The following is a 70,950-nucleotide window of genomic DNA, read 5'->3' as shown; positions in this document are numbered from 1 at the left end:
CGGACCTCCGGAGGAGGCGGCCAAGGGCAAGAATTTGGCGTCGGCGCTGCAGTCGTTTGTGTCGGTGTTCGTGGACATCACGGATGTGGTGCTCATGGTTCTTGCGAGCTCTTGCGTTCTCGAGGGAGTCGAAGCTATCCTACAGGACACAGGAGCTCCGAGATAGACTCACGCACCGCAGAGAACAACCACGGAACAGAATAGAACGTCACGGAGGTGGAGTGTCGGACCTGGACCATGGCAATGACGCGCTAGGCTCATCGCCACGGGTGCGAGCTCTGCATGTGGTGCATGCCGAGAACGGACACCAGCTGCACCTGAACGAGTGATGCGCCGCGGCTGGCAGCGAAGCTACCCCCTGCGTGCACCCCTAGCCCAAGGACGACGCCACCGCATGGGCCGCCTCGAGCGCGAGGCCGACCACACTCGTGGACCACAATTATCAGCACGGTGCATGCCGCTCCGTCGTGCCCCCAACATGCGTGCACAAGCAAAACGTCGGCGGTGGCATTGGCACGGGTGCATGCGTGTGCAGCGCCGGCGGCTCACCTAGGAACGCCATGACCCAGTTGTCGAGTGTCGAGAAGACGAGATTCCGTGTGTTCTGGTAGTTGAGAAGCAGGAGAGGAGAGGAAGTTGAAGATGCGGTAGCATCACGGACGTGGACATGCCGTTGCCTATTGCGCCCACCAGGCCAGCACCATGAGCACCGGGTCCGCATGCATGAACACCGACGCCGAATTCTTGGCCTTGGTCGCCTCCTCCGGAGGTCCATCCTTACCCATGTCGGCCGACGAGCTAGGTTGTTGCTGTCGCTTCGCTGCCACTCCGCACGCCACACCTTGTCTCGCTTGTAGCCAGCTTACCGCACTCCTCGACGGCCACCTCGTGCGACCCGGCAATAACTTTGGAATTCCGCCTAGCATCCGCCGTCGGCAGCGAAGAGGAGCATGAGCTGGTGCTGGCGCTCCACATCGAACAGGAGAGGACCAGGACCCAGCATCTTTCAGGTGTTTGGAGATGGATTTCACGATGTTGCTATCCCACCATGACAGAATGCTAGATAGAGGTAACGGTGTGTCTTTCAGTGGTATTTTACGTGACGAATGTCTTTCAATGGTATTTTACAGAAGTTGAGTTCTTTCGGTGCTATAAAATCAATTTTCTTTAGTTAAAAAGTAAACTTATTGACGAACAGGTTGGTTTATTCTAAACATCATATATTTAAATATAAAGTACTCACTTTATTTTAAATTGTAAGTCATTCTAATTTTTTTTAGCAAACGACTTATAATTTGGAATACATGGATACTAGTTTGAGGTTACTTAGTTTTGACGTTTAGTCGTAAGTATATTTTTAATAATTGGGATTTGTATCAGAGCACCTGGTCTCAATGATAAAGCGAATCTTGGAATTTTTTTAAGAAGTTTGATTCTATTTTTTTAACAATCTCTTATATATATTGGTCAAAGTTAAAAATGTTTAGATTTTTTATACATTGAGAATAACACTCTTTACGGCGCGGAGGGAGTATGCTCTAACTAAGAGCAGCTTCAATTTACATCTTTTTAGTAAGATATAAATATTGACATGTTACTAGATGTTTTGCTAGCAAAAAAGTTTCTAATGTGCAGATTTGGTAATACATCCTAGGTAGCTCCACACATACTGAAAACATATGCTCCCCCAGGCTTCTCCCGAGCAACGTCTTCACGCGGTTCATTTACTGTTTTGAAATTTACATTTGCACTTGTTTCTCAGATATGCTACTGTTCCAAACAAAAACAAGGTCCACTTTGACTTTACCTACGCTACACGCTATTTACAATATTGTTCACATGAACTCCTTTTCTTTCTCTCTCCCTCAAATGAATTAGAAGCCGACAAAGTCATTTTTAGGGCTTTCACCAATTTCAGCTTCTCGTGGCAATATATAGCAATAAGCTAAAACCCTTTAAAACTCTGCTAAAGATAGGCTGAACTAACACTTTTTCTCCATTGAGCCTGTTCGCTGGTCAGTTTCTAGGCTGATAAGCCCGGCTGGTGCTGGTTTGTTGTGAGAGAAAAATATTATTGGCTGGCTGATAAGCCCTGACTAAAATCAATAAGCGAACTATTAAACCTTTTATGTCTCTTCTTTTACACCTCTAGAGCACAAACGGGATGGATAGGCGAAGGAGCAGGCCGAGGAGACCCATGCATCCGTCTAGTAGCATAACTATGAATATCTGTTACATTTGATGGCATATGGATAGCGTGTGCACGCCCCTTACTCAATCTTTGCATCTACTTCCTCCCTTTCAAAAATAAGTGTCGTTTTAGGATTCCTGCCGGTCAAACTTTTTTTAATTTTGATTAGATTTATATAAAAAAAATATTAGCAACATTTGTATCTCTAAATAAGTTTATTATGAAAACATATTCAATAATTAATCTAATGTTACTTATTACGCACCATAAATATATTAATAACTTTTTATATACATTTTGTCAAAGTTAAAAGTGTTTGATCTCTCAGAAAATGGGAATAAACTTTCCTATCCGTTGACAGAGATTGCAGAAACTTGTGTTCAGGACTTCAGGCTAGCTAGGATTTGTTGGATAAATGCCTATGAGATGGAGGTCATTTTGCCACCGTAGCGGCATGATGCTGCGCTGCCGCCTGTGCAAGTCGGCTGCAGTGTGGCCGCCTCACGACGCAGAGGTCGCCTCAGCTATCAATGACGGGTACTCCTTTGTCCGTTCCAAATTATAAGATGGTTGCATCGGTTCCAAATTATAAGATGATACTCAACCATGGTTATCTCAACGGAATTACAATACCTCACTTTCAAAGTAAACGCCAGCGCGTGCTAGAGCAAAATCACGGAACCAGAAGAGCAACAGTCATAAGCTAACCAAAAAAACGATGTCAGAAAGTTTCGCAAGCAACAAAGGGCATATCTTATTTCCAATTCCAATTCTGCAGCTCAAGATTCTGAATTTTGTAAGAACCCATGACATCTCTATACAATAGCTCATAGAGTGGCGAAGCATGCTCGTCAAACTGAAATACCAAGCTTGTAAATTTGAGTGCAAATCAGGAACCATACGCAACCTGTGCTACCATACAAGCACTCCAGAACGTTGAGTGGGAGGCATTTTGTTCCATTTCTGTAATGTGTTGCTAATTTAATATATGAACACCCTTATAAAAAAAAATAGGCATATCAAGGTTCAGGGCAATCTACATCAACCAGCAACAAATAATAATCAACCACCGCCGCAACACTAAATCGTGCCAGACCAAATACACAGCAATACATTACTAAACCATCATTTTCATCGACTGATAACACAGGATAACCACAAATATAGTTCACAGCACTTGCTCCATGTTACACTGATAACAGAGTTCAAGAAGCACCGAACACATGTAGCAAAATTTAACAATGCAACAAAAATACCAAATAATATGGCCTGCATGGGGCGGGTTCCACAGTAGCAGAGCATAAAGATGTATGTGCTCAACGGTAGCGGCGGAGGGAAAGGGTCTGGTTGCGCTTCCAGGTGGCCCTCCTCGATGGCCTGTTCTTGTGGTGAGTGTGGCCCTTGCCACGCAGACCACGGAACTTCTTGCCTGCGGAGGTGAGACCACGGAGCTCACGGTGCTTGTGCACAGGATTGCATAGCCAGTTGATCCTTGGGTCGTTGCGGATGGTGGTGTGGGCCACATCAACCAGGATGATTTCAAAGTACTTGTAGGTGCTATCCTGTTGTTCAGTAAAGAAGAACCAGATGAGGCATCAGTACTAACTAGGATGAAAATTATCATGATATCTTGTTATAAGCTCAACTAAATTCAAGTATACCTCATTCACCCAGTAGGAGTTGAGAACCCTGAGTCCACCAAGCTTACGTCCAGCCCTCTCCTCAGCTACAGACCTCTTGTTCCTCTGGAACTTGAGCTGGGTGATACCCTGGTGCTTGGGCTTGCCATAGACAATACCCTTAGGCACAGGCCTCTTCCTGCCACCACGCCTGACACGGACGCGGTAAACAACGTACCCCTGAACGAAAATAACATGAGGTTAAGAAAACTATTTTGATAGTAGAATAAGAGTCCACATCAACTCAAAATTTTCAGAGTAAACTAGTTCAAAGCATTACACAGACAAGTGCAAGCTGTTCATTTCTACTCAGTGAAACTATCACAGAGACCATGTAGGAGTATTAACCAAACCACCCAGCTTCATACAGTATAAAGAATATGCGGTAACTATTAAGTGATAATAGGTTGATAAGCAATACTACCACAGGTAGAAAGCTTCAACATAACTACTTCCAAAATCAAACCTAACATACCACAACCTCACTCAGCGCAACCCATTGCTACAAAAGGGTCTAATGAAACATGGTTTACCGAACAAAAGATTCCATATAAACTAGTACAATATAACAAATAGATGTAGATCGAACACCTGCATATGTTATGACTCGACAAGAGGTTAAAACCTACAAAATTAGCAGGACTCGTAATACCAAAATCATAGTCTAAATTTGAACATCTTATATTAGCAGAAACAAATATACTACAACATTCGGAAAAGGTAAATCGAATAAGTCGAGCTCTCCGGAACCTAAACAAGCCTTCATTTCGTCCAGGAAGATCGTCATTATAATCACCAGAAATACTACACGCCTGGCTTGCAGGAAGGCTGAAAAATCTTAAGGCAGACAGGCATAAGACTGTAGCACTTTGGGAAATCACAATCCTAAATGAATGAAAATGGCAATCCCTGCACCACCCTGACCTTCCACCAACCCACAAATCCATAGCCAAGGTCGCACGCGCCAATGGGGTCAAGAGGGGAGGAGATCTACCTGCTTGGCCTTGTAGCCGAGGCGGCGGGCCTTGTCGGGGCGGGTGGGCCTTGTGAGGCGGACGATGGCCGGCTGTTGCCTGTACTCCCAGCAGCGTACGCGCTGCACGAACCGCATCACGTCGGACTGCTTCCTCCTCCATAGCTCCGAGACGTACTTGTACGCACCTGCGCCACAGCGACAAACGATGCGACACACCGTAAGACCCCCGCATGCGAATTGGAGAGGGCATCAGCGGTAAGGAGGAGAGCTCACCCATGGCGGATGCGGCTGCGTGCGACGGCGGCGGCGGGGCAGGGAAGGTGGAGCGTGCGGAGAGGAGCCTGGGGTCTGGGTGGCGGCGGCGTAGGAGGGACCTTACACCGAGGCGATGGAGTTCTCGTGGCCGTCAGATGGGGCTAGGGTTTTTGGAATAGAGCCTTTTCCCCAGCGTGCCATTACGAAAGATGCTCTATTCCTACGTACCATTAAAAAATTCACATGAATTCTAGTGTCATGACACTAAACTTTTTTTTTTTGTCTAACACACCGTTCCATCTCCATTCTGTTTGGTTTTAACCGCTTGGCAGCTCTTACATGTGGGCCCGGACAGGAAAAATGTTCATGTTGCCCTTTCAGTCACGAGCATATGTGCTGGCTGTGTTGATCGATATTGACCGACATCTCCGTCAGTCTCTCACTCTCTCTTCTCTCTCGACTCCCTCAGTTCCCTAACCCTAGTGGCGGCGGATCCGACGACGACGGCTGTAGCGACGGCTGAAAGAGAAGACGACGAATGCCCCATGCTTATGGCTGCGCATGGGGTAGTGGAGCATGGATTCGATCGTGGATCTAGAGGATAGGCGTGGCATGGCGAGGAACAAGGGCATAGGCGAGCGACCGGATTGGCTTTCGGACGGTTGAGTTCACTACTTTCCCCCTTGGTTTCGTGGTGCATCGTGTTCGTAGTGTTGATTGGTATTTAGTGCCATGCGTTTGTGCCCCGTGTTTGTAGTGTTGATTGCGTGCTCCTTGTTCATCTGTAGGATGGACGCATAAAGTAGCTACAACTTAGAAATCCGGATTGTTGCTCCCAATTCTCGTGCGCGGTGGTTTTCGTTGAACAAAGTCGTTGATGATGACCGCACTAACTTCACAGGCCTGGTTACTAAAGTTGTCGATAAGTATCCTCATAACTACGGTGACATAGTGAGATTGATTTATTTCTGCATAGATAGTAAAGTGAACATCCAAGTCTGCACTGACCAAGATTTGATTGTAATGTTTGCAAAACATAAGGCTTCCAAATGTTGCTTGTTGACTGTTGCATATCATAGCCCAAGGAGTGAGCCCTCTGTGATTCCTGATTGGGATTCTGGTAGCACTGTGAACTCTGTTGAATCCCCATTCACCCCTTCAATTGCTTGTCCAAGCTTAGCAGAACCAAGCCATGCCACACACACTCAGTCTGTTGAACCTAAATACATGGCTAACCCAAACCCAATGAATAAGCATGTGGGTGTTGATGAGGAAGGGTTGTATATTGACATTGGTCCCCAATACCCCCACCTCCTCCCAATCCTCAGAGCCAAGGTGGGAGTAAAGAATGGAAAGGTGAGAGTTCTGGTGCTGATGAATCCTCTGAGACAGACTCTGATGATGAAATAGAAGATATAGATGATATGGTTAAAGATAGGGAGCCTGAACATATGCCTGATGTTGATTATGACAAGAAGGGCCCTCCTATGTTAGTAGGAACAGTGTATTCAGACATGGATACTTTTAAGATTGCTTTAGCTGCTCATGTTGTTAAACATGAGTTCAACTATGACATTGAGAAGAGTGATAGAGGGAGGTATAGGGTGAACTGCTCACAGCAGAGTGAGGGCTGCAGGTGGAGACTTCATGCCTCAACTCTTAGGGATGGGCACACTATTAAGGTAATGTGTTAGTATATTGTTTTCATTGACTGCTCCATATTTTTCTTGCATTGTGTGGCTTATAATAAGTGTATTACTTGATTGTTTTGCAGGTAAAAAGGAACTACTACCCTCATGAGTGTTAGAGCACTAGGAGGCAAGGAATATATGTAGGGGTAACATAGTTCTAGATGTGCAGTCAGGTGATTGATTGGCTAAAGGAAGATGGGACTCTAGGTGCAACAGAACTACAAAGAAAATTGAAGGATGCACACAAAATTGTGGTGCCCTACAAGAGAGTGTATAAAGGTAAAAATCTTGCCATGGATAAGATTTATGGGCCTTGAGGCAAAAGTTTTGATAGCCTATATAGGCTTAAGGCCCAGTTAGAAGAATCAAGTCCTGGATCATTTCTTGTCATTGATAATCACACCATCAACAATAAGATCAGGTTCAATAGGCTATTCTTTGCACTGAAACCATGTGTTGATGCATTTCTTAGAGGCTGTAGGCCATATCTTGTAGTAGATAGCATATTTTTAACAGGAAGGTTTAGGGGACAGTTGTGCATTGCTTGTGCAGTAGATGGGCACAACTGGATGTATCCAGTAGCTATTGGTGTAATTGACTCAGAAACCAATGAGAATTGGGTGTGGTTCATGGAGAGGTTGAAGGAAGCAATAGGCACCCCAGAGGGCCTGACATTCTACACAGATTGTGGCTAGGCAGTCATGAATGGGGTTAGTGAAGTTTTTCCAAATGCTAAACATAGAGAGTGTATGTATTACTTAGTACAAAATTTCAAGAAGAGGTACAATGGGAAGGTATTTGATGATCACTTATGGGCTTCTTCATATTCATGGAGCCCTTACATGTTTGAGAAGCACTATCAAGCAGTGGCTGCAGCCAAACCTGAGGCAATGAAGTATCTGCAAGAAACTCACAAGAAACTTTGGACCAGGAGCCAGTACAGGACATTGTCAAAGGTTGATTATGTGACTAATAATTTGGCTGAGTCATTCAATAATTGGATCAAGCCTGAGAAGGTAAAACATCTAGATGACTTGCTAGACACTATAAGATAGAAAATTTTGATCAAATGGAATCATAGAAAGAAGGTAACCAAGAAGTTAGAAGAAAAGATTTTGCCTCACATCCTGCAGAAGCTAAGGAAAGATAGTTATAACCTGGACATTGAAGTGATCACAGCCTCCCCTGATGGTGTGGCAGAACTGTGTGCTAAGGGAGGTAGTGGCTTCAAGTTTGTGGTCAGCCTATCTGACAGAACCTATTCCTATAGGGTTTGGCAGGGGTCAGAAATCCCATGCAAGCATGCAATAGCCTACATTATTTTAATTCCTAGTGAAAAACTAGAAGACCATGTGGATGATTACTTCTCTGTCAACAAATTTAGAGCTACATATGAGGGTTCCATCCCTTATATTCCTGACAAGAGCATGTGGCCCAAAGCTACTCATGGCTTTTTCATGCACCCTCCCTGTCTTAGGTCCACAGGAGGTAGAAGGAAGAATAGGATGAAATCATTACTTGAGGGAGGTAGCAGCAAGAAGAGGGCAAAGAAACATGAGTGCCCTATCTGCCATGAGTTAGGGCATTACTGGTACACTTGCAAGAATGGGAATCCAAAAGATATAGCTATAATAGAGGCTAAAAGGTAAACTATGTAACTAAATTACTTTTTAGATACATGTACAACTTCAATAACTTAGTTAACTAATGTAACTTTTCCTATGCAGGGGTCTTCCAAAGAAAAGGCTAAAAAAAGCAGCAAGCTGTTGAAAGGGACCGTGACGCCTAAGAGGGGAGGGTGAATTAGGCAACTTAAAACTCTAACTCTAAGCTATGGCCTCTTTTTCTATTCCTAACAAAACCTATACAAAAGATAAACTATCTAAATGTGCAACTATGGTTTTGCTAGTGTGTTGTTATCTCTACCGAAAAAGGAGTTATGCAAACAATAAAAATGCAGAAGCTAAAGAGTAAGGTAGAGATATGCAAACTCCTATCGACGACTCTGGTATTTTTACCGAGGTATCGAGAAGCGCGCAAGCTTCCCCTAGTCCTCGTTGGAGCCCCTCGCAAGGAATCCCTCGCAAGGGCCATGCTCCCGGGGGTAACTCTGTGGATAGCCCTGGGCCTTTCCCACATGCAAGTGGGTCTCCGGTGTGCCTTTCAGCAAGTCTCTCTCAGACCGCTCCCCGCCGTCTTCACTATCAAGCTTCTAGCCGAACCATCGCGGGCCTTGTTTCCTTCGGTACACGATGGCGGCCAGACCACAAACGCGGTTGGTGTGATCTCGCAAGATTACAAGCCCCTTCGATGTACAACAATGGTGCGCGTAAGCACCGAGTGATAAGAGGTATGTAAACCTCACTAAACACTAGGCCTAAACCTAGAGCAAACGCATAAGCGGTGGTCTAATCAATCTAAGCACTTCACAAAGCACCCACGCTAATCACCTAATGAATCACTAAGCACTATACAAAGTGAATATCACTAAAATGGTGTATCAACACTCTTGGTATGTTTTCTTAGCTCCACTCTACTCAAATGGTTGGTTGGGGGTCTATTTATAAGCTCCACTAAGAAATTAGTCGTTGGGGGTGAAACCTACTTTTTTGCTACTGACCGCACGCTGATCACGTCCTAACCGGATGCATCCAGTAGTCCCGACCGTTGGAGCGTGCGCGTTGATCAGACTTGGCTTAGAGTCTGGTCATCATCGATTGGACATGTCCGGTCACGTTGGTGCCGCTCTAGAACCTCTCTGGACTCGATCGAGCGCTGCACTTGGTGCGTCCGGTCATCCAGTCTGGTGCGTTCGGTCACGCTAAAAACACTGCCGTGACGATGAACAGTGTCACCAGTGCGTCCGATCACTGCTGCTCAGCATCCGGTAACAGCTGCCGACGCCTGTTGTTGCCTGGCACTTGATCGAAGCGTCCGGTCACTCATAGGGCCGTGTCCGGTCACTTCTATCGAGCTCGTTTCTTCGCGATCTTGCGTTCGGCTTGGTTCCAATCTTCGTGCTTGGACTTTACTTGACCTTGTATGTATTCTATGCATCTTCACATGTCTTTCTTGAGGTGTTGATCATCGAATCATTATGTCGCCTTTGTCCAAGTCACGTCTTGCACCCTATTAAACTACAAAAACAATTACTTGCAAATCCATTAGTCCAATTTGGTTGTGTTGGTCATCAAACACCAAAATCCAAAGTAAATGGGCCTAGAGTCCATTTTCCTTACAATCTCCCTATTTTTGGTGATTGGTGACAACACGGCCAAAACAAGCAAATAATAAAAATTTTGGAATTTAAAAACTATTTACTTGCTAGGATGCAATGCAAATGGCAAGGTTATATGATGTTAAAAGATACCACTTATAAACATCTTTGAAAACTTATCTTGCCCTTACAAATTATCCCCATGAGGCATTATGGATTTAAGCCTCCCCTTAACTCCATAATCCACTATCCTCCCTTTCTCGGACCATTACCACTTGTAAATTATTATGATTGAGCTTGCTTTTGGTCCTACAAATTCTCCCCCTTTGAATTAAACACCGAAAAGGAGGACATTAGTAGCACAAGGAAGGGTCAAACTTTGTGATCCTTTGTATGTGGAGTGGAATAGGTCACAGAATTTGACTCTCACATTACATAGACTAAACTCCCCCTAAATATATACATACATATGATGAAGAATGTAGTTTATGCATAATTGGCAAATTAATGCTCAAGAGAGTTTAATCTATATAATGCATGGAGAAAGCATATAAATACCAAAGTGAAATCAACATGATAATATCAGTTTAGAAATACCACATGTGGAAACCAATTTGATTTACACCATTTGCAATAGGTGATGGATATTTAAAGTATGATGCTTAACTTTGGGGACTCCATTTTCCTTGCAATGAGACTACTACTCATATGAAAAGCTTAAAAAGGTGTTAGTCTCAAAGCATCCAACTTGTAGAGTCATCTCCCCCTAAATTTGTGCACACAAGTATGGAATACTTGTAGGAGATATGCACATTGATTTTAGAATAAAAAATACCACTTGAAAGATAATATCACATGAATGTGAGAATCATTTCCGAAGGTGATATTCAGGAGAAATTATCTATAATTTGGACTTTGGCACATATTAGATGAACATTTATAAAACAAGCTATGTGTCATACTCCTAAATAATTTAAACCATATAGGTTTGCTCCAAGGGTTAAGAATGAAACTGAGCAAGTCTACCATAAGATATACCTAGTGTATGCAAGACATAAGATTAAATATGCAAATGCAAACCTAGGCATGAAAAGAAACTAGATGCTAATTACAAGAAAATAAATCTAGTTATCTAACATGAGAAGGTGAATTTGGGTCCATAGTATTCACTAACCCACTTGGTAATTTCCTTGTCCATAATGATGCACCCCATAAAATGCACCCATACTTTGCCAAGTCTTCAAATTCCCTGAAGTCCATTGGACTTCTCACTTACCTTCTTGATGCTCTTTATGTTGGAAATGATCTCCTTTGGCACCCAAACGCGTTTGACCCCATTGTTGGCTTACTTGTTCACCTTGATGGCCACCACCTTATTATTTTTCTTCTTCTTCAAGAGATAAGGTATGGATGCCTTTTTGTCCACCTTGTTGGTGTAGGTGTTGGAGAGCTTGCTTGTTTCCTTTTTATTTTTCTCTTTCTTCTTTTCTTCTCCCCCATTCTTCACCTTGCACTCATAGGACTTGTGGCCTTCCTTGTGGTATACGTAGCAAACGATGGTTTGTCCTTCATTAAGCTTTTTTACTCCCTTGACGGTGTTATCTTGATGAAGTTGGGCTTGCTCCATCTTGCTTTTTACTTGAGTCAAGTCCTTAGTGAGGCGAGCCACTTCTTGCATAAGTCGCTCATTCTCCATTGTGACCTCTTGTGTGCATGTTTCTACAACAATTTTCTCAACACAAACTTGGTTGCACAAGGGTGAGTCTAAACATAAATCACTATAAGAAGTAGAGGCATCCTTTTTAGGTATATCAAAAATAGAACTTTTCTTTTTAGGTGCCTTGGTGAGGGTTGTACCGATGACTTTAATATTAGCAACTTTATTAGTTAACTCATCACAATGTTTGTGCATGGTTTCTATTTTAGCAAGCAAACTTTTGTAAGTATTTTGTGAGCTAGCTAACTTTTCTTTTAATTTTTTATTTTTCTTTACAAGTTGCTCATTATTGATTGTGCAATTATTTGTGTTTGCACTAGTCTCACGTTGCTCAAGTTTAGTAGTGTTTACACTAAAATTTAGAAGGAGAGTCGCAGGGACTCAAAAGCTCCCAAGATCATGTCATCAAGGAATCAATTACGTATAGATTGGAATCAGCTAATTCGAATACAACACTAAAATCGGCTTTCTTCAGATAGCGCCGGCGGATAATGATAAAGGCTACAATCGACGCCAGGACGAAACATATTGGACTCTACAAAAAGAGAAAGATTAGAGTCCAAGTTATCTTAAATTAGGAATATTTTCTCTAGGGTCAAAAATTGTGATAAGTTATGCTTAGACAGGAGTCATGCACAGGTCCTGGGTATAAATATCGAAGCCCGGCTATTGTAAGGGATACACAATCAATCAAAATACAAGTTACTTACTTTTTCGGCTCCGGCCACCCCTTGGGAGTAGGAGTAGAGTAGATCTCAATGAGTTCTTCAGTAAGTACGACTACATCAATCCGGTCAACCTCCACTGCTTGTCTATAAGTACTGTCATGGCTTATACCTCTGTTCGTACGGCTGCATCAATCCGATCGACCTCTACTGTGACTCTGGTATGAGTTAGTTATCGACTCTTGTCTAGTTCAAGTATGGACGCATCTATCTGGTCGACCTCCACTGCTCGAACTAGATTAAGGTCAAGTTATCGGCTCTATCTAAGGGTGGCGTTCCTTTGGATAGATTCATTAAGTTACCGATATTGTTTATTGCTTCCATTGTTCATTTAATTACAACAATATCACTTCGCCTGATTGAGATTGATCTAGATCGGCCTTATATCTTTGTTAACCCATCATTTGTTAATTTAAATTGATTTAATCTGCACGTTAAATGATGGGTTATGTTTTATCGGCTGTTTTACATTAATATTGATCATGCATAGTGTGTGGTTAAGGCATGTTTGATCTTGAGTAGATCTATTGGTTAGCAAAAATTGTTCCATGGCCCTATGTGATTCTGCCTCACACCCCACTGTTAGTACCGTGGAGTGGGGATCATTATTTGATAGATCTGTTCCTGAGAGGACATGACCTTAACTGTGCGCTATGCCCGAATCGGCTGTTTTAGCCGATATCGAGCGCTTTCACGAATAGTTCACGTCACGAGACCATTGAAGTAGAGGTAGGTTGAAAGATGTGTTAGCCCCATGATTTTATTATTGTATTACGGCCTATATGATTCTGCCTCATGTCCCACTGATATTAGTAATAAGTTAGGGTCATCGAGTCTATTGTTGTTTCTACGACCTACATGATTCTGTCTCATGTCCCACTGGTCATAGCGATAGATGAGATCTAATATGTTCATTAGATTTATCTCTATTAAATGGTTGAATAATGATGAGCTGTTTCTTTCATAAAAGGGGTTCGGTTACTTGCAGTCATTGGCTTAGCATGAACTAATTACCGTTGATATCTTTTTGCCAGTGACCAATATTTGTCTAAACAATGATATTCATCCAGAATGATAACTGATTCTTCTTACACAACCCCATGAGCTTTAATTGATTTTTTCTTACGAATATGCTGGAATCAACTATTTAGTCGATCTCCTTTCATATCGACTCTCAGAGCCACTCATTCAGGACTGTCTGGCAACACTGGCATGTTTCGTCCTTAATTACTGATAAGCTTTCTTTTCTTGTCAATTCTAGGGTCAAATTGACTGGCACGTCTCGGGAGGAGTGCGTAGGATCGACCATCCCTGCGCTGAAGCTAGGTGGATCTCCAGCTCCATTGAGCGAACCCTTGTAGCTTGCTCGTGTGTCCTCGGCATGGGACAAAAATTCCGTGTCGACAAGTAGATAGCTCCATATTAAGATTGGCAAAAGTTTCATATTGTTCAGGCAAAGTAGCATAAGCTTGTTGTGAGCTATCTAGTTTTTCTTTTAAATTTCAAGCTTTTTTGTTGACTAGTGTAAACTTTAGCAAAGTTAAGATTTTATTGCACAATTTTATCATAAAAAGGTAGCTCATCATTACTATCACTATCATTGTCACTATCACTAGGGATAGGCTTGTTGTTACCTCATGCCATAAGGCACACATGTGAGGTGCTTGATGATGAGTGCTTGTGCCCGCGCCTCTTGTGGTGGTATTCTTCTTCACTTGAAGAATTATTCCATGACCTTATTGATGTGAGGGCTTTATCTTTGTATGCCTTCTTCTTTATCTTGGGAGTGGGCTTGTTTGGACAAACTTCTATAAAGTGCCCCAACTCGTCGCATCCATATCATCCTTTCTTTCTTTGCTCATTTCTTTAATTGGTGAAGATGAAATCTTGAATTTGGATGGGCACACCCTTGACATTGAGTTTTTGGATCATCTTCTCCATCTTGTTGATAAGCTTGATAGATTCTTCATCAAGGTCGGAGGTGGAGGAGGAAGATTGATCATCATCACTTGATTCTTCGTCATCATCATCCTCATCTTCTTCTTCATATCCACTTGAGGAGCTTAAGCTTGAGATTGTCTCAACTTGCTTACCCTTCATCTTTTTTTCTCACTACATGTGAGAGTTTTGCCTTTGCTTGATGAAGAGGCTTATTTTTTATCCATCTTGTGTGACATTTCAAATGTCACTATCTTGCCAATAACTATGGCCAGGGTCTTAAGTCCTCCATATTGTGAAGGATGGTGATGATGCTTGTATATTTCTTTTGGGGTAGCACAGAGATGATCTTCCTCACGATGTCTGCATCATCTAGCTTTGTTAATCCTATTGAGTGGAGCTCATTGATAATTTTCAAACGAGAATACATATCACGAATAAGCTTATCATCATTCATTTCAAAGGAATCATAATTTTGTTTAGCTAGATAATGTTTTTGCTCATAGACATTAGTTGTGCCATCATGGAGCTCTTAGAGTTTTAATCAAATTCCATGTGTCGTATTTAAAGTGAACACTTGGTTAAACACATCCATGCTAAAAGATTCAAACAAACAATTTTTAGCTCTAGCATTGAAATGAATTTCTTTTTCTTCACTCTTTGTGGGTTTATCGAGATTCTTAATGGGTTTCATCCCGTCACGAGTGACTTTCTAAACACCCAAATCTACCGCCTCAAGATGACAAGCCATTCTAGCTTTATAGTAGGGAAAGTTAGTGCCGTCAAAGTGCGGAGGCCTAGAGGTATCCATCCCAACCACTCTAAATAGCGTCGACTCAACGGTGGTAAAGCCAAATGTCCAAATTGAGCCAACCCTCTTTGATACCAATTGAAAGGGATCATGACGCCTAAGAGGGGGAGAGTGAATTAGGCAACAAAAAAACTCTAACTCTAAGCTATTGCCTCTTTTTCTATTCCTTGCAAAACCTATGCAAAAGATAAACTATCTAAATGTGCAACTACGGTTTTGCTAGTGATTTTCTATCTCTACCGAAAAAGGAGTTACGCAAACAATGTAAATGTGGAAGCTAAAGAGTAAAGTAGAGATATGCAAACTCCCATCAATAACTCTGGTATTTTTACCGAAGTATCGAGAAGCGCGTAAGCTTCTCCCTAGTCCTCGTTGGAGCCTCTCGCGAGGAATTCCTCGCAAGGGCCAAGCTCTCGGTCGGGTAACTCCATGGATAGCCCCAGGCCTTCCCCACGTGCAAGTGGGTCTCCGGTGTGCCATTCGGCAAGCCTCTCCCAAACCGCTCCCTGCCGTCTTCACTATCAAGCTTCCGGCCGAACCGCCGTGGGCCTTGTTCTCTTCGGTACACGGTGGCGGCCACACCACAAATGCGGTTGGTGTGATCTCGCAAGATTACAAGACCTTCTGATGTACAACAATGGTGCGTGCAAGCATCGAATGATAAGAGGTATGCAAACCTCACTAAACACTAGGCCTAAACCTAGAGCAACCGCATAAGCGGTGGTCTAATCAACCTAAGCACTTTATAAAGCACCTACGCTAATCACCTAATGAATCATTAAGCACTATGCAAGTAGAGATCACTAAAATGGTGTATCAACACCATTGGTATATTTCCTCAGCTCCACTCTACTCAAATAGCCGGTTGAGGGGTCTATTTATAAGCCCCACTGAGAAAGTAGCCGTTGTGAGCGAAACCCACTTTTCTGCTACTAACCACACGCTAATCACGTCCTGACCAAACGTGTCTAGTCATCCTGATGGTTGGAGCGTGCGAGTTGATCGGACTTGGCTCAGAGTCCGATCATCATTGACCGAACGTGTCTGGTTGTGCTGACGCCGCTCTAGAACCTCTCTAGACTCGATCAGGCGCTGCACTTGGTGCGTCTGGTCATCCAGTCTGCTATGTCCAGTCATGCTAAAAACACTACCATGACGATGAACAGTGTCATCGGTGTGTCCAGTCATAGCTACTCAGCGTCCGGTCATAGCTGTCGACGCCTGTTGTTGCCTGGCACTTGATCGGTGCATCCGGTCACTCATAGAGCCACGTCCGGTCACTTCTACTGGGCTCGTTTCTTTGTGATCTTGCGTTCGGCTTAGTTCTAATCTTCGTGCTTGGACTTTGCTTGACCTAGTATGTCTTCTATGCATCTTCACATGTCTTTCTTGAGGTGTTGATCATCAGATCATCACGTCGCCTTTGTCTAAGTCACGTCTTGCACCCTATTGAACTACAAAAACAATTACTTACAAATCCATTAGTCTAATTTGGTTGTGTTGGTTATCAAACACCAAAATCTAAAGTAAATGGGCCTAGGGTCTATTTTCCTTATAGCTATAACACAGAGACTAGCATTGTGGTTGCTACTCCATCCCAGATGGTGTTCTCACACAATGAGGTAGTGGTCAATGCTACACACAAGAAAAGGAAGAGGAAATCTTCTTCTTCTAGTGCCAAGAAGAGCAAGGGGGCAGCTACCACTACTACTTCAAGCTTAGGTCCAAACAATGTGTCTAACAGGTATGTTTACCAGCTCTTCAATTGATCACAACACTTTCTATTATGACTGCTAATGCTAAAGCACACTCTGCCTTTTTGCCACAAGGTCTAGAACTAGTTCTAATGACCTAGTTCCAATCCAAATTGTGCACCTAGCCCTTCCATGAAGACTCCATTACAATAGAGACAGTCATTAGAGACTATGCTGCCCTAGGCTTCACCAAGGAGGAAGATAGGGATCAAGAAGAAGCTTACACGAAAGAAGCTCCAAGTTGCAGCAGCCAACCCATCTAGCCCAGCCAGCCCTGCTTCAAATACCAAAAGCAAGAAGAAGCTCCAGCTATAGTGAAAGGTGCCTACTCAATGTTCTTTTGGTGATGTGGTTCTAGAAAAACACCTGCTATGTGATGGCATGACTGTTCTTTTACTATGTGATGAATGTTCTATGATGGCATGACAATACTTAGCTATAGATGAAAACCAGTAACTTAGCTGCTATGTGATGAATGTTGGTGACATGTTGGTGCCATGAAACCTTTGTGATAAAAAATAGTAAGGCAGCTGCTATTATGTGATGAATGTTTGTTTACTGTTGCAATACTCTAATTGTTGTTATATTATTCTCATATGTTGTTGCATTTTGAACAAATGAACAATCTTTATATTCATCATTCAACATTGATTCATTGATTCATCCATCCATCCATACATCCATTCATCCATGACTACTCACACACACATAGGCACCTACTTCTTCAAAATAGCATACAAAGCAAGAAATATGCAAACATAGACCATCTTCTCAATCCATCTAAGCTGCTGTAGAACCCTATTGTCAATCCTATTCTCCACTTGTGTAACTCCAATAGCCTGGGAACCTTCCTGGATGATGGCTAGAGGAGCTATAGTAGGGAAACCAATGGGTGGTGCCACTGCCTGCAGGGGAACTACCTGTAGTAGAGCAGGGGCTATAGGTGTCTACACTTTAGTGTCCTCCATTTCATTCTCCCACTGATAATACTAACAATCTCCAATCTAAAACCAAAGCTTCAACACATTGTCACCAAACAACAAAAAAGAAATAGGCAAAGGAAAAAATGACCAGAGAAGGAAACACAAACTACAAAATAGGGACACTTTGTGAAAGGCATGGTTGTTGTTCTTCCTGGTCATCGAGATGAACCGATTGGCAAGCACATGACAGTTGGGGCAAATCACTCGCTTGACCCTACCACCATAGCTGCTAGAAGCTTGAGACATGGCTATGGCAGGAGAGGGGTGAAGGAGATAGCGCTCTAGTTGGATGAGTGGCAACATATAGGGCTAAGGACCTATATATAGGAGGAGAAGCTTAGGGGCTTAGTTGGTGCTAACAACCGTGTCTTTGGTGCCAACACCATAGCCTTTGGGGCCAAAATGCTCGGCCTAGGGCTGGCCTGGGAATGGCACAGAAGCAAGCCTAAGGGCATTTGAGTCATTTGGCTGTGCCATTACCCACCGTTAGGAGCAAAACTGGACCGAACGGTGTGTTGGACAAAAGAATTTAGCGTCATGGCACTAGGGTCCGTGTGAACTTTTTAGTGGCATGTAGGAATGGAGCATCTTTCATAATGGCACACAGGGAAAAGGCTCTTTGGAATTGTCTAGGGTGGATGGGCCATGAAAGTTGGGCCTTACGTGATGAGGACATCACTACTTCATCGCATATAAGCCAAGGAGAGGAGGAGGTCTAGCATGGGCATCCAATTCATCTTTTTATGGTGGAAGCCCAGTCCAACTAAAGTTGGAGCCCATCTCGGGTTTCAGGACCAGTCTGCCTTAAACTGGTCACCCAAGATGCATCCGGACTCTGTTTTCGACGATCCACATATGGATGGAAAAGCTAATTTGATAAGAAAGCTAATCCAAGTGGTCTCATGTCAAAAGCTATTCAGAATCAATAGGAATCGTGGTCACAAGTCAGCGTCCTGAATCTGCCAGGTGCTGCGACACCGTCTTTTGGTCCGTTGGACCGTGTATCGTGTTTGGGCCCATTAGGGGGCGCGTCTAGGGGGGTGACGCCTAAGACTATAAATACTAGCCGTCGCTCTCCTTAGGGTTTGGGTTTTGTTTAGTTCTTGATTTCCTCATGAAACATACATTATTTTGCTGCAACTGTGTCGCCAAGGCTGCTTGCTGTGAAATAGGGCCCTAGTTCTTGATCTTGTTCGCCTGTGGCGATTAGTCCTTTTGAATAAAGACTTGAACTCCTTCTCATTATCATAAGCCTTATATTTATTTGTAATTTTAGATTGTGTTTATCTTGTTCTTGCTTGTGTTCTCGATTCGCTTGCAGGAAAGCCTTCTCGGTGGGGTCAATCGTGTTCGCGTGGTTGATAACCAATGGAGCAGTGGTGTAACGGTTGCGGGGGTCTAAATCAGTCTTGGTTCGAAGCCTAAATCGTGAACGTCGAGTCTTCACCAATCGACGCTATCATACCTTTTGGAAGATCGGGCCTAGTCTACATCAAGTGATATAAGAGCCCTTGTTGCCCGTTAGGTATAACTTTGTTTCCCCTTTAGATTGTTACTGTTTTTGCATTACCTATAGTCCACAAAAAGCAAAAAAATATACACCACCACATATTTCCTGTTGTATAGCCTTATTGTACCGTGCAATTTTGTCTCTATTTTGCGTTGTTGAGTTTGTGCCCTAGGTCAAGTTCTGGTTACTGGTTTTAGATCTTTTTAGTCTAATTTGTATTTTTTTCCTTTGTTTTTTTATCATAATCCATGAACACCTTGAAGTCTTGTTGTAATTCCTTTATATTTATCAAATCCTAGTCTACGCCATCTTATTTGTTACACTTGTCTTCACTGTTTCCATCAAATCCTTGCTGCCGTGACCAATTTTGCACGCATTATTCTCGTTTTGTCCTCTAATTCGAAGTGTGTTCGTAAAACTGGTCTTTTTTCGCATACAAACTCGGATTTCAACGTTCCATATATCAAAATCGATCAGAAAAAATTTTGGATCCATCCATCCCTCGTCTTGTCAAGGTTAGAGATTTTTATTTTGGTAAAAAAGTGGTCATAAGATCCTCTTTTCGTGGTCATAAGGTTTTTGTCGATTTCGAGCACGTCTTCTAAAAATTCCACAGGCCACGTCTTTCACTTGTTTAAGCTCATATTTTCTGTGGTTACTTCTTTTGTTCTCCTAAGTGAAGAAAAAATATCAAAAAAAGAAGAAAAAGTCAAAATTTCTCAAAAAAACAACGACAGCCTAAAAAATAAAAAAAAAGAGGGACAAAAGAGGAATAATATCTAGAGGAGCACATAGAGAGCGTCATTTGAGTTGTGTTTGCATGTGCTGATTTTTATCTTATTCCTAATCATATTCTTGTTGTTCACATCATTTGATACATCTGGTACTTGGAACGTGAGTAGGCCAGCAACTAAGACAAGTACTTGGGATACTTATTCAGCTTTGCTATTCAGTTGCGAATTTTGCTATTCCTTGCTACTATATTGTGCATGTCCAAGCTCCACTTTCTTCTAACCAAGTATAGGTTCGCCTTGCAACTGTTACACTCAAGCTACAACGGTATCACAGTCACCGACCGATTGCACCGCCTGTTGCTTTGGTAAGAACACTTGTAAGACTGTGGTAAGACACTTGAGAGTCGAGTGCCTTATTTTTTTTATCCACAACCTAAGTAGTTGGTAGGGATAATACTATTTGTGTTGTCTTTTTCTTTCTACTAACCATGTCAGGAAAAGCCGGAGGCAATGGCTAAGGAAACGAGGACGCACCTACATATTTCAATGACTGTGTTTCTAAGAATAAGCTTCGTGCTGTTCTTTATGACAAGTTCAATGATATCCTTCAATAAATCACCAATTTGGCCAAGAGGATTGAAGATGTTGAACAACGACATCCTGAACCACGTCTTGAAGATGATGATGATCTCTCTGAGGAGGACGATGGCGACGCGGAGGCTAAAGCCGAAGCTCAACGACGTGCTGAGGATGCACGTAACCGTAATCGGTTGAACTTTAACCGACACAGTATGGAAGGTAACAACCAAGATAATAATGATCCTTTCTCTAAAACTAAGTTTAAAATACCTCCTTTTTCTGGTTTTGCTGATCCTGAAGCATATTTAGATTAGGAGATGGCTATAGATAAAAAATTTAGTTCCTATCAAATACCTGAAGAATATAGAGTTAGACTTGCTACTAGTGAGTTTACTAGTTTTGCTCTTTTCTAGTGGAATGATATTTGCAATAATGCTAATGCTAATACTAATGCTCAAATATCTCAAACCTGGACTATACTTAAACGACGAATGAAATCAAGATTTGTTCCTCCATACTATCAGCGTGACCTACGATTAAAACTGCAACGTTTAAGTCAAGGTAGTAAAACTATTGAGGAATATTATCAGAAGCTTTTAACTAGTCTAGCACGTAGTAACATACAAGAGGATAAGTGTTCTAGATTTTTTGGAGGTTTGCGTCATGAAATACAGGATGTTCTTGACTATAAAGAATGGACTAGATTTTCCCAATTATATCATTATGCTATTAAAGCTGAAAAAGAAGTACAGGGACGACAACCTAGGCGATCCATGACTCCATCCGTGACTCCATCCATTCCTTCACGTCCAACCGAGGTGAGTCAATTTTCTAATGTGCAGACACAACTAGCGCCTGTAAAGAAGAGTTCTCCTATCACACCTTCTTCCAGTGGATCTGCTACACCTTCCTCTAGTAGCTCTTCTAAAGTTGTGTGCCACCGCTGCAAGGGCATGGGACATATTGCTAAAGAATGCCTCAGCAAACATGCATATATTGCTACCGACGATGGTGGGTATGCTAGTGCTAGTGATGAAGAGAATGAATTTACACTTGCAACTGATCTTTATGCAGATAAATTTATGGATAGTGCTGAAGATTCTGCTGAGGTAATTGATAGTATGGCATGCACTGTAGACTACAAATCAATCCTTGTTCAGCGTATTTTGAGTACACAAGTTGAGCCAGTAGACAAGCTACAATGCCATAATTTATTTTAAATGTTCCTCATTGTCAATAATTTCCATGTTTGTGCTATAATTGATAGAGGGAGCAGCAATAACTTGGTAAGTTCTGAGCTTGTCAAGACTCTTGGTTTATCTACACGTGCTCTTCCACATTCATACCATGTTCAGTGGTTCAATAATAGTGGTAAGGCAAAGGTAACACAATCTGCCCGTGTGCATTTTTTTATCGGGTCATACTATGATTATGCTGATTTTGATGTCGTGTCTATGTAAGCTTGTTCACTTTTGTTAGGCCGCCCTTGGCATTATGATAATAATGTTGTACATCATGGTAGACAAAATAGATATACTTTTATGTTTAAAGGAAAGACCATTGCTTTACTTTCTTTAACACCTACTGAAATTATGTAATATGAACATGAACTTGCTAAAAAGAAAAATAAAGGCCTTGATAATGACTCTAGCAAACCATTAAATGAACCTTCAAGTAACATGAAAGAAGTTTTATTTGCTCTAAAATATGTTTTTGCTGTTCATGATGAACCATGTTATGCTCTAACTTGTACATCGCCTATATGTCCATTTGGTCCTACTCCTAGTGCTATACCTCTTATTGGTACTAACCTTTTACAGGAGAAGGAGGATGAATTTCCAACAGGGAAGCCACCATGGCAACCGCCTTTGCGAAGGATGGGGCGCCAAGATGAACGTCTTCTTCCGGAACCATCGTTGCTGTCATCCAATAGAGGAGACGATCTACTTCAGTCGAGGACGACTTCAATTCAAGAAAGTGAGGATGATGCGGACATCACTACTTCGTCGCATACAAGCCAAGGAGAGGAGAAGGTCCAGCATGGGCGTTCAATACATCTTTTTCATGGTGGAAGCCCAGTCCAACTGAAGTTGGAGCTCATCTCGGGTTTTAGGATCAGTCTGCCTTAAACTGGTCATCCAAGACGCATCCAGACTCCGTTTTCGACGATCCACATATGGATGGAAAGCTAATTTGATAAGGAAGCCAATCCAAGTGGTCTCACATCAAAAGCTATTCGGAATTAACAAGAATCGTGGTCACAAGTTAGCGTCCAGAATCTGCCAGGTGTTGCGATAGCGTCTTTTGATCCGTTGGACCGTGTATCGTGTTTGGGCCCATTAGGGGGTGCGTCTAGGGGGGTGACGCCCAAGACTCTATAAATACTAGCCGTCGCTCTCCTTAGGGTTTGGGTTTTGTTTAGTTCTTAATTTCCTCGTGAAACAGACATTGTTTTGCTGCAACTGTGCCGCCAAGGCTGCTTGATGTGAACCAGGGCTCCAGTTCTTGATCTTGTTCGCCTGTGGCGATTAGTTTTTTTGAATAAAGACTTGAACTCCTTCTCGTTATCATAAGCCTCATATTTATTTGCAATTTCAGATTGCGTTCATCTCGTTCTTGCTTGTGTTCTCGATTCGCTTACAGGAAAGCCTTCTCGGTGGGGTCAATTGCGTTCGCGTGGTTGATAACCAACGGAGCAGTGGTGTAACGGTTGTGGGGGTCCGAATCGGTCTTGGTTCGAAGCCTAAATCGTGAACGTCGAGTCTCCACCAATCGACGCTATCATACCTTTTGGAAGATTGGGCCTAGTCTATATCATTGCGTTGCAGATGCACATAGGCCTTGTTGGTTGTTGGTCTCTTGCGTGATTGCGTCGATTTTCATTTGGAAGAAATCACTTTTACCGTAGTGGTGCCTTTGGCGAATGCATTGAAATGCAGTGGTGTGAGTTGATGGAATTAAGGTGAAAATATAATTTTAGATCTTAAATAAATCTTAGTTTCTTATTTGGTTATTGGAGGGAAACAAGAATGAGGTTGAAGAGGTAATTCTAGTGTGTGGCTTTTTTTAGCGTATGATGAATGATGACAATGTACTTATTAAAACGTAATTCCCACCCCTCCCTAGAGAAATGATTAATAGGAGTTCACCCTCTAAATTCACATTACTCTTTCTACCAAAACTTCCACTCACACGAAATAAACACATGATTTCTACATTCCTAACTCAATTCTCATTCCTTCCTTTCAATTAGCTTCAACTAAATGTGTAGCGTCTGACTGGTTGCAGGCTTAGACCCTATTTGAATCAAAGGATTCTCAAAGGAATTTTGAAGGAATAACCGCTGAAACAACGGAATCACATCATAGTGTTTGGAACGAAGGAAAGTTGATTTTCATTTTAAAGGAAAGAAAATCATAGTAGTGCAAAACATAGGAAATAAAACCTCCACTCCAATCTAAGGAAAAGAATCTTTGCTCTTACTCTCTATTGCTATACTTGCTCAGGTTCCTGTACTTTTTCCCCTTCACTCTAAACATCTCAAAGTATCAAATTTTATGTTTTAAAATCCTATAGTTTTCTATTCGTCCTATCTTATTCATGTCTTTTTTGTCCAATTCTTTGTTTTGCATTCCTTTGCTCCAGATAGCCCTTTGCTAATGAAGCATGGAAATCATGCAAAATTGCTTATATATCACAACTTGCTTATTCGTTTGCTGGGCAGGAGTAGGTCACTTCCCCACGCTCGTGGCTCAGTCTAAAACTAGTTCCCAGCTGAGGAGCAGGGCCGTCCCAACAATTTATAGGGCCCTTGGACAAATAAGACAATGAAGTCCCGGCAATCTAATATTTTAATATCACGAGATTGAACTATATAGTACTACTGGTAATAAGAGTAAACTCGCAAAATATAGTTTGTTAAAAAACGACAATACATCAAAGAAGCTTAAAGAACGGTGAAATCCATGAAATGACTTAAAATTTAAAACAAATTATGGGCAGCCTGCTGCCTGTGGCATGTCCATAAGTTCCTTGATGAATTAAATAATTAAACTAATAGATCAATAATTCGCTGCACTATCGCTTGATGCCTGTATGTATTGGATTGCAAGGTAAAAAAGAAACTGAAGTTTTCAGATCGAACAAACAATAAATACTGATGAACTGAAACCATAATCACTTACCGCAGAGAGTCGGGGACAGGGATGAAGGGACTGCAGCGCAGCTGGGTTAGTGGGCGCCTGCTGGGATCACGGGATTCCAGATTACGAAAATCGGGATTTCAGGATTTGGGAACGCCGGAACAGCCGCCGCGGCGCAACAGCACGCATGCTTTGACGCGGAGTCGCGAATAGGAAAGGGTTGCCGCGTAGAACCACAGACTGAACTGGACGTGACCCTATGGAGCCAAATACATGTACTACATATACGTATACTCATGGGCCCCTAGTGCCATGGGCCCCCGGGCGTCGCACTGCCTGCCCTCCCCCATGGGACGGGCCTGCTGAGGAGCACCTGTATCTATAAGGCTAGTCTCAACGGGAGTTTTATAGGCATTAAATAAGCTGATATGATATAGTTTAAATGAGAAGAAAGATGATGAAAATTTTATAGGATGGAATGAGTTTTATGGAGATAAAACTTGTTTGCATTGTTCCCAAAACCTATGAGTCTTGAAAACAACGACATGAAAATCCCTATTGAACTGGCCTAAGTATATTTCATTTGCCGTTTTATAGCTTGTTGGCTCTGTTAAAAAACTTCAGCGTGTTTCACTTTAACAAAATGTTGGCCATGGCTTGCTTCCTTTCTTTTTTTTCCCCTTCAACAAAATATAATAAACTTGGAATTGGCAAATTTTACTCCGTTGTCAAAGTTTAAATCTGCTTTCAGTATGTTCATACTCCCTCTGTCCCATGCCTTTTAAGTTTGGACACTAGAATAAAAACACATGTAGCATGCAAAAAACCAATGCTTCGGTCAAGAGAGAACGTCCGAGCATTGTTTTCAACACTGCAACAGCTGTATCTCGTTCAATTTTTTAGTCACCAACACTTGAGGAAGCATTGAGGCTTGAAGATTGAAAAAATTATATCACTCACTTTCCCAACAAATGTTTTGGATCTTACATTGTTCAAACACACGTCTAGACATCGAATACACATTTGTGGGCAAAGAATGAGCGTGTTTAGTTGCCACCCCCAATTCCAAAAAAGTGTTACAGTAGCTATCACATCGAATCTTGTGATATGTATATGGAGCATTAAATGTAGACAAAAAAAAACTAATTGCACAGTTTAGTTGAAAATTACGAGACGAACGTTTTAAGCCTAATTAATCCACAATTAAACACTATTTATCAAATAAAAACGAAAATACTACGGTAACCAAATTTCTAACTTTCCCTTAACTAAACACTGGCGCCTCAGCATCGGAGACACTGGTGCTCTTAAGGAGGAGAACAAAATATGTAATACACAGAAAATGAGAAAAGAAGAGATAGGGACGGAGATGCATTGAGAAAAAAATTAACTAATTCAGAATAAATTTTGAATATTAAAAAGCCAAATATTAGTATTTTGTCATTTTACTTCCAGTTCACTGTAACAAAATTGCTCCCAGTACCTTTGTCATTTTTACTGGGTTGTCAAAGTGAAAAAGGGTATAGTAAAATTTTCTCCGCCCTTCTCCGTTGTCCGTGCTTCCCATTTCCCCGCACAGCACAGGAACCGAGGACCGGATTCCCACGTCTCCCATAATTTCGCCCGCCCGTTGAGCTTCCGGCGACGGATGGCCTGGCCGTTCCCAGATCCTTTTTCTACTGATGATGATGATCCCCGTTTGCATATCGGCTCCTCTCCCAAACGGCCAAAACCCTCCCTATCCCCACGCCCGATCCACCCGCCGCCGCCGGACTGCCCCACCACACGAGATATGGCGGCGGGTGTCGCGTGCCGCTTCTGCCGCGAAGACCAGCTTGATACGGAATGCTGCCGCGGGGGCCTTCTCCCACACTCCACGGGCCTTGGGGGCATCCTCCCGGACGGCGAGGAGGACCGCATCAGCGCCCTCACCGACGACATCCTCCTCAAGATCCTCGCCCGCCTCGGCTGCGCCCGCGCCGCCGCGCACACGGGCCTGCTCGCGCGCCGGTGGCGCGGGCTCTGGGCCCACCTCCCCGCGTTCACCTTCCACCGCATCGCGCCCGGCCCACTCGACGCCGCGCTCGCCCTGGTCGACCGTCCCGCGCCGTCGCTCCTCGATATCCACTTCTTCAACCACCACGAGCTCGAGCCGGCCCTCGTCTCCTCGTTGCTCGGCGCAGCAGCCGCGCTGGCGCCGGCAGAGCTCGCCTTCCACGTCACCGGGGGCATACTACGCAGCCCTGTACAGCTGCCCTGCTTCGACCGCACAACCTCCATCAAGCTGGATCTGTACTTTGTTGGCTTCACGTTGCCGCCCGCAGGAGGCTTCCCGGCGCTCGAAAGCCTCGACCTGGAGAACGGCCGCATCGACCTCAGCGACGTTGCCTGCGGAAGCTTTTGATTCCCTTTTGGAATCAGACACACGTGTTTTAGAAAAAAAAAACATGGATTTTTTATTATCTCTCTCCACCTCTCTTTCTGACCACCGGCGAGCTCCCCCTGGCGGCGCCCGCGCGCGCGTCAGCCATGGCAGTGGCGGCGGCCGCGGCGGATCCGTGATTTATCTTTCTATAGAAAAAAGAAAATTGTGATCTGTGATATGTAGGACCGGAAGAAAAAAAAAACAAAAACAGAGATTGTTGGATCTTAATCCTTTTGTGAAAAAAAATCATGTATTGACGTAACACACGGTTGTTGACTCTCTGGGATTCCGACTCAAGTGGTCAGGTCACCATCGCTCGAAGAGTTTAGTGTTCAGGCCAACTTCAATATCGCGCAGCTTTAAATCGTGGCCCCTGCGCTTAAGAGGTTGTATATGGATGCCCATCGCGGTATCGACAATGATTGCAATGTGGTGTTCGCGGCGCCAGCGGTGGAGGATCTGACATGGAAGTGCGAGTGCAAGGCCCTAACTTAGAGGTTTGGTGTCATATGGCGCATGTGGAGCCTGACCTTTGAGCACACTCAGCTGGCCAACGACATGGACAGCTAAAGCGTTTCTTTGCAGTCACAGCACTGCCCTCGTGTTGGTGTCCTTTCACTGAGCTTAGAGACCAATGTGCGTCTGCTCTCCTGCTTGTTTCTATTGCTGCACTGAACTAAACTATTTTTTGTTTTTTTTTTCACTGCATGCTTTCCAATTTTCTGTATAGGTTTTGTCGGGAGATGTATCCAAGACCTTCGAGCAAGAGATATACCGATTTCAAGTTACTGACTATTCTGTTTTGGAGCTGGATCTCATACAACAAGGGCATGTTTATGGAGCAATCGTCCTCCATCTTCTTGGCCTTTGTACTTCTATACAAAGGCTTAAGGTGACGCTAGATGAATTTATCGTAAGTATTGATTTTGTTTTGCAGATATGATCATTCTTGTATTTCCGTTCATGGCAATGGAAATGGGGAGATCCCTGGTTCGAAAAAAAAAAGATATGATCATTCTGAACAAATTTCTATATCAAAATGCTCGAGGCCGTGCCCTAAGTACGAATCATCACTGACACATTTTACTTCAATATTCTTTAGAGGGGAGACTCCTGCTATGCAAATTGCCGTTGTGATCAGCCTGATTGGAGAAGTCAGAGTATCTCCTTGATTGATCTTAAAGAGGTGGAAATCTATCTCTTTAGAGGACAAGATCACGAAGTTGATTTATTGAAAGTACTCTTGAGATGTGCAACCGTGCTTGAAAGGGTGACTCTGGGATTTTCCAGAAAGGTCTCATCAAGTGACAGTGCATGCATGAAAATCGTTGGCATTTTAGAGGATTATCCTTCGGTGAAGTGCAATATTTATCAGTATGGCAAGCTGATTTTTATTCGTGAATAGGATGCTCTTGCATGAAACAGGGTGTGATTTAGCCTATTCCTGTCGAAATTGGAACTTCCTTTATTGTTCTCGACTTTTCCCATGTAGGTTTCTGAATAGATATTGCTAGATCTCTGTGAGCTTGTTCACAGGGTGATGGTGACTCTAATTTATCGTTTTTACCGTGGATGATCCGTGTTAGGTGGGCTGATATGCTCTATTGTGGGTCTAGTCGAATGAAATGAATCATGCTTGTGTCCCTGGTTGCTTATTGTTTTGATATGAGTATAGCTTCGTAACTGTGCCATGAAGCTGCTGTAATAATCTCAAATGGTTATTATGCTTCTTTGAAGCCATATGGAGACTTCCTGTGCGAATTAGACTGGCTTGTTATTTGAGACTTGACTATATGTTACGTCGATCTGGTACTGAAGATCATTGTTTTGGTTTACATGCAATTGACTATAATGTAGTTTCCATTTGTTCAATTTATCATGGCTATGCCTATTCGAGATCAGGGTTTCTGACTTATTTTTCCTGTTTCTAACTACATGCGGGTATGATATAAGAAAAAGTTAACAGATGGAAGTGTACCCTGGCAACCTACTGGCGCTGTGTTATCTCTGAATACGGCTAGGACTGGCAACACATTGTTAGTGAGGGTAATCATGCAAAAGTTCTGCGTTCAGAGATGTGAAACGAAGTGGCCTGTTCGCCTGAATGCCTGATAATCGTCACTCTCCTGTGTGCTTGACATGGCAACCATGGAGCAATCCAAGTATCTGACAACATTTAACAGCCGACACCAAGCAATCTATGCTGCAACATACTCTCTCCGTTCCAAAATAGATGACCTATGAATCTAGGCACTCATAGTTAAGTATCATCTATCTTGGGGCGGAGGGAAGTAGAGTACAGTTAGAAAAGTAAGCTGGAAACGTAGAAGAGGGCTTCTGGTAGTCCAATTTATCTGAAGCTGAAGCAGCGCAGGCGCCGGCATGCAGTATAGGTAAAATTTCAGTGTTACGAGTTTATGATTTGTGATCACATAGTGACGTACGGTGGATGATTGAGCACTGGCAGATAGAATTTTGAAATTTTGATAAGCTCTCTGGCACACATGGAAAAAATCGAGAGAGAGAGAGAGAGAACTACCTACTTTCCTTCCAATTTACACTTTTACTTTAACTTTGTCCTAACAAAATTCTTTTAATTTAACCAAATTTTTGCAAAAATATATTATCAAGATATATTTCATAGAGAACCTAATAAAACTATTGATATAGTAGATTTTGATGTATTTTTTTTTATAAATGTAGTCAATATTAGAGAAGTTTTATTTAGAATAAAACAAAAGTGAATTATGAATTGAAGTGGAGTATCATATATTGTAGTGATGCGACAACTACTCTAGCCCCTTTCAAATCCAGGCTAACAGAAGAAGATGAAGACGAAATTCCTGATCATAACCATGATGCTGCTGTCCATCATGGACAAGATGATGAGCTGTTCGCTGGTTGATTTCTGGACTGATAAGCCCAGCTGATGCTGGTTTATTGTGAGAAGAAAATATTGTTGGCTGGCTGATAAGCCCTGGCTGAAACCAACAAACGAACAAGCTGGATGTTGTCAAGGAAGACCAAGGCCGTGGTCCACAAGATGGAGAAGTGTGGGACATCACCGGCCAGGACGAACAGGCCGCTTTTTAATTAAAAACATGAAGCTAGCCAGCTAGGTATGTCAATTTCATAATTTTCATATTGGGGCTGCTCGGCTGCACTACTCGCAGCAGTCGCAGCCATGCGGGTGCAGCTAGCAGTGCTGCCGAGCAAGCTGACTTCGGACACACTACTTTTCATTATGCCAATGCTTAGTAACTAAGAAAATGGTACCTATTTCTCTGGTTCCAAATTATATGTTGTTCTGAAAATTTAAAACGGAGAGAGTATTTTATTGTATAAAGTATAGGAGAGATATATGGAGGTCGTACATCATTTTGTGCAAGGAATAAAATGAAATTTGCATTTTTCTTATCTGATTTTTTAAATGGACATAGATTACATCAACTCAATCATGTTGGAAAAAAGTGAATTTCACAAATTGTACAGATTTACATCGTTAATCAAGCTATCAGTATTACCTTAATGCCCCTGCACGAAGAGTCAAAGACTCTCAAGATCGAACGGACCGGATCGCATTTTAGGGGATCCAGGCCCGAGGCCAAGCTGACACGCGACGCTGCCCCTGCCCGATCTCCCGGTTTCTGTTTTGCCGCATCCGCCGGCCTCGCCGCCGCCCTCCACTTCCTGCCGCCGCTGGGGTCGACTCCTCCGTCCGCGCGAAACACCGGCCGGCCGAGGCGCCACTTTTTAAGCAGCCGCGATGGATGACGCGGCACTTCTCGCTGGAGCAGGGGCGGCTGCCGCCGCGGCGCCCCCTGCAGCGGCTGCCGGAGCCGCCGTGATGGGCGTCTTTAAGTACAACTTCGGTTAGTGCGCCTCGCGCTCTGCTCCCACATGCTCCCACACACTTAGGCCCCGTTTGCTTCGCTGAAAAAATCGGATTATAAGAGAAGCGAACGGGGCCCTAATTTGATTTGATCGCTCGATCTCCGGGTGGTTATTGACCGGCGGATGCTGAGGCTTTGGGGATCTAATACTCGGTGTGCTTTCTCTGTCTGTGCCAGCGGCTCAGTTCCTCTCGAGGGTTATCCCGTTCGTGTTCAACATCTGGTTCGTGCGCCAGCTCGGCGCGGACGATGGCGCGGTGTCGGTGTGGATCTCTTCTCTGCTTTGTTCATTCTTTTACTGCAGTGTAATGGGTTACGATTTCCGTTGCCTCCGGAAGCGAGCGTTTGCATTGTGAAATCCACTGGAGTTACTTTTACAGCGTGATGGTAGAATTGGGTGCTCGTAGTTCTCATGTGGACCTTAGAAATTAGAATTTTGTGCACGCCTTTGTGGTTAGGTATCATTTTATTCTCAGACGTATATTCTTTGGCTTTTGGTGATGATCTAGTTCAGGGTTAGAGACTTTGTAGTTCTATCCATGTGTGGGATCAGTGTTTAGGTATTATCATGTCTTACTTGGGTGGTTTAAGGTAAGTTATGCTGTTTTCTTCATGAAATCCAGTAGCAAGATGTCAATGATTCAGAACACCTAGAATGCCATGTCCTTATAGATTTTTTCAACCAATGACACTTTATGAGTTTATATGTAAATGTATGCTTCTGTTTATTAATATTATGTAATAGAAATGCCATATAGATGTCTTAACCAGTGGCACTTCTACGTAAATGGATGCTTCTGTTTATTCATGGTATATGATAGAAATGTTTACTTATTTATTTCTTGTTCATTTGGCAGGCATTCGCATTGCAGCTTCCTCTATTTATGAACTGCATCTTATTTTTAAGCCGAGAGGGGTTTCGACGAGCATGTTTGCGTAATGATTCCCAGAGGTATTAAAATAAATCTATATATGTCACGAACCAATTTAGGCTCAATTGTGAGGCTCATCTATTTATGTTCAATTCTGAGGCATATCTATGTATTGTGATTTCGGAGCAGTACTATTATGTACGATGCATAGACCATACTGACTCTAAGAATTTCGCTTGCCAGAAAAAACCACTTAATATGAAAGAAAGTTGGTATGACCACCTGATTGTTGCTCCTATTTGGTATGATGTCTTTTCTGTTTTTTGGATGGAGAGAATATGAAAAAATCTCAGAGAAATGGTTATCTTCTTTGTTAGGGTATTTTTAGGAGTGAAGAAAAGGGGAGATGAGAGAAGCGAATCAGGGCAAATGAGCTGTCCGTAGTATGTCCTTTGGAGAAAGGGAAAAGTTAGTTTCACAAGTGCGACACAAACTTACGTAGGAGTAAGGCAGTCTATAAAATTGGGTAAAGACTCTATTCTAATTCTTATTTCTTCCCTTATTCCCCAATATCCAACCAAAGAGCACAAAATTGTGGCTTCATACTTTTCATATCCATCTCCAACCAAAGAGCAGTAAATCTCATATATTATATTATTACCTAAGATAAAGCAGTCACAAGATAGCAGGATTACAAGACTTGTGGCTGCAGCAGATTAAATGTTATTCCTAGATTTTAAAATTGTACAAACGTGGGCATTCCATCTGCTCAGTAGTTTCTATACAGTACTGAAGTTGGTCAGTTCTATACTGCATGAATTTGATTACACCTTACTCTGTGCTTGTAGTTCTTTCTAATCCTTGTTGCCTTGGAATGGCCTTTTAAAGTGACGGCTTTATATGTTTGTTACAGTGATGTGTTGACTGACGAAGCGATACTAATGGTAGCTTGGATGGTAATTCCAATGTCCATCTTAATTACTTCCATTGGCAGCATACTTGTGTTGAGTTTAAAGAAAGTGAAGCTATCTGACCCCTATGCAAAAGCTGTATTGATCATCGGTATGACATCTTGCATGCACTAACTTTATCTTACAGGCTGTTCTTTCCACTTCTCTATGTTCATTCATACTGAACATGATAGTTGATACTCGATATTCCTTTGAGGATTTATCTTGTGCCAATGATCTTGTTAGTTTATTGTTGGGTCAGCTCGGCAAACTAATAGGATGAACCACTGAGTACAGAAGGGATTTGACATTTAGAATCAGATTATTCGACAGTGGTGTCAGTTCTGCACATGCAAACAGAAGATATACATTCTTGTCAATGAAACAAATGCTTTGGTAGTTTGATGTGCCTTCTTCTGGGTGTGATGCGTCATGTTAAGATAGTGTAATCGAGTAGTTCATGGGCTTGCTAATTTCGCTAAGCATATGGTGCACCGTGTGGTCTGGAGGGACCACTGGACCAGGCACCTGTATGTGCTAGGGAGATGCTCATTTCTAATTGTAATGAGTCTACCCCATGCTCCCTTTCTAAACTAAAAGGAAATAATCAATATGCACATTTGTCCTTTTAGCTAAGCATCTACTTCGGGATCGGGATGACACAAATAGCTGCATGAAAATCTCAGACCTTGCCCTTGCACGTCACATGCTGTTAGACCTTGTATTCTGACACTCCCATATGCTAAGAGCTAACATTTTTTTTTCTTTTTCAAATAATAGGATTTGCTTGTATTCTGGAGTTACTGGCAGAACCATTATACATTATTTCCCAGAAAAAGAAATACTATAATATAAGAGTGTACGTTGAACCGACAGCTACACTCTTCCGTTGTTTAACAACTTTCATCCTCATAAAAGGACATATTAAAGTGGTAATAATCATTAGCCATTTACTTTATTGAATCTCTATTGTTGTTAGTTGCCTAATTTACTCCTTTTCTTTTAGCTTAAAATTTTACTCATGTTATGAACTACCTTAAGTCTTAGAAAAAAAACTCTTCTTTTCTTATTGTTTTTATTGATGAATACAAGACTAAAATAACAATTCATTTTCTTGCAGGACAAGCTGGTTCTAGTTTCTTTGTCCCAGGTTGTCTATGGGGCCTGCATTTTCTTTGGGTATTCGTCATATTTTCTTATGTTTACCGATACTAAACCTTCAGATCTTTTTCCGTTAAGGTTAGTTGTCAAATTGTTTTTGCATATTTTTTTGTATTTTGTATTATTAATAGGTTTGATTTCTCACTAAGTTCAGTTCCATTTGCTCATCGATGCCAAACATGCCTATTGTCAGGTTATCAAACCTGATGGACTACGATAAACAGTTATTGCACATGTGCATGTTGTTTACAGGCCAGGCTTTCAGGAAGTTGATACTCCAAGAAGGCGAGAAATTTGTTCTTGTGTCATTTGATACTCCGTACAACCAGGCCGCGTATGGCATTGTGGATAGATTAGGTAAGCATAAGAAGAATCTTTTTTCAGTTACTTTTGTCTGCTAGTATTGTAGTAGATGAAATTAATATATGTATTCATTTCATTTCTGCAGGGAGTTTGGTTGTTAGGATAGTTTTCTTGCCATTTGAGGAGAGTTCATATGCCACCTTTGCCCGATTGGCAGGTTCTTTCTTGTACACTTGAACTTTGAGCTAACTATTGTTTTACCTCAAGTTTTTGGCCTGATTGAACTTTGCACTCACATTATTGGTATGGGCTATTATATCTGGAGAAGGCCATATATATAATATTTTGCCTACTAAGCATCAATTTAATGTTAACAAAAAATACTGGGATACTATACTGTTATCATATCTTTTGATTTATATTTACCTGTATGACATTTATCAACAGGCGAGAGTCCCCGAAATATATCCAATATTGAAGACTCTTTGCTTGGGGCTCTAAAGCTTATTATGCTAATAGGTACATTTTTTTGACACCGTTATGCTTGCATTCCAGCATTAATCTACTCACACACCTTATCTCGTTTAAGAATCAGTCGATTGGATTGCTTGTGTTCTTCTTAAGAATAGCTTTTAGTTGCTATCAACTTCCTTGTCCTTGTTCATTCAAGAACTCAACTTCCTTGTCCTTGTTCATTCAAGAACTTCACAATCAGTGAATATAGTCATTCTCTAACTGCGCAGGTTTGGTGATCATTTCATTTGGTCCAAGTTATTCATATACCCTTCTAAAACTACTCTATGGGGAAAGACACAGTGATGGAGAGGCTCCAGTTATTCTTCGTTACTATTGTTTATATATCATCAGTTTAGCGATGAATGGTTTGTATTCATTACATCCACTTTGTGATTATTTCATGATTGTACTATATTTTTCTTAAAGTTAGTTAATGTATATTTCTTTTCTACTTTGGCCTAACAGTTTATAGTTGCCTCTACTTATGTTGTTTTTGTCTCAGTTTTGATGCATATAGCAGAGTATACAGACATCAGTTTAATGATCTATGTGGTCCCTGCTCGATATGATAGCAATTACTAGGCTGCAAAGTTGCTGTTACAAATGTTTAACTTAGCTTATTTTATGCATTTGTATAGTTGAGTACTGGGTAATCTTATCTTAACATAGATTATCATAAATGCTAGTAAGTGGTTCCAGTACAGATGGAACTGTGCTGATTATGTTCATTTGTAATTTCAGGCACTTCTGAAGCTTTTCTTCATGCTGTTGCAAATGAAAACCAGCTTAAGCAGTCAAATGATATGTTGCTTCTGTTCTCGGTGATTTACATCATTCTAAATGTTGTTCTTATTAAATCTTCTGGAGCTGTTGGGTTGATTGCTGCTAATTCCATTAGTATCCTTTGATTAACCACTGTCCAGTCTACGATTCTAATTTTTCTTGAATGCATTTTTTTCCCTGCATAACTTGATTTGTGCCTTGACTGTCTGTAAAGATATGTTGCTACGAATAACGTATTCTGCAATATTCATAAAAGATTATTTCAAGGTATAATTTTGTTCATATTTCACATTGGGATCTTTCAGGTTCTGTTCTTAAATGGAAGTTAATACCTGATGATATTGTTTACAGGGCTCATTCTCTTTCCGGCGCTGTATGCCAGCAGGCTGGGGCATTTTACTCATTTCTGGTCTGACCACTGTTTTCTCTGAGAGGGTTTTCTTGAACAAAACGAGGTTCAAGCAGACTGTTCCCATTCACATAGCGGTTGGCATCATGTGCCTGAGCATCGCGTCATTTGAGATGTAAGCACCAGATGACTGCATAAATATGCGTTTGCTCTATTTTTTTTACTTGTGATAATCATTCTACTGTACCCTGTTTAAACAGATACCGTGGTGAAAAGCAGTTCTTGAGGCAGATAATCAGGACTTTGAAGCATCATGACAAAACTCAGTGATTTGAAGACACTGCATTTCATAGGATATTCTGGCTTGAACACCTGTTGAAAGAGAACTGGTAGTATAGTGGGTAAGTTGATAGTGTGTGTGCAGTAGATCGGTAGTTAACAAAAGTCAGTGATTTTGAGATACAGTGCATTTCATAGCGTATGCTGTCTTGAACACCTGATGAAAGAGAACTGGTAGTATAGTGGGTGAGTAAGTTGATGGTCTTTATGCAGGAGATCGACAGTTAACAAAAGAGGAGGATTAACCGATCGGATTGATAAATCGGTTGCGTATGGGAGTTGCTGATTGTTCTTGTTGACTTGATCCTTATTTTACGGATACATATCTATTGAGTTAGCGATTCGATGTTTTATAATTGAAGGAAGAAGTTTAAGTTCATTTGTTAAGAACAGCTTGGCTGAATAGAGCCAGATGCCCAGATGGATCCCCAAGCGACCAAGTCCAACGGCCTGAAAGGCTGAAACTATCTGACGCCAGCCCAATCTGCAAATGAGCTGCTAAAGTTACCTCGCGCGCAATTTCGGTCCGTTTCCATCGCCGTTCGCCTCCCAGTTCCGGCCGTCAGCGATGAGGCGTCGACGGATCATGTGTCTGACACCATTAACTGCTTAATCTGTCCAAGCCATTCCAATATTCTTCTCGCTTTTCACACATTTTGCGTTAGGCCATTGGAAGTGTGGTGTAGTGTTGCCGAGAGATTCAATAAACTGACTGATATATCTGCTTTTGTTGTGATCAATCAAATCGAATTGTGGCGTTGCTGCAATCAGTAAATCCTATCAACAATATTACTGCATTTGTGGATTATGGTATTACTTTGCCACAAATGGATTGATGCTTCTGTTTTAGTTCTAATCAGTTGTAGCAAAATATTGGTGCAAAAATGATTTTAGTCTAATCTGTTTTAGCAAATGCTGAAATGCTAAAAATAGACACCAAAGGTCTAGGATTGGAATTTGGAATGGTTCGTGATGGACAATTAATGGGCCACTAGAAGAGTTTGCAGATGGGATCCCAGCCGAGAAAGCCCAACGGGTGTAGAAAAAAATCCGGCCTCGATTTCGACTTGGCCCTCACGACAACTGGCCCATCCATCCGACTTCGGGTCGGACTCGAAGCGCGTCGTGGCTGGGCCAGATCTGAGATCCAGCCCAGCTGCTTAAATCCCACGCCCTCCCCTTCCCTTCTCCTGGCGCCCAATTCCTCTGCTCCCTTGCCGTCTCCTTCCCTCCGCAATCCACCGACACTCTCTCTGCTCCTCGTCGATCCAATCCTTCCGAAGCTCTCCTCTGCCCTCCATGGTGATGTATCTTCCGACACGCTCCTCTTCCTCTGGCATGCGGAGCATCCGCCGCGAGCTCCAGCGCAGGAGGTCCAAGCCCTTGGCGCCCACGAGGTCGGTCGCCAAGAAGCCGTCCGCGTCGCCGCCGCCTCCGCGTCAGGGTTCGACCCACGCCGTCCGGGATCCACGCCATTGTCCACCGCACCAGGAGATCCCACCTTCGACCATCCCCCATTCCCGAGGCTCCATCGTCACCGACGCATCACCACAGTCCCGGGCTCGCGTTTCGTCGCGCTGCATCGTCGCCTCTCCGCCACCGCCGCCGCCTCGTCGGTCCGCCCCCTCTTCGACCGGGTCCGCGAAACGAGCAACTCTCGGCGTCGCCACGCTTCTGAGGCCTGGTACGGTGGTTGGTGTCCGCACGAGGACCACGACGCTGAAGACGGGGCAGGTTCTCGTGCTCTGGCTCAAAGCCACGGTCGTGTCGTCCACCCACGGAGGATACGAGGTCGTGTACGACGGCAACCCGCCATCCGGCGATCCCAAGGGAACAGTCCGCGTCGCGCGACACAACGTCAGGGTGATCAAGACCTCGCCGTCTCCAACGACTCCACCGCCGTCCCTGCCTCCGCCCATCGCCACTGTGGCCGCCGCGCAGAAGAAGGATACGCTGCCTGCGGCGAGGCCGACCACGGCGGGGAAGAGCGTGCGCCTCATCCGCAGCCTCTTGCCGGAGATGGAGCGCCAGGCCCGGGCTCCCTTGTCAGGAATCGGATACTAGCTGCTGCGTAATTAGTTCATTGCTTGTTCGTTCATGAGTAGTCTCTGTCTTTGTTTGATTAGTTCATGAATCGTGGTCCCAAGTGACCGTGTGTTATCGGCAAAACTAAAGTGTCAGCATACGGTTGGTGTAAAACCTTCCCCTTTTGGTGATTTATATGTATGGTTGTATATGATTATGCGATCACAAGGTTGATACGTGCCCTTGTGGTTTGGATTTATGATGGTTGATTGTCAATGTGATTCGCGTCTTGGATGAGTTTGTGAACTAACCATGACGTGAGTTGGGTTGTGCAACATGTCTCTTGGCTTGTGGTGTGCAGGTGTGGAGCTCGGAGGCGGTAGACGGCGAGGTGAAGATCAAGTAGGGCCGTGCCGTGCCGATGGACCGGGAGCGGTGAAGGATGGACGTGAGACTTGGACCGAGGGACCAGCCGCGGTGGCTGACATCTGGGGACATCGACAAGCGCGAGTATACATGGAGGAGTGACCGTGTTGACCAAGTCAAGACAGCGGACGTGCAAGTCGAGCGGAGGCTCTGGAAGACTTAGCGGCCGAACGGTCGAGGACGGAGGTGACACGCGTCGAGTTGCGGGGGACGCATATGGAGTACGCTACTCGCATGCTGTTTGGTGGGTTGAGCCTCAAAACCACCGGGTGCTGGTTTCACGGGGTTGTCCTCAAAATCTAGGCGAAGGTTCCGAGGAGGAACGGAACGGTACGTTGCGGAATTACGAAGGTTGCGTTAAGGCGAAGCAAATTTGTGAAGGAAGCGGGGCCGTCTGATTGACTGAAGAATAGTTGGACCATAGCGCCCTCGGGTCAGTGGTTTGACAAAAAAAAAGTCTAGGGGCAAATCTGAGATTGTGTAATAGTCATGTTAAATAGGACGAGGGTGCCCCCATCACCCTCAATTTTCCCATTTTCATTTTCTCATTGCCCTAGGTTTTTTCCCTCGGCTTAGGTTTTGTTGGGAGAGGTCCACAAATTTCAAATTTATGTAACAAATCTGTGATTTTGAATTGGGAATGGAGGCCCGAATCCTCCGGTTGTCCTCCGGGTCGAAGCTGTGATTTTCGTTCACTGTGTTTCTATTTTTTTCTCCTTTTTTGTTCTTGAGTTCGATCTCAATTTTCCGGAGTTTGGGTCAATCCCATGCAATGATTTTTGGGGAATAGGTTCGTGCTAGGTTGAATTGCATCTGTGCAAAATTTGGGAGCGTTTCATGGAGTTTTAGTTTGGTTTTCGTTAGATTTTTTGTCGCTCCTTTTTCTTTGGTTCGTTCTTGCTTCTTCTCTATTAGTGTGTTCGTGACTGTATCAAGCAGGAGCAGCTGTCCAGCAGCCCAGCGACAGCACTACCAGCGCTAAGTGCTTAGGCACCAAGCGAGCTCACTTGAGCGGTGCTTGCTGTGGGTGCTCGTGGCTGGCAGCTAGCCTCTCTCCCTCCTGTTCTGCCCTGTGCTTGACATCGTGGTGCACCAGGTCTTAATTCAGGCCACTGGAATTGTCTCCAGTCACCACCAGCAGGCAGGGAGCACTCACCAGTGGCCGAGTGTTCAGCAGCAGGCCTCAGGCGTCGAGCATCTCGTCCATCCCGCTCTGCCGAGCGGTGTTCGCCCTTGCCTGGAGCCGCTTGCCTGCTATCGCTCGATTTGCCTCTGCTCGTTTCAGTTCGGCATCTGCGCGTTCTTCAGGCCGCGGACAGTCCGCCCCTGTTGGCCCAGACAGTCCGCACTCCCAGTTTCGACCGAGTCCAGAACTGTTTCTTCTCAGTCGTTTTTCCAGATTTGCACGGCAGACAGTCCAGGGTTGGACTGCAGACTGTCCGGGGTTCGAACTGCAGACAGTCCGGGTCTGATCCACATACAGTCAGCCCCCGTCCAGAGTTGGCTGTTTTAACTCGTTTCTCAGCATGCTCATTTTCGTTGGTTCTCGTTTGTTCCGCTGTACTTCTTGGTCATCACCGGAGGTATTCAGCCACTAGTTGCCTTGTGAACAAATTGATCTTGCGTGCGTTTGCTTTTGGGGCTTGATTTAGGTACAATGGCCGAATATTTCGAAAGAAATTGAGGCTCCCATTCACCCCCGCCGTTTCCGGTCCTTCAGATTATATATTTGTAAACGTATGTTCTTCAAGACATCATGGACTGCTTGATTTATTTGAGCGCTTTCTTATGTTTTTGCTTCCCAATTTATCTCAAGATATGTTTGAGATGGTTACTACTTGTGTGATATTTTGCATCAATGAGAAGTTGATGGTGCTGGTAGGGGTTTCTCAAGAGGTGAGTTGCTGCTAGTCTTCATAGCGTTTGTCACCACTTTGTGCAGAGAGTAGTCTGGTGATGGCCCCGTTCGTTTTGCTGGAAAAACAAGCCAAAACACTGTTCCAGCTGATTTGTTGTGAGCTGTTCCGGCTGAAAAAAAATAAGCTGAAAAAGACGGATTATAAGAGAAGCGAACAAGGCCAATCTCTGTTTTTTTTTATTCTTGTGATCCTTGCTTGTGATCAATCAAGTCAGTTCTCGCAATCAAACTTTAGTGTAATATTTAGCTGATATTGCTACTATCTTGTCTGATATGTCAGATTTTGTGACAAATGAAGCAGAAATATTTGTGATGGTGTATGACGTTATTTGATTTGTTCCTTTGATGGAAATGAGACTCTTCCCCTGTGTTTGATAAAGGTTTATTCGCCGGAAGTGTGACAGACTGACAGCTTGTTTGGCTGGCTATGCTATTTTGGCACAGCTGAGTTTAAAAACAAATTGTTCGTCCGGATTTCGGTGATATCAACTTTTGACGTGCATTTATGAATTTGAAGAATAAATAGTGGTGGCCGTTATTCAAGAGGGCCAGTTTTAGGGCATGGTGCTCTTGATTTGATACAAGCGCCATAGACCCATAGTTCTGTATATAGTACATTAGTACATATATATATACCCTGTTCGCTTGACTGATAAGCCATGACTCAAAATACTGTTGACTGATTTGTTGTGAGAGAAAAATACTATTCGTTCGCTGAAAAACTACGGATTATATAAGCCAAGCGAACAGGGCGATAAACTGCAATGACCGTCAAAAGAAAGCGTGGTAGGCTGGTAGCCCAGAAGTCTGAATGCATCCCTTGAATCTTGAATTGTGATCTTCTGCTCTGAATATATCCCTTGAATCTTGAATTATGATCTTCGGCAACAACTCACTAGAGAATTGGTATTTCCGAATAAAAATTCAGGAGTTTTTGTGTACACAGTGTTGTAGCTAAGAGCAACAACACAATGGCAGATGGCACAATGGAACGACAACCCTTGCCATTGCTAACATGGACTACAATTCATTTAGTGCGTTGTATTGAATATTGGTGTTTTTAATGCATTTAAAAGATGGGGGCGATGGTCCAACTCTAAAAAAGTTTTAGATTCCGTAGCCTAACTTTAACATTTTGGGACATCAATATCTGTGAACAAATCTCGACTGGCTGCACAAAAAATATTGATTTGTTCTTTCAAGTGGATCTGTGGTCTTGCAAGCTTTGATATTATGCTAACACGGATTTAAGAAATTCATTAAATTAAATTACTTAAAAAAGAACAGAGTAAGTGAGAGAAGCATAAATGAAAGTTACAGAAATATCTCAAAAAATCAATATGAAGAGGTAAAGAGAAGTTGAAAGTTGACAAAAAAAAAACTAAAACATGGGGTTTGGAAAGGTTAAGCCCCCTCCCCTCCCTGATTTCAAAACTCTCTTGGCCTGCAAAAAAAAAAAAAAAGATGCCAGTTCATTTAGACATCTTGAAGAAAACAGCATTTCCACCATGTTCGATGTATATGTCTGTTAGAACAACTAAAAAAGTATTTAAAATTGGGTTAATTGGATACATGCCGTTACAAATATTGCGTTTCAGAGATATACCATTACTTTTCATGATATGGAAAACGTACCATTATAATTTTGCATATCTCTATAATATACCATTGCTTACCCCTTTGACATGTGTATCGCAATTTAGACCAAATTAATTGCCCTCATCTTCTTCCTCCCACCTCCCTCTCTCATATTTTGTACGAGCTGTTCACTGCTGGACATGGCCGGGTGTGTGAATATCTGTGCGCAGTGCGCACCTCCCTGCTCATTAGCCCACAAGTATCGCGCTCTCGCTGCCCAGCTCGTCAGCCCCGCCACTGCCCACTGTTGCCGTGCATGACCCGCACCTCCTGCTCCCGGTCTGCCACAATGGCACATCCGCGGCACTGCTGGCTTGCGAATGGATGGAGCACTCTAGCTTGTCCCTGCGGCACGCCGCACGCTAATTAGATGGTCACAGCGGAGCTAGCTACTCTACAATAATGGAGCTAGCTACTCTATAGCTAATAAGCGAGGTACATCACGTACATGGACCTCCGTGCAGCCGGTGCTCAGGCACATACGGAGTACTGGCAATCCAGGAGTTGCTCAGGCACCTATGAGAGAGAGGGAGGTGGGAGGAAGAAGATGAGGGCAATTTGGTCCAGAAATTGTGATAAACAGGTTGAGGGGGTAAGTAGTGGTATACTTCGGAGATATACAAAATTATAATGACATGCTTCTGGTATCATGAATAGTAATGATATATCTTCGAAACGTGATATTTGTAATGACATGTATTCAATTAACCCTTTAAAATTCAGCATAACCCAACCCACATACTCCATTTAGACATTTCATTCCCAGTTTTGTTCCAGCCTCTGGGTCGTTCCCGACCGTATCTCGCTGCTCCTCCGAGACGGCGACGGCGGCTCCCTCAGCCGAGAAAGCCCAACGGCTGAGGAAAAAAAAAAAATCCGGGCTCGATTTCGACTTGGCTCTCACGATAACTGGTCCATCCATCCAACTTCGGGTCGGACTCGAAAGCGCGTGGCTGGGCCAGATCTGAGATCCAGCCCAGCTTCCTAAATCCCACGACCTCCCCTTCCCTTCCATTCTCCTGGCGCGCAACGCAATTGCTCTGCTCTCTCGCCGTCGCCTTCCTTCCGCAATCGACCGAGTCTCTCTGCTTCTCGTCGATCCAATCCATCCACAGTCCTCCTCCACCATGGTGATGTATCTGCCGCCGCGCTCCTCCTCCGCCGGGATGCGCAGGATCCGCCGCGAGCTCCAGCGCAGGAAGTCCAAGCCCTTGGCGCCCACGAGGTCGGTCGCCAAGAAGCCGTCCGCATCGCCGCCGCCGCGTCACAGCTCGAGCGACGCCGTCCGGGGTCCATGCCCTCGTCCACCGCATCGGGAGGTCCCATCGTCGACCAACGCCCATTCCCGAGGCTCCACCGTCGTCGACGTGTTGGCACATCCCAGGCCTCAAGCTTCGTCGCGCTGCACCCCCGCCTCTCCGCCACCGACGCCGCCTCGGTCCGCCCCATCTTCGGCCAGTTCCGCGCGCGGAGCTACTCCTGGCGTCCCCGCGCATCTGAAGCCCGGCACGGTGGTTCGTGTCCGCACGAGGACTGCGACGCTGAAGACGGGGCAGGTCCTCGTGCTCTGCCTCAAAGCCACGATCGTGTCGTCGTCCACCGACGGAGGCTATGAGGTTGTCTACGACGCCAACTGGCCACGCGGTGATCCCAAGAGCACCGTCCACGTCGCGCCGAACCAGGTCAGGGTGATCAATCCGTCTCCGTCGCCGACGACACCACCGCGGTCCGTGCCTCCGCCCACCGCCACTGTCGCCATGACTACGAAGAAGGAGATGCCGAGGCCAACCACGGCAGGGAAAAGCCTGCGCCTCATCCGCAGCCTCTTTCTGGAGATGGAGCTCCCCGCCCGGGCTTGACGATTTACCATGAATCGGATTCTGGGCTGGATATGCTTTGCTTGTTCGTTCATGAGTAGTCGCTGTTTTTGTTTGATTAGTTCATGAATCGTGCAAGTCCGAGTTACCGTGTGTTATCGGCAAAACTATACTGCCAGTGCCCCGCATGGTTGGCGTAAATCCTTCCCCTCTTGGCCTTGTCTTATGCATGCGTATTCACTTCAATCTACATGTGTTAGAGTGGAATAGAATGAAATTTAGTTTAATTTTACTTCAACACATGTGGATTGAAATAAATACATCCAAACAAGGCCTTTGGTGACTCATATAGTCATATGTATGCTTGTATGATTTTGTTTGTAAACTTAATGACATCATCAATGAGAAATTAATTTTCTTTTCTGAGTGATTGTTATGTTCTTCTTGCTTCCCAATTACATGTTTGAGATGGCTCATCAATACTTATGTGGTATTTTGCATTAATAAGCAATTGATGGTGCTGGTAGGCAACTAGGGGTTTATCATGAGGTGAGTTGCCCTGCTTTGTCTTGATCGAGCATTCATCACTGCATTCAGATCACTGGCTGCTGCTAGATGTGATGCATTGCATTGATTGTTCAGTTGTTCGTTCATGAGTCTGTCTCTGTTTTTAGCCCTTGTTTAGTTCCAGGAATTTGGATTTCGGGGCTACTATAGCACGTTCATTTTTATTTGGCAAATAGTATTCAAACATGGACTAATTAGGCTCAAAACGTTCGACTCGCAATTTCCCACCAAACTGTGCAATTAGTTTTTCTTTTCGTCTACATTTAATGCTCCATGTACGAGCCGCAAACATTCGATGTGACAGGTACTATAGCAACTTTTTGAAAGTTGGAGTGAAACTAAACAAGGGCTTAATTTGTTTAATTAGTTCATGAATCGTGCAAGTCCCAAGTGATCGTGTGTTATTGGCAAAATTAAACTGCCAGCATGGTTGGTGTAGATCCTTCCCCTTTTGGTGATTATATTTGTAAAAGTACGTTCTTGAATCTTAATGGCATATCTACCGGTTAATTTGCTTCCAGCTCATGTTATTGTTCTTCTTACTTCCTAGTAATCTCAAGACATGTTAAAAAAGATTACTGAAGGTTGAAAAAAAGAAATAAAAGATTCATACAGGCCGGAAAAAATGGCCATATGAAAAAAAATGATATGCCATGTGCGTTTGATGACATATGATAGTTTCGCATTGACAGAGGAACATATACATTGGCTGATGGATCCTCCAGCGACCAGTGGCATACACCTGCAAAACAACAAAACATGTCACGCGAACCAACACCTTGGAATCGAAAAACTCTTATTTAACATTTAAGGGCCAGAGCTCATACCAGTGAGAACAATCTCCTAGACCATAAACCCTAAACCCCCTTTTTTTAACACTTTTTTTAATCTATTTCCAAATTTGACACTGTTTTTTTATTTTCAAATCTAACACTTTTGGCCGCGCCTATTACCACGGCGCTGCCAAACAATGCTGCCGCGCCATGCATGGCGGTGCGGCAAAGGCGATGACGTGGCAGGGGCACGGGCCCTGACCGACTGATGTGGCAGGCGCTGCCGCGCCGTCCATCTTGGCGTGGCAGTGCCGCGCCATCACCCACGGCGCGGAAGGGCCGACTTAATGTCACGCTGCGAGCCTCCCTCCCTCCCTCTGCCTTACGTCGAACAGAGGTGAGAGCGCCCGCGCCGTCCCCCTCCCACCTCTCCGAAGCCTGCCGCCGCCCGGCCCTCCCTGCCCGCCTCCCTCCCTTCCCCAAGCTTCTCCTCGGTCTCGGTCACGGTAATGATGCTCTTATTTGTCGTTTGAACGGTGGATTCAAAGATTATGAATGGTAGCTAGGGTTTGGAGGATAAGTATATTTGGGCTAGGGGTTGGAGGAAATATTAGTTCGATTTTATCATTGTTAAGGTTAATTAGTTAGTTAGAAGCATGTTACCATGTTTAGTGTGAGGTATTATTTTAGTTGTAATGCAAATGGTTCTCCTTTACATTAATTTGCGATGTTTTGATTGATGTTAAATTACAACCGTTGTATTAGATGCAAGACATGTATCGGGAGTGTAAGAAAAATGGACCCTAAGCCCATTTACTTTGGATTTTGGTGTTTGATGACCAACACAACCAAATTGGACTAATGAATTTGCAAGTGTTTGTTTTGTAGTCCAACAGGGTGCAAGCCGTGACTTGGACGAAGGCGACGTGATGATCCGATGATCAACACCTTAAGCAAGACCTTAGGAGTACAAGAAAAGACCCAAGATATCAAGCAAAGTCCAAGCATGAAGATAGGAACCAAGCCGTACGCAAGATCGCGAAGAAACGAGCTCGCAGAGGCGACCGGACGCTGGAAGCGCGATCGGACGCTAGACCGGTGGCTCGACAGACAGGCGACCGAACGCGAGGACCGGACGCTGGCGGCAACCGACCGGACGCAGGAACGTAGCGTCCGATCGAGTACAGAAAGGTTCCAGAGCGGCATATCTGTGACCGGACGTGTCCGGTGGCAGGCGACCGGACGCTAGCCAGCGTCCGATTAGTGTTTTGCCGGCTCAATGGTCGGGACGACCGGACGCGTCCGGTCAGTAGCAGTTTCGCGGGAATTCGACCCCAATGGCTACTTTCTCAGTGGGGCTTATAAATACTGATGAGGACATCACCACACTGGACACACCGACGCCATGGTCTTCCCCAAGTTGCAATTCGTTTCCAACTCAGCTGCCACGTCGTCCTCGGATTCAGCAGACACGTTGTCACTGTTTCGGTCATAACTTCCTCATACGACATCGAAACGGGCCGTTCTTGGATGCGTTGGAAAGGGGACGACGATGCCGTCGTTTTGGATCTGGTCCCAGCTCCAGAAGGTCCGTGGATCATTCTGTGTGACCACGGCAAGGTGCTGCGTCACCTATTTGGGCCAACTTGGCCATGTATTGTGTCGGGCCTTAAGCCCAAGTTGTGGGCGCCCAACCCCTGGCCGTCCCCAACTCTAGATCGAGTCTTAGACTATAAACACAGCCGCCGCCGCCGCTACACAATTGGGTTTTGTTTAGAGTTTAGTTTTCCCTCGAGAAACTGAATCGTTCATTGTAACTGTGGTGACAAATCCTTTTACAGTGATCCAGGGCCCCCGTTCTTGATCTCCTCCACTGTGTCGATTAGTCCTTTGGAACCGAGTTCTTGAACCCTCTATTAATATTCGCGTCATTCATATTTGCAATTTCAGATTGTGTGTTTTACCTTCTTGCTTGTGCTCTTCGATTCGCTTGCAGGAAAAGCCTTCTTGGCGAGGTCAATCAAGTTGTGCTTGGTTGATAACCAACAGAGCGGTGGTGTAACGGTTGCAGGGTTCGAATCGTGTCTGATTTGAAGCCGGATCGCCAACGTCGAGATCTCCACAAATCGAACTTACCGGCTACCTCTCGGAAGATCGGGCCTGTACTCATCAAATACAACCCCCAACCGGCCATTTGAGTGGGGTGGAGCTGAGGAAACATACCAAGAGTGTTGATACACCATTTGAGTGATCTCCATATGCATAGTGCTTAGTGTTTTATTAGGTGATTAGCATAAGTGCTTTGCGAAGTGCTTAGGTTGATTAGACCACCGCTTATGCGCTTGCTCTAGGTGTTTGCCTAGTGTTTAGTGAGGTTTGCATACCTCTTGCCACCCCGTGCTTGCGAGCACAAGTGTTGTACATCGGAGGGGCTTGAAGTTTGCGAGATTACACCAACCGCGTTTGTGGTGTGGCCGCCACCGTGTACCTGAGGGAACAAGGCCCGTGGCGTTTCAGCTGGAAGCTTGATAGTGAAGACGGCAGGGAGCATCCGGGAGAGGCTTGCCGAGAGGCACATCGGAGACCCACTTGCATGTGGGGAAGGCCCGAGGCTATCCACGGAGTTACCCGACCGGGAGCTTGGCCCTTGTGAGGGATTCCTTGCGAGGGGCTCTAACGAGGACTAGGGGAAAGCTTATGCGCTTCTCGATACCTCGGTAAAAATACCGGAGTCGTCGACGGGAGTTTGCATATCTCTACCTTGCTCTTTAGCTTCCGTATTTACATTGATTACTTTACTACATTTGTGGTAGGGATAGCAACACACTAGCAAAACCATAGTTGCACATCTTGATAGATTATCTTTTGCATAGATTTTGCTAGAGGTAGAAAAAGAGGCCATAGTTTGGAGTTAGAGTTTTTAAGTTGCCTAATTCACCCCCCCCCTCTCAGGCGTCACGGTCCCCTTCAATTGGTATCAGAGCCGGTTGGCTCATATTTGGACTTTTGGCTTAACCGTCGTTGAGCCGACGCTATTGTAGAGTGGTTGGGATAGATACCGCTAGGCCTCCATAATTTGACGGCACTAACTTCCCATACTATAAAGCTAGAATGGCTTGCCACATTGAGACAGTTGATTTGGGTGTATGGAGAGTCACTTGTGACGGGATGAAACCCATCAAGAATCCTGAAAAACCCACAAAGAGTGACAAAAAAGAAATGCATTTCAATGCTAGAGCTAAGAATTGCTTGTTTGAATCTTTTAGCTTGGATGTGTTTAACCAAGTGTTTACCTTAAATACGACACATAAAATTTGGTTAAAACTCCAAGAGCTCCATGACGGCACAAGTAATGTCCATGAGCAAAAATATTATCTAGCCAAGCAAAATTATGATTCCTTTGCTATGAATGATGATGAGCTTGTTCGTGATATGTATTCTCGATTGAATCTAATCATCAGTGAGCTCCATTCAATAGGATTATTAAAGCTAGATGATGCGGACATAGTGAGGAAGATCATCTCTATTCTACCATAAAAGAAATATGCAAGCATCATCACCATCCTTCACAACATGGAGAACTTGAGCACCATGACCCCGGGCATTGTCATTGGAAAGCTAGTGGCATTTGAAATGTCACGTAAGATGGGTCAAGGAGAAGCATCTTCATCAAGCAAAGGCAAAGCTCTCGCTTGTAGTGAGAAGAAAAAGATAAAGGGCAAGAAAGTTGAGTCAAGCTCAAGCTCAAGCTCCTCAAGTGAAGAAGAAGATGAGGATGATGATGATGATGAAGATTCAAGTGATGATGATCAATCTTCCTCCTCCACCTCCGACCTTGATGAAGAATCAATCAAATTAATCAACAAGGTGGAGAAGATGATCCAAAGGCTCAATGTCAAGGGTGTGCCCATCCAAATTCAAGATCTCATTTTTACCAATCAAAGAAATGAGCAAAGAAAGAGAGGATGCTACGGATGCGGCGAGATGGGGCACTTTGTGGAAGTTTATCCAAACAAGCCCACACCCAAGGCAAAGAAGAAGTCGTGTAAGAACAAAGCCCTCACATCAATAAGGTCATGGGATGATTCTTCTAGTGAAGAAGATCATCACAAGAGGCAAGGGCGCAAGCACTCATCATCAAGCTCTTCTCGTGTGTGCCTTATGGCACGAGGTAATGAAAGCTCATCATCTAGTGAGAGCGATAGTGATGATGATTTGCCTTCTTATAATACAATTGTGCAACAAAATCTTAAATATGCTAAAGTTTGCACTAGTCAACAAAAGAAGCTCAAAACTTTAAAAGAAGAGCTAGGTAGTTCACAAGAAGCATACAAGAATTTGCTTGAACAATATGAAAACTTTGCAAATCTCAATGTTGAACTATCTACTAAAATTGAGCAACTTGAGGCTAGTGCAACAACAAGTGCATGCACAATTAATGATAAGCAACTTGAAAAGAAAAATGAAAAATTAAAAGAAAAGTTAGCTAGCTCACAAAATGATTATAAAAGTTTGCTTGCTAAAATAGAAATCATGTGCAAACATTGTGATGAGCTAACAAATAAAGTTGCTAATTCTTGAGGCCATCAAAAATACCCCCACCAAGGCATCTAAAAGAAATGACATAATTAAAAAGGATACATCTACCTCTTGCAATAATTTATGTTTAGACTCACCTTTGTGCAACCAAGCTTGTGTTGAGAAAGTGATTGTAGATACATGCACACAAGAGGTTGCAAAAGAGAATGAGCAACTCAAGCAAGAAGTAGCTCGCCTCACCAAGGACTTGACTCAAGTGAAAGGCAAGGCGAAGCAAACCCAACTTCATCAAGATAACACCGTCAAGGGAGTGAAGAAGCTTGATGAAGGACAAACCGTGGTTTGCTACGTGTGCCACAAAGAAGGCCACAAGTCCTATGAGTGCAAGGTGAAGAATGGGGGAGGAGCAAAGAAGGAGAAAAAGCAAACAAGCAAGCTCTCCAACACCTACACCAACAAGGTGGACAAGAAGGCCTCCACACCTTATCTCTTGAAGAAGAAGAAAAATAACAAGGTGGTGGCCATCAAGGTGAACAAGCAAGCCAACAATGGGGTCAAACGCTTTTGGGTGCCAAAGGAAATCATTTCAAACATGAAGAGCACCAAGAAGGTTTGGATCCCGAAAGGGAAGTGAGAAGTCCATCGGACTTCGGGGAATTTGGAGACTTGGCAAAGTTTGGGTGCATTACATGGGGTGCATCATGATGGACAAAGTAATTGCCAAGTAGGTTAGTGAATACTAAGGACCAAAATTCCCCTTCCCATGTTAGGTAACTAGATGTCATTACTTTCAATTAGCATTTATTTCAATTGGTATTGTCTTTCAATTGGTATACTCTTAAAGCATCTAGTTATCTTTTATGCCTAATGTTTGCATTTACATGCTTAAATACTTTGTCATGCATTCAATAGGTATATCATATGATAGGCTTGCTCGGTTTCATTATCAACCTGTCGGTGTTTCGGACCAGGGGGTCCTTAACCAACCAGTGAATTTGAACTGCGTGCCCCTAATCCCAGATGGTGATGCAAAGAGACACAAGGTTTATACTGGTTCAGGCAATCGATGCCCTACGTCTAGTCTGAGAGATCGATCTTGTATTCCTTGCACCGAAGTGCTCATAGTAGGGGGGTTACAAGCTAGGGGAGAGATGGAGCTAGTCCCAGGTCTCAGCAAGGTGTCATGTGGGCCATCTGAGACGTTGCTCTCAGGCGGCTGGGATGTGTGGGTGTGTTACAATGTGTTCCTCCTTTTTCTCCTCTCCCCCTCTAAGTGGCCTAAGTCCTCTCCTTTTATAGTTGAAGGGAGGACAAGGACAATACATGTGTTTAACTATGCGGCGTCGTGCCAACAGGGGCGGCATGTCTGAGCCTTGTGGCCTATTCCTGTGGCGGCGTGGTCATCGGAGTGGTCCGTCCTTGGAGCACTGGGGCGGCATGCTAGTCCCATCCGATCCTGTGCGTCGTGAGAGCCCTGGGACTGCCCCAGAGTGGGTGCGGCGGTGGACGTGCAAGCCACTGTGGACGGACTATGCGCGAGGCCGAGGCTTTGGTCGGTGCCGAGGCTGCACTGCAGTGGGGGGTCTCGGCGGGCACAAACCCCGAGATAGCTGAGACCTTGGCGCACAGTGCCGAGGCCCCGAGTGGGTGGCTGATCTGGTGCGCCGGCTTGGAGGCGGTGATAACCCGGGGCAAGTTGTCCATGTCGTGTTGTTTTCGAGGTGGGGATCACGGGGCACAGTGCAGTGTGGGTGCTGATCGTGGGTACAGCGTCAGAACACAGTGGCCGGTAATCCCCGCCGTGCCCTGTCCTAGCTGGTATGGTGTTGATGCAACGTTGGGTCCCGTCGGCCATTCTGTGGCGTCGAACCATCGTCCGGCTGAGATTGCGGGAGTGGTTGAAATATTAATGAGACATGACGCGCTGTCGGGAGGGTCGGTCGAGGCGGGGGCGACGGACTATGGATAAGCTGGTCTTGCGCGATACAGAGAATGAGGCCTCGCGCGAGACGGAGAGCGGAGCCTCACGCGATACGGAGAATGCACCCCCTGCCAAGGCCTTTCGTGGAGAGCCTCACGCGAGGCGGAGATTGTGTTCCCTGCCGAGGCCTCCCGTGGAGAGCCTCGCGTGGGGCGAAGATTGTGTCAGGACGCCGAGACCTCCTGTGCGAGGCTCGAGGTGAGGCGGAGGGCTCGGTGGGCCCGGTCATGGCGAGTGAGGGGCCCATGGCTTACCTTCTAGCTTTGTTTTTGATGGGACTTAGGCAACCCCTTTGATTGTTCGCTCAGGGTACCCCGTTCTAAAGTACCCGACAGTAGCCCCCGAGCCTCTGGGGGAGTGCGTGCACTCTCCCTGAGGGTTTGCCGAGGCTTGGTTTATACCCGCTCCCGTAGGAATTGGGTTTTGTTTCTTGAGGTTCCGGTGGGTACGCGCGAGCACACCCACCGGGTGTAGCCCCCAAGGCCCTAGAGGAGTGGAGTTACTCCTCCAGGGGCTTTTTTCATTTTCGTGTTTGAGCGAGTAGTTTTTATCGTATTTGTCGAGCCCATAAGCGCAAGTTTGGGTTGCGGGGGTCTCGGCGAGGCTGCAGAAAAAAGCCCTCTAGCCTCCGCACGGAGCGAGAGGTCCATCAGGGGTCCCCCTAACTTTGGGTACGACCCTCACGCTTCCTTTTTGCTCGGAAGGAGGGGTGGAATGTGCCAAGCTACCCTCAATGGGCACGAGCGTGGACACTTCCGGTGAGCTATTATCGGGTAGTCCGAGTGGAGGCCCGAACCCCGTTCGCTAGGGGACGGCTAGCGGTCTAGAGATGCACTCCAAGAGTACCAGAGGGTTTCTCTAGTGGGTGCTGAGGCCGTTCGCTGGGCCTCGGTGGCTCGGTGCCTCCCTACGGTGGGATCCCATTCGGAGACTTCCCTGCTGGTCTCGGACACGACTTAGGATGCCCCGAGCGACTGTTCGCTCGGGCCTTGGCCATTCGTGGGCTCGCCCCGAAGTCGTCCCTGACTCTGTTGCCCTAGGGCGGCTGTCGAAACCTCTTGGAGGCCCAGCCTTCGAACCCCTAGACCATAACGGGCTCAATGCCCTTTATCGTGTTTGGTAATGAAACCTCTAGCGTGGGTTTGGACCATTTGTCTTGGTCTTGGGTGCAAGAGGAGCCCCCGAGCCTCTGCCTGGAGCAAGAGGGCGGTCGGGGGTCCCCTGACTTTTTCATCTGACCCTCACATATCCTTTTCGTTTGGACAGAGGGTTTATTTGCTGAGCCCCTTCTGGTCTCAGCAAGGTTGCAGGAAGAGCCCCTAACCTCTGTGTGGAGTGAGAGGGCCGTCGGGAGTTCCCCTGGCTTTTTATACGCCCCTCGCGCGTGAGGGTTTGTTTGCCGAGGCCCCTTTTTGGGCGCGAGCCTAGGTTTGTGGGGTCTCGACGTATTTGCAGGAAGAGCCCCCTAGCCTCTGCACAGGGTGAGAGGGCCGTCAGGAGCTCCCTTGTCTTTTTGTACGACCCTCACGCTTCCTTTTCGCTCGGAAGGAGGGTTTGTTTTACCGAGCCCCTTTGAGTGCGAGCCGTGGTCGCTGGGTCTCGGCAAGGTTGTAGGAAGAGCCCCTTAGCCTCTGCATAGAACGAGAAGGCCATCGGGGGTTCCCCTGACTTTTTGTGCGACCCTCATGCTTCCTTTTCGCTCGGAAGGAGGGGTGGAATATGCCTCGCTACCCTCGGTGGGCACGAGCGGTGGCACTTCCGGTGAGCTGTTATCGGGTAGTCCGAGTGGAGACCCGAACCCCATTCGCTAGGGGATGGCTAGCAGTCCAGAGACACACTCCAAGAGTACCAGAGGATGTCTCTAGTGGGTGCCGAGGCCGTTCACTGGGCCTTGGTGGCTCGGTGCCTCCCTACGGTGGGATCCCATTCGGAGACTTTCCTGCCGGTCTCGGACACGACTTTGGGCATCCCAAGCGTTTCGCTTGCTTGGGCCTCGGCCCCGTATAGGCTCGCCCACGGTCGTCCCTGACTCTGTTATCCTGGGGTGGCTGTTGAAACCCTTTGGGGCCCAGCCTTCGAACCCCTGGATCGTAATAGGCTCAGAGCCTGGTTCCTTCATACGAAAGGAACAGGCCGCAGGGAATATCTTCCCTATTAGCTCGACAACGGGTGGCGTGCCTTTTGAGGCGATTTCATCGGGAGGCAAAATAACACCTGCTGTCGTAGTGGCCGAGCGTGACGTGGTGGATGGGACGTAACTGTCCTCGCATTTAATGCGGGAGGCGTGGGCGCGTGGGCCGGCGAAATTGGCTCGTGGTTAACTACGCCGGATCGGGGGGAAAACCTCCCCAGTTTCATCGCCCGTTCGTTTCGCCTCCTCCCTGCATAAATACCCAAAGGGTCTCACCCCTCCTCATCTTACCTTGCCAGTATTAGCACTGCCTCCGTCGAGCCATCGCTAGAGCATCGGGTGCCGGGAAGAAGAGGAGAGAAGAGCGAGCCTAGGGAGAAAGCGAGAGCGTGGGAGAGAGAGAAAAAACTCACCGCCGCACCCGATTCCTCCATCACACCCATGGCCGGTGACATCATCATTGTCGAGGCGGACCCCTGGGGCCCATCGGACATCACCAAGGAGATGCTTTAGTCGCTTGTCGATGGTGGACTCCTTCGCCCGGTGATAGACCCCACTAGGCCAGAGTGGATTGCTCCGTACGACGAGCCAGAGCTGAGGCCTCGCGATGGCTATGTCGTGAGCTTCGTCTCCTTTCACGAGCACGGCCTCGGCGTCCCGGTGGACCGGTTCATGCGGGCGCTCCCGCACTACTATGGTGTGGAGCTCCACAACTTTAATCCCAACTCCATCACTCAGGCGGCTATCTTTGTTGCCGTCTGCGAGGGGTATTTGGGGATTGCTCCCCATTAGGAGTTGTGGCTCCACCTATTCTAGGCAGGGCATACTACCAAGCCGATGGGCACATCGGGTAAGAGGAAGGCGACGAGGGCCGGCGGCTGCACTCTCCAAGTGCGTCAGGACCGCCTGCACCTCTATATCCTAGCCCAACTCGCGTCCTCCAATCATCGGTGGTACACGAGTTGGTTCTACCTCCGCAACGATGACAGAGGACTTCCCCCCTACACTGGGTGGATTATGGAGAGTTGTTCGGAGAGATGGAAGTACGGCGTCCCGAAGGACGACTAGCCCAAGCTACAGCCGCTTCTGGAGGGGCTGGCGAGGCTATGAGGCCACGGTCTCACCGTGGCCATGGTCGTGGCCACCTTCCACCGTCGGAGGGTGCTACCGCTGATGGCTCGGCGGTAGCGGCTGTTCAAGATGAAGCCGGGTGAGCCTATTGAGGGCACCTAGATGTCCTCCTCTGCCCTTTCCGACGAGGAAATTCTTCGTCGGGTGGGGGAGACGATAGAGGCGAAGCTAAGGGGTGGCAATTTGACCCCTATCGCGATGCGACCGTCATGGGGGTTCCTCTCGCTGGTAAGTCATGTGCCGCTGTAGCCTCCGAGCCTCCTCAATCTCCCCTTACCCCTTGTTTCCTTATGCACGTCCGTCATTCCTGTAGGGTATGAGGGACGTGTGCTCCTCTCCGCTGCCCGTCCCCAAGGACGCGAGGCGGCGGGCGATCAACCACGCGCATGCCGATGCGCAGAAAAAGTAGAAAGACGCTAAGGCGGCGAAGCGCATGAAGCAAATCCTCACGCGCGAGGAGCTGGATAAGCGCCGCCGTGAATAATGGAAGGATGGTCTCCCATTGGAGGAATCCCCGTCGACGTCGCTGTCGACGGAGGCCTTGGACGAGGATGACAGGGGCAAGATGGGGCGAGGTCCCCTTGACCACCTTCCTGACATAGTGGAGGTGGCGCCCGAGGCATCGGCAAGCAGCCCGGCACTCCCGGGAGGAGGAGAAGCGGACCCGGGGCCGGTGATCGCCCGCTCCAGGGCTGAGGCCGACACGCCCGAGGCGCGGGCATTGGGCAGACACGCCGTCAGCTCGGTGGGCTCGGTGGCCATGGTGGAGCGAGTGGCGGTGGAGACGACGCCACCGCCCCCACAGAGGACCGAAGGGGCGCCGGGGTCCATTGAGGACCGACCGACGCCGATGGATACGGAGGCGATGCCTCTACCGCCGCCTCCACCATTGCAGACGAGGTTTGCTGTGGTGAAGCGGTTGCTATCCCGTTCAAGGTAAGTGTATTTTTGGTGGGGTCATAGTGCATTCCGTTTGCCTTTTTGGTCTCACGCTGACCCTGTAGGTTATTTTTCCTTAGTTGGAAGCGGCCTGCAGACGAGCTCCCCTTGGCGCCCCTTAAGGCGCTTAAGGCGAGCCTCGACTCCTCCGCCCACTGGGTGGTGGAGGCACAAGCCACTATCCAACACGGCACGGCGTCGGCGAGGGTCGACCCGAAGGAGCCAGCTGCCCAAGGAGGGGCTACCGAGGCGGCCCCTACACAGACGAGGGAGGGAGCGCTTCCGCCCGACAGGAGCAAGGCTCACGAGTTGGATGGGGCCGGCGCACCCTTGGTTGCCGAGGCCCCTGGGGTCTCCAAGGCTGAGGCGATGGTGGACAGGGCGCCCAAGACCGCCGAGACCACAGTGGCCGCGGTTGGTGTTTCTGCGTCCTCCGAGGCCATGATGGCGGAGGCCGGAGCCCCCGGGGGCACTGATGCCGCCGTAATGGCGGCGAGGCCATCTACCCAGGAGGCGGAGATGAAGGCGGGGGAGGCCTCGGAGGCGCCCTTGGTTCAGGGGTCGCCGTTGTTGCGAGAGGGTGCCCGGGAGGTGGAGGTCTATCCGATCTCCTCCGACGATACTTCTCGGGCATGGGAGGTGGTCGACACCGAGGATGTCGGTGTCATGGAACAGCCGGCGCCAGTCTTGGATGAGGGAAACTTGGCCCTTGTGCGGGCACGGCTCGAGCCTCGTGGGTGGGATCACCCGCGGGTACTGTGGCGGAGCCAGGATGACCCTGAGGGGGAGCCTCCGTTTGCCCTTGAGGACACGGCTGAGGGCAGGCACTGGGGCACCTTCGAGCAATACCGCTAGCTGGCAGAGCGGTCGCTACAGACAGCCCTATCCGTGGTGGCCGATGAACTGCCCGGAGTCGCCTAGGTTCGTGTTTTCCTTTCTCACGCGATGTTGTCCTTTTCTGGTTTTGTTGCATTCAATGACCCTCATTCTGCTTCCCCAGGAGCTCGAGACCCGGTCGCTTGGGAAGTTGGTCTTTCTCCGATGAGAGAGGGGCATCTGGGACCAGCTTCAGCGGTAAAAGGGCCTTCTTGCCGGTGCCAACAAGCTCCTATCGGCGCGGAGCATGGAGGTAGAGGACCTCCGCCTTCGTTGTGCCGACGTGAAGGTCGAGGCAGCCACGGCCCAGACACAGCTCGCCCCTCTGGCGGCGCGAGTGAAGGAGTTGGAGGAGGAGCTCACCCATGCGGTCAGAGATTGGGATGCCTTCAGGGGTCGAGCCATTGAAGCTATGGCCTCGGCCTCGGATCTCGCGGGGCAGCTGGGGGCAGAACAGAGGGTGCACCAGCTGACGAAAGGTGCCTTGGATGAGGCCCTTGCTGCAGCTGAGGCCTCGTAGACCAAGGCTGTGGTTTGGAGGGGGACTGTCGAGGGTGAGTTTTAGTCCCCTTATTTTGTTTTCTTTTTCTTATGTTCGCTCCCTAACTCCCTTGTGTGACGCAGAGCTGGGGAGTGAAGCTTCTAGGGTGGCCGAGGCTTCTCGGGTCGAGGCCTAGCGCTTGAAGGAGGAGGTCGAGGCTTCTTGGGCCAAGGCCCTGTGCTGGAAGGAGAAAACCGAGGCCTATCAGGTCAAGACCCAACGCTGGGAGCAGAAGGCCAAGGGTGAGTTCCGTGGGTTTCCGCCCCTAACTTAGTATGTTTTCTCCCTCGCTCGACCTCATTCCATTTTCCGCGGTGCAGAGTCAGAGGCGGAGGTTACTCGGGTCGCCGAGGCTTCCAGCGCGGTGCAGACGGTGCTCGAGACCGAGATCAGGGAGCACGAGGCGCTGAAGCGTGCTGCCCTTTCTGCCTGCGAGGCCCTAGAGGTTGAAGGGGTTCAGTCAGGCAGCTCCCTAGGGAGCCATTTGATCACACTAAGCAACCAGATGCGCGAGCGACTCCGAGGAGCACTGCACACGGGTGTCAAGCGCGCTCTGGCCGTAATCTCTTCTCACTACGTCGGCGTCGACCTCCTGGCCATCAGCGATGGGTATGTCCTGCCTGATGATGACAAGGAGGCTGACGCGGCGGTCACGAAGCTGATGAAAGTGGCGGAAGGCCCTGGCACAGCGCTGGCGACGCTCTTTGAAGAGGAGGTGGTTCCTCCCCTACCACCCGTTGGTGTTGAAGGCCCTGAGCCTTGATCTAGGCCCCAGGGGCTTATGTAAAAATAGAGTAGGAGTTATTTTTGTATCATAACGTTTGTGGCCGTCGAGGCCTCTATTTCTGAAGTATTTGTGTTTCTTAGTTGTTTTTCTTATGTTTCTGAGCCTCTGCCCTCTGTTGCTTCTGATCAGATTTTGTTTGCAAAACACCCCTTTGGGGCCTAAGCCGTCCCTTGGGCGAGAGGTTGTGAGGGAGTGCCGTAGCCCGGAGGCGTAGGCCGTCTCGCGGCTCTACCGGCCTCTTGCCTAGGAAACAGACTTGGTCCGAGGAGTTTTTACAACTGATTCGTCAGAGCCTGCTAGAGTCTTGGCGTAGGAATTTTTGCGAAAAACAACTAAAGAATGGTGCGTGGGACCTAGGGGGGAGTCCCCCATCTAGCCCCCGAGGGAGGCTTGGTCCTGCCGAGGCAGAGCCGAGTCTCCCTTGCAGTGTTACTGAATTGCCAAGACCTACGATGGGCTCAGGGGGTTACTCGAAAAATTTAGATCAACTAAAGAACGCTTTTTAATTGCATTTCAAGAAACGACATATACAATACTTGGAAATTTAGGGATAAAAGCGACGTAGCTGTTCTATGTTCCAAGCGTTGGTGAAGACTTCACCCTTCTCGTTGGCCAGCTTGTAGGTCCCGAGCTTCAGTACTTGGGCGATGATGTACGGTCCTTCCCATGGCGGGGTCAGCTTGTGGCGGCCCTTGTTGCTCTGTGCTAGCCTCAACACTAGGTCGCCCACCTTCAAGTCTCGGCTTCAGACGCGTCGAGCCTAATAGTGCCGTAAGCTCTGCTGGTATTTGGCCGAGTGTAGTAGCGTGACGTCTTGGGCTTCCTCCAGTTGATCGAGGGCGTCCTCTCGGGTGGTGCGGTTACTTTGTTCATTATAGGCTTGTAACCTCGGGGAACCATATTCCAAATCAGTGGGGAGGATGGCCTCGGCCCCATAGACCAGGAAGAAAGGCGTGAACCCCGTGGCTCGGCTTGGAGTGTTCCTTAGGCTCCAGATGACCGATGGGAGTTCGGCGAGCCATTTCTTGCCAAACTTTTTCAACCGGTTATGAATCCTTGGCTTGAGGCCTTGTAGGATCATGCCGTTGGCACGCTCTACTTGGCCGTTGGTCCTTGGGCGTCCTACGGCCGATCAGGCCACATGGATGTGGTGGTCGTCGCAAAACGTTAGGAACTTTTTGCCAGTGAATTGCGTCCCATTGTCGGTGATGATGGTGTTGGGGACCCCAAACCTATGGATAATGTCAGTGAAGAACAGCACCGCCTGCTCGGATTTGATTCGATTGATTGGACGAGCCTCGATCCATTTGGAAAACTTGTCGATTGATACCAGTAGATGGGTGTAGCTCCCGGGGGCCTTTTACAGAGGCCCGACCATGTCGAGCCCCCACACGGCGATGCACATCGCGGGCCCTCCGTCGGGCTCCCCTACCTTCACCGCGACCTCGCTGTTCCTATTCAAGAGTGTCTCGAAGCTGCAGCAGAAGGAGTTGGTCTTGTTCAACCTTGGCCTAGAGCTCACGGAGTTGTTCTAGGTCTGGGCGTTGAGGTCACGCAAGGGCGGGGGTCTCGTTTCATGCGGCCGGCAGGACAATGCGTGGAGGTGTGGCAGCGCCTGTACCTGGGCGAAGCGGGGAACGGCTACCTACCCCATCGTCCTCCTCGCTTGCTCTCGGCATCCCGAGCCTGACGTGAAAACACTCACGAGTGGGGTCGTAGGTACCCTCGTTGTTGGAGTCAGAGTAGCCGAAGTAGTAGTCGCTCGCGGCCAAGAACTGGTGCATAGCCCTAGGGTCGTGGAGTCCAGAGAAATCCACTCCGGGCCATGCCTTGTCCTCCTCCAAGGAGTCAGCGTGGGTGCTCAGGTCAAGAGCGAAGCACTGGCGGCGTTCCAAGGGATCCTCGTGAGCGGTAGTGTAAGCATAGGCATGAGAGGCGGCGGCATTTCTCAACCCAAAGGGGTATGGGGATGGTGCCATCGCCTGACTCTGCTCCGCCGAGATCGGCTCCTCAGGGAGTGGTGGAGCGGATCTTGACGACTGGGCATCACCGCGTGCCACCGGCGATTTTCCTTTGTCCAAGCTCAGGCTAGACAGGTCCCCAGCTAGGGACCCTGTGCCAACAGCTGGTCGTAGGAAATCAGTGGGGAGCGGCGTGCCGCCCCGGATTCACGTAGCATCAGGGTGGTCTTGCTCGCGTCGTGCCTGGTGAGCACGGCGAGAGCGGCTACCCGGGCGCCACCTGCGCCTGGGCTACCGGTGCGTGACTTCATTATCGGTTGGTGGGGCTCGAGGAGTGAGGAGTACCATGTTGTACTCATGCCCTAGGGACATGAACTCTAGGCTCCCAAACCAAACCACCGTGCCGAGACGCAATGGTCGTACGGGGTCTGCCATCCGGGACCTGTTGGGATGACAAAACTGACACGCAGAGGCCCCTACCTGGCGCGCCAACTGTCGGTGTTTCGGACTGGGGGGTCCTCAACCAACCAGTGAATTTGAACTGCGTGCCCCTAATCCTGGATAGTGATGCAAAGAGACACAAGGTTTATACTGGTTCAAGCAATCGATGTCCTACGTCCAGTCTGAGAGATCAATCTTGTATTCCTTGCATCGAAGTGCTCGTAGTAGGGGGTTACAAGCTAGGGGAGAGAGGGAGCTAGTCCTAGGTCTCGGCAAGGTGTCGTGTGGGCCGTCTGAGACGTTGCTCTCAGGCGGCTGGGATGTGTGCGTGTGTTACAATGTGTTCCTCCTTTTTCTCCTCTCCCCCTCTAAGTGGCCCAAGTCCCCTCCTTTTATAGTTGAAGGGAGGACAAGGATAGTACATGTGTTTAACTATGTGGCGTCATGCCAATAGGGGCGGCATGTCCGAGCCCTGTGGCCTGTTCCTATGGCGGCGTGGTCGTCGGAGTGGTTCGTCCTTGGAGCACTGGGGCGGCGTGCCAGTCTCATCCGATCCTGTGCATCATGAGAGCCCTGGGACTGCCCTAGAGTGGGTGCGGCGGTGGACGTGCAAGCCGCTGTGGACAGACTGTGCGCGAGGCCGAGGCTTTGGTCGATGCCGAGGCTGCACCATAGTGGGGGGTCTCGGTGGGCACAAACCCCGAGATAGCAAAGACCTTGGCGCACAGTGCCGAGGCCCTGAGTGGGCGGCTGATCTGGTGCGCTGGCTTGGAGGCGGTGATAACCTGGGGCAAGTTGTCCATGTCGTGTTGTTTTCGAGGCGGGGATCGCGGGGCACAGTGCAGTGTGGGTGCTGATCGTGGGCACAGCGTTAGAACACAGTGGCCGGTAATCCCCGTCGTGCCATATCCCAGCCGGTATGGCGTTGATGCGACGTTGGGTCCCGTCGGCCATTCTGTGGCGTTGAACCATCGTCCGGCTGAGATTGCGGGAGTGGTTGAAATATTAATGAGACATGACGCGCTGTCGGGAGGGTCGGTCGAGGCAGGGGCGACGGACTATGGATAAGCTAGTCTTGCGCGATACGGAGAATGAGGCCTCACACAAGACGGAGAGCGGAGCCTCGCGCGATACGGAGAATGCACCCCCTGCCGAGGCCTTCCATGGAGAGCCTCGCGCGAGGCGGAGATTGTGTTCCCTGCCGAGGCCTCCCATGGAGAGCCTCATGTGGGGCGGAGATTGCGTCAGGACGCTGAGACCTCCCGTGCGAGGCTCGAGGTGAGGCGGAGGGCTCGATGGGCCTGGTCGTGGCGGGTGAGGGGCCCATGGCTTACCTTCTAGCTTTGTTTTCGATGGGACTTAAGCGACCCCTTTGATTGTTCGCTCGGGGTACCCCGTTCTAAGGTACCCGACACAACCCTTGGAGCAAACCTACATGGTTTAAAATTGTTTAGGAGCATGGCACATAGCTTGTTTTACAATTAATTATCTAATATGTGCCATAGTCCAAATTGTAGATAATCTCTCTCAAATATCATCTTTCAAGTGGTATTTTGATACTTAAATCAATGTGCACAAATTTTACAAGTATTCAACACTTGTGTGCACAAATTTAGGGGGAGCTTAATCTACAACTTGGATGCTTTGAGACTAACACTTGTTCAAATGGTATCAATTTTTTTAAAAACCTACACATGTGTAGTAGTCTCATTGTAAGGAAATTGGAGTCCTCGGAGTTAAGCATCATTCTTCAATTGGCATTGTCATGTTGATTTCATTTCATATTTATATGCTTTCTCCATGCATTATATAGATTAAACTCTCTTGTACAATAAATTGCTAATTATGCATATGCTTTGCTTTTTATCATATGTATGCATACATTTAGGGGGAGCTTAGTCTATATAATGTGAGAGTCAAATTTTGTGATCCATTTCATTCTATACATAAAGGATCATGAAATTTGACCCTTCCTTGTGCTACTAATATCTTCCTTTTCGGTGTTTGATGCCAAAGGGGGAGAATTTGAAGGACCAAAGGCAAGCATCAAGTTGATGTGTACAAGTGGTAATGGTCCAAGAAAGGGAGGAAAGTGGATTATGGATTAAACTAAGTAATGGTAAAATTTGTAGGAATCCATAATGACACATAGGGATTTTTGTAAGGGCAAGATGGTCTTCGATTGGTATCTAAGTAGGATTTTCTAGCATCATATAACCTTGCCCTTTGCATTGCATTCTAGCAAGTAGGTAGTTTTTAAATTTCAAAATCTCTATCATTTGCTTGCTTTGGTCGTGTTGTCATCAATCACCAAAAAGGGGGAGATTGTAAGGAAAATGGACCCTAAGCCCATTTACTTTGGATTTTGGTGTTTGATGACCAACACAACCAAATTGGACTAATGAATTTGCAAGTGTTTGTTTTGTAGTCCAACAGGGTGCAAGACGTGACTTGGACGAAGGCGACGTGATGATCCAATGATCAACACCTTAAGCAAGACCTTAGGAGCACAAGAAAAGACCCAAGATATCAAGCAAAGTCCAAGCATGAAGATAGGAACCAAGCCGTACGCAAGATCGTGAAGAAACGAGCTTGCAGAGGCGACCGGACGCTGGACCGGTGGCTCGGCAGACAGGCGACCGAACACGAGGACCGGACGCTGGCGGCAACCGATCGGACATAGGAACGTAGCATCCGATCGAGTACAGAAAGGTTCTAGAGCAGCATATCTGTGACCGAACGCGTCCGGTGGCAGGCGACTGGATGCTAGCCAGCGTCTGATTAGTGTTTTGCTGGCTCAATGGTCGGGACAACTGGACACGTCTGGTCAGGACGATTCAGCGTCCGGTCAGTAGCAGTTTCGCGGGAATTCGACCCCAATGGCTACTTTCTTAGTGGGGCTTATAAATACAACCCCCAACCGGCCATTTGAGTGGGGTGGAGCTAAGGAAACATACCAAGAGTGTTGATACACCATTTGAGTGATCTCTACATGCATAGTGCTTAGTGTTTTATTAGGTGATTAGCATAAGTGCTTTACGAAGTGCTTAGGTTGATTAGACCACCGCTTATGCGCTTGCTCTAGGTGTTTGCCTAGTGTTTAGTGAGGTTTGCATACCTCTTGCCACCCATGCTTGCGAGCACAAGTGTTGTACATCAGAGGGGCTTGAAGTCTTGTGAGATCACACCAACCGCGTTTGTGGTGTGGCCGCCACCGTATACCTGAGGGAACAAGGCCCGTGGCGTTTTAGCCGGAAGCTTGATAGTGAAGACAGTGGGGAGCATCTAGGAGAGGCTTGCCGAGAGGCACATCGAAGACCCACTTGCGCGTGGGGAAGGCCCGAGGCTATCCACGGAGTTACCCGACAGGGAGCTTGGCCCTTGCGAGGGATTCCTTATGAGAGGCTCCAACAAGGACTAGGGGAAGCTTGCGCGCTTCTTGATACCTCGGTAAAAATACCAGAGTCGTCGACAGGAGTTTGCATATCTCTACCTTGCTCTTTAGCTTCTGCATTTACATTGATTACTTTACTACATTTGCGGTAGAGATAGCAACACACTAGCAAAACCGTAGTTGCACATCTTGATAGATTATCTTTTGCATAGGTTTTGCTAGAGGTAGAAAAAGAGGCCATAGTTTAGAGTTAGAGTTTTTAAGTTGCCTAATTCACCCCCCTCTCAGGCGTCACGGTCCCCTTTAGGGAGCAATTGTGACAAAAATGGGGTCGTTGTAGGATCTCTGGTTGGCTTAGAGGGGGGTGAATAGGCCCCTCAAAACAAACACTAACTTTTTTGGAATTCACCCTACGACATTGCCGCTCTAGAGGGCGGCACTGTCGGACTACAGCACTACTGGATGAAAGGTCCTAGTTTGGTTTTGATTAATTGATGAAACCCTAAGTGCTAACCTAGTTTATCAAGATGATCATGAGATAGGTAGCACTACTCCAAGTGATGAAGCAATGATGAAGATCATGACATTGGTGATGATCAAATGCTTGGACTTGGAAAGAAGAAAGAGAAAAACAAAAAGCTCAAGGCAAAGGTATAAACCATAGGAGCTATTTTGTTTTGGTGATCAAGACACTTAGAGAGTGTGATCACATTTAGGATTGATAGCTGTACTATTAAGAGGGGTGAAACTCATATTGGAATGCGGTTATCAAAGTGCCACTAGATGTTATAACTCATTGCATATGCATTTAGGATCTAGTGGAGTGCTAACACCCTTGAAAATATTTGTGAAAATATGCTAACACATGTGCACAAGGTGATACACTTGGTGGTTGGCACACATGAGCAAGGGTGAAGAAGTTTGAAGTGAAATGGAGTTGGTCGCAAAGATGCTGGCGTCGATCAACTGACCAGACGCTGGATCACCCAGCGACCAGACGCTGAAGGGCTACGTCCGGTCGAGTTGTCGGATGGCACAGTGACTAGGGTTAAGCACCGGACGCTGGTCTGTGTCCAGTCAAGCATGACTGGACGCGTCCGGTCGACAAAAGACGGTTTTGGGAGCTTACTAGAAACGACCGGACACTAGGGTCAGAGCGTCCGGTCACTTGTGCCAGAGCGTCTGGTCAGTTAATAGCCGTTGAGATCTGGTGGCTCAGGTTTAACTCAGAATGACACGTGGCTTACATCGGGCGACCGGACGCTAGATCCAGCGTCTGGTCAACTGGACCAGAGCATCTGGTCAACCCGATCAGTACCCAGTGAAGGGGTACAACGACTCTATTTCATGGGGGCTTCTATTTAAGCCCCATGGACGGTTCTAGCTCACACTCTTGCACATTTTCATTGACATAGCAACCTTGTGAGCTTAGCCAAAGCCCTCCCACTCATCTCCATCATTGATCCATCTCTTTTCTTCAATGTTGCTCCCTCTTTGTCCATATCCATGTCCAACCTCTACTTCTTTGAGCTTTTATATCTTATCTCTCCCCCTTGTATAATCTCAATCTCAAAGTTTTCATATCTTTGTACAATCTCTCCCCCTTTGTCATTAATTTCCATAAAAGGTGAGCTTCTCATTGATGCAAAGGTATATGTTTGAGGTAGATGGTTGAGGCTTGAATCTTGCATTTTTAAGTGATCATCAAATGAAGAATGCATCCCTCACCTACAAGAGCTCAAGTATATCAAATGGATGACCCATGCTATCACATAGGGGGAGGGGTCCCACAAATTGATCTCAAGATCAAAAATCTTATGTGTGGTATCTCAAGAAGCCCTACACAAGATACAAGCGGTACAAGTTACAAGTGGTATCTACAAGTAGTGTCATTCCAACAATCAAGTGATGTCCATAAAAAATGCAAGATTCAAGCCTAAACCATCTACCCCAGACGTATACCTTTGCATCAATGAGAAGCTCACCTTTTATGGAAATTGATGACAAAGGGGGAGAGATTGTACAAAGATATGAAAACTTTGAGATTGAGATTATACAAGGGGGAGAGATAAGATATAAAAGCTCAAAGAAGTAGAGGTTGGACATGGATATAGACAAAGAGGGAGCAACATTGAAGAAAAGAGATAGATCAAAATTTCTTAGACAAGAGAAGCACACAAGTAGGGGGAGCAAGCTCATGAACTTTGATTGATTGTATTTGATATGTGCATATTCATGTGCTTGCTTGCATTGCATAAGCTTTCAAATTTAATATGCATGCTTGTGTGGTGTATGCTAGTTGTAAAACTTGAATGATGATTTGATAACTAGCATGCATAGGATGATAGCTAGACACTTGGTATGCTTTTCAAGTAATGCTAGTACCTTGCTTTTAATGTTGATCTCACAAGGTATCTAGTGTTTTTATTTCCAAGTGATATCTAGCTAACCATGGTGCTAAGGATGAACTTAAAGGTGCAACTCCGATTGGTACACGCTTCAAAGGTTTATTCTATACACCTTAGCATCATTTTGTAGTAATTACTCTCCCACAATTTTAATCTATGCATATGTGCGACCTTCAAATCAAACACTCTAGCACATATGTAGGGGGAGCTAATACTACCATTTTGGGTTTGTGGTACTTATCCAAAATCATTTTCACATGGTAAAATTGCTTGGGCAAGCAACATGAATCCAAAAGAGTTTAATTTCCATATCTTTGTAGAGTTCTCATCAATTACCAAAAAGGGAGAGATTGAAAGGTCCTTGTGTGGTTTTGGTAATTGAGTGACAACCTAGGTGGACTAATTGTGTTTATGTGAGATACACAGGTGATTAGTCCACAGGTACATATGTGTGAGCAACATATGCCATGAAGGTGAAAATAGCTTGGAGATGTTGCAAAGCTCACACATGTGATGATGAAGGAGCTTATTGCACATGAGACATGACATTGAGTCATGTGATCAAGGTGGAGAAGATCAAGACATGACTTGGTTTGATGGACCGGTTGCAAGCGTGAAGGGCAAGTCGGAGGCTTTGGAGCAATGGACCGCGTGGCGGTGAAGCTTGAGCAAGACTTGGCGTCGATGGACGAAGGCAACGGTGAAAAGCAAGTGAAGTCAAGATCGATGAACAAATATGATCACGTGATGATATGAAGTGGATCATATCATTGTTGATCATGTTGGTGCATGTGTTGCATTGACATTGGAGGAGATGGAATGGAATGCGCAAGGCAAAGGTATAACCTAGAGCATTTCATTTCACCAGTCATAGGTGTGTAGAGAAGTTGATGACCGGGTTTAGGATAGATGGTCGTACTATCAAGAGGGGCAAACTTGTTTGCATATCGGTCATCTAGTGCCACTCGAGTGATCTAACTTTGCATTGTTGCTAGGATTGAGTGGCGTGGTAAGTTGAGTGGCTAATCCTTTAGAAAATGATTGTGAAAATGATAACACATATACACATGATGGTGTACACTTGGTGGTGTTGGCACATTTATAAAGGAGATGAAGTTGGAGTTGATGTGGATCAACTCAGCGTTGGAACGGAGGTGAGAAGGGTTTGAAACTCCACCGACAGAGTGTCCACCCATAGAGTGTGGACAGTGCGACGGTGCCACCAATGCCCTATACAGAAAAGAAAGGGTCCCACAGTGTAGACCGGACTCTGGTCACGCTGTGACCAGACACTGGGTTGCAGCATCCGGTCAGTGGTGGTAGGTAGCATGCAGCGTCGGTCAATCGACCGGATGCTGGCTCTGGAAGTGACCGGATGCTGGCTGTGTGCGTCCGGTCAGGGCTGACGTATGGTGATGCAGGCAGAGCAGAAGCTAGAGAGTGATCGGACGCTGGTGGTACGTCCGATCGCGATCGATCGGACGCGTCCGGTCATGAAATATCGTTTCTAGAACCTTACTAGAAACGATCGGACACTGGAGGCTCATCGTCCGGTCAGTTGAAGCTGCTGCATCCGGTCGTCAGATGACCGTTGAGATCGGATGAACAACGTTTGAAGGAGGGGACACGTGGCGAGTATCGCGTGACCAGACGCTGAGGTCCAGCGTCTGGTCGATTGGACCGGAGCATCCGGTCGTCCCGACTTTTGCCCAGTGATGGGGTAACGGCTCTATTTGTACGTGGGGTTATAAATAGAGGCCATGGTCAGCCTTGGGCCACAAGCTGAGCAAACTAGAGCCTTGGTGGCTTGTGTGGTAGTGCTTGGGAGCCTTCCATCTCACATATACTTGATAGTGATCATCCGATTATGTGAGAGAGCGATTCTAGTGCGATTGCACCATGAGGTTGCATCAAGTGGCACTAGGTGATCAAGTTGTAAGATGGTGGTGCTTGTTACTCTTGGAGGTTGCCACCTCCTAGATGGCTTGGTGGTGGTCTCCGTCGAAGCCTGCAAGAAGCTTGTACGGTGCTCCAGAGAAGAGCTTTGTGAGGGGTATTGTGCTCGCCCCGTGGGAGCCGCGAAGAGCAACTCTAGTTGAGCGTGTCATTGAGCTACCCTCACTTTCGGGGTAGGTTCTTGCGGTGCCCGACGTGCGGGCTTGGTGGGTGATGCCAATTAGCCGCCGAACCACCAAGTGAGCGGTCGACACAACGGGGACGTAGCGTGTTGGCAAACACGTGAACCTCAGAACAAAAATCACCGTGTCAACATTGTTCTTCCTGTTGGTTTGCATCCTTGTTACACAAGCTTGTAATTACTTTTATATACATTGTGCTTGTGTAGTTGCTCTTATAATTAGTTAGCTTGTGTAGCTTACTAGTTACCTTCTTACTTGTGTAGCATAGAAGTAGCTCCCTTGCGTGGCTAATTTGGTCTGTGTAACCTTGTTAGTCACTTTGCTTAGTTTGTGTAGCTAAGCATTTGCGCTTTTTAATTTAGCATTGGTTACCTTGTTATTGAGCATTGCTAATGAGCATTAGGTGGCTTTGTGATTTTGCTTACTAGCATGTGTAGAAGCTCCCTTGTTGCTTAAAGTACTAGTGGCATAGGTTTATGTGACCTTGCTCCTAGAATTAGTTAGGTGAGCTCTAGCTAGCCCGACACCTTTGTTGCTTAATTAGTATCTTTGGAAGGTGCTAGAGAACATAGATAGATGGATGTAGTCTTGTCTAGACTGATAGTCTTTATTCCGTACTTGTTTCGGTTAGCTGACACAATTAATTTTAGAAAGGACTATTTACCCTCCTCTAGTCCACTTTCTCGATCCTTCAGCAGACTAGAACAGCGGCACTGCCGCACCTGTAGACAACTTCGAGTCACAGTTCAAAATCAGTGAATGGAAACTTAGATTGAAGAAATTTCTCAGCCTACTGCAGGTATGATAGTCATAGATCAAGAGCTAGAAGTTGTAGGAATACCACACACAAGTAGATCGACTAGAAACCCTAGAAATTACCTCAACCAACAATATAAAATGCAAGTAATGTAAATCAAGCACAAGTAACACAATGAATTATCCCGTGATTCGGCTAGCCACCAAGGCTTGCCTACCTCTACATTGTTGAGGGTAGCCAGTAAGGCTTAGGGCTTTCCAACCCTTCCTCGTTCTCAAGTCAAGAGACTTAACTCTTGAGATGAGGGGTGAGTATACTATCTTCAAGAGATGGTTACAAATCTCCCGGGGCTACCACACAAGTTGGTAAGCTCCACGGGCGACACTCTAGCCAGCTAGGAGCCAAGCTCTAAGGGTAACAAACACAACTGCCAGCCAAAACGTGAACCAAATGCTCTTTTGAGTTGAGGAATCAATGGAGCTGCTCTCTAATCAAGTTTTGGACCCTTTTCTCTCAAGGATTGATGAGAAAATTAATAGATTTGCTTGAGGGCTCAAGGTCACTAATGGAAGGAGAGAGAGAGAGAGAGAGAGAGCTCCTTTTCTGTTTTGGATGAGCTGGAATGAGCAAAAGAAAGAAGATTGCCATTGGGGAGGAAGAGGATGGGTATAAATACCCACTCAGCCCCAATGGTCACTTAAGTCATGGCAGTGCCGTGGCTTAAGTGCGGCAGTGCCGCACTATGGCAGTGCCTCTTTTCAAGTGTGGCAGTGCCGCACCTATCAAGACAACAAGGGTAAGAGTGAAGTTTAGGCTGTGAATCTAAGAATGCATGTGTATGTTTGAGCACTTGGTAGCACATGTTAGCTTAAGCATTGTGTCCCCCTTTATAGTATGGCTTTTCCTATACTAAAATTCAAAATATAAAAGAATTTAAATCTTCTTTGAGTTTGAAGCCATCAACATTTGTAATTGAGGGCTCCTTCGTTTAGTGTAGCATCATCGAATATAAATTTCCTGCTTGTAATCTCAATAAATCTCATTAGTTTTCTAATTGTGTGGTCATTATCACAAAAAGCCACAATTAGGGCTTGATTGCACTTTCAATCTCCCTCTTTTTAGTGATTGATGACAACCCAATTAGAGCTTACAAAAGATATGACATAAATACTGAGATTTTTGAGCCATGGGTATAGAGCCTCCCCTTAAATGTGTGAATAGAGAATTGAATTCTAACATTGGCATAAGAAGCCAAGATTCACATTTTAG

The 70,950-nt window shown here is 46.2% G+C and overlaps 3 protein-coding genes and 1 pseudogene across 4 annotated transcripts; 3 read left to right on the top strand and 1 right to left on the bottom strand.

The window, feature by feature from the left end:
• Nucleotides 1-3,301: 3,301 nt before the first annotated feature.
• On the bottom strand, nucleotides 3,302-5,275 carry LOC136546777 (large ribosomal subunit protein eL15z). Its single transcript, XM_066538755.1, has 4 exons — nucleotides 5,120-5,275; nucleotides 4,865-5,031; nucleotides 3,853-4,050; nucleotides 3,302-3,753 (listed from the first exon to the last, which is right to left on the bottom strand). Exons 1-4 carry the CDS (start codon nucleotides 5,121-5,123, stop codon nucleotides 3,508-3,510), a joined length of 615 nt encoding a protein of 204 aa, XP_066394852.1. The 5' UTR covers nucleotides 5,124-5,275; the 3' UTR covers nucleotides 3,302-3,507.
• A 21,275-nt stretch (nucleotides 5,276-26,550) lies between these two features.
• Nucleotides 26,551-28,732, top strand: LOC136544345 (uncharacterized; annotated as a pseudogene).
• Nucleotides 28,733-30,931: 2,199 nt separating this feature from the next.
• Nucleotides 30,932-37,181, top strand: LOC136546776 (uncharacterized). 2 transcript variants are annotated; one of them, XM_066538753.1, is made up of 14 exons: nucleotides 30,932-31,199; nucleotides 31,398-31,483; nucleotides 32,078-32,172; nucleotides 33,006-33,154; nucleotides 33,823-33,974; nucleotides 34,163-34,281; nucleotides 34,397-34,560; nucleotides 34,652-34,723; nucleotides 34,954-35,025; nucleotides 35,250-35,387; nucleotides 35,764-35,919; nucleotides 36,020-36,072; nucleotides 36,157-36,329; nucleotides 36,415-37,180. In XM_066538753.1, exons 1-14 carry the CDS (start codon nucleotides 31,094-31,096, stop codon nucleotides 36,482-36,484), a joined length of 1,605 nt encoding a protein of 534 aa, XP_066394850.1. In that variant the 5' UTR covers nucleotides 30,932-31,093; the 3' UTR covers nucleotides 36,485-37,180. The 2 variants fall into 2 exon arrangements, with proteins under 2 accessions (XP_066394850.1, XP_066394851.1); XM_066538754.1 differs by lacking the exon at nucleotides 33,823-33,974 and having other exon boundaries at nucleotides 33,006-33,048; nucleotides 36,415-37,181.
• Nucleotides 37,182-43,627: 6,446 nt separating this feature from the next.
• On the top strand, nucleotides 43,628-44,359 carry LOC136544344 (uncharacterized). Its single transcript, XM_066536542.1, has one exon. The coding sequence runs from the start codon at nucleotides 43,628-43,630 to the stop codon at nucleotides 44,357-44,359; it is 732 nt and encodes a 243-aa protein (XP_066392639.1).
• The last annotated feature ends 26,591 nt before the right edge of the window (nucleotides 44,360-70,950 follow it).

The sequence above is a fragment of the Miscanthus floridulus genome, chromosome 3, assembly GCF_019320115.1.
Source record: "Miscanthus floridulus cultivar M001 chromosome 3, ASM1932011v1, whole genome shotgun sequence".
Taxonomy (NCBI): Eukaryota; Viridiplantae; Streptophyta; class Magnoliopsida; order Poales; family Poaceae; genus Miscanthus; species Miscanthus floridulus.
This window is presented reverse-complemented; position numbering and strand designations above follow the sequence as displayed.

Coding starts and splice junctions, on each gene's coding strand:
- LOC136546777 (XM_066538755.1), bottom strand. Junction 4,051..4,864: donor TCGGCTACAAGGCCAAGCAG/GTAGATCTCCTC, acceptor ATTTTCGTTCAG/GGGTACGTTGTTTACCGCGT. Junction 3,754..3,852: donor ACTCCTACTGGGTGAATGAG/GTATACTTGAAT, acceptor ACTGAACAACAG/GATAGCACCTACAAGTACTT.
- LOC136546776 (XM_066538753.1), top strand. CDS start 31,094: ATGGATGACGCGGCACTTCTCGCTGGAGCAGGGGCGGCTGCCGCCGCG. Junction 33,975..34,162: donor TAAAAGGACATATTAAAGTG/GTAATAATCATT, acceptor ATTTTCTTGCAG/GACAAGCTGGTTCTAGTTTC. Junction 35,920..36,019: donor GATTGCTGCTAATTCCATTA/GTATCCTTTGAT, acceptor CTGTCTGTAAAG/ATATGTTGCTACGAATAACG.
- LOC136544344 (XM_066536542.1), top strand. CDS start 43,628: ATGGTGATGTATCTGCCGCCGCGCTCCTCCTCCGCCGGGATGCGCAGG.